This window comes from Parambassis ranga, chromosome 14 (genome assembly GCF_900634625.1).
Source record: "Parambassis ranga chromosome 14, fParRan2.1, whole genome shotgun sequence".
NCBI classification, from domain to species: Eukaryota; Metazoa; Chordata; class Actinopteri; family Ambassidae; genus Parambassis; species Parambassis ranga.
The window spans coordinates 16,831,179-16,892,126 of record NC_041034.1 but is presented as its reverse complement, the minus strand read 5'-3'; the positions used below and the strand labels follow the sequence as shown (position 1 = coordinate 16,892,126).

At 41.7% G+C, this 60,948-nt stretch overlaps 5 protein-coding genes across 7 annotated transcripts; 3 read left to right on the top strand and 2 right to left on the bottom strand.

Moving 5' to 3' along the window:
* Positions 1-3,269: 3,269 nt before the first annotated feature.
* On the bottom strand, positions 3,270-8,898 carry spns3 (SPNS lysolipid transporter 3, sphingosine-1-phosphate (putative)). Of its 2 annotated transcripts, none has more exons than XM_028421091.1 (13): positions 8,237-8,898; positions 7,290-7,539; positions 7,151-7,216; positions 6,877-7,013; positions 6,411-6,562; positions 5,950-6,016; positions 5,692-5,834; positions 5,480-5,614; positions 5,196-5,385; positions 5,019-5,084; positions 4,848-4,946; positions 4,572-4,743; positions 3,270-4,044 (listed from the first exon to the last, which is right to left on the bottom strand). In XM_028421091.1, exons 2-13 carry the CDS (start codon positions 7,516-7,518, stop codon positions 3,953-3,955), a joined length of 1,548 nt encoding a protein of 515 aa, XP_028276892.1. In that variant the 5' UTR covers positions 7,519-7,539; positions 8,237-8,898; the 3' UTR covers positions 3,270-3,952. The 2 variants fall into 2 exon arrangements, with proteins under 2 accessions (XP_028276892.1, XP_028276891.1); XM_028421090.1 differs by having other exon boundaries at positions 3,270-4,047; positions 8,237-8,893.
* An 819-nt stretch (positions 8,899-9,717) lies between these two features.
* Positions 9,718-14,680, top strand: ube2g1a (ubiquitin-conjugating enzyme E2G 1a (UBC7 homolog, yeast)). Its single transcript, XM_028421092.1, has 6 exons — positions 9,718-9,946; positions 11,482-11,584; positions 11,731-11,828; positions 12,410-12,588; positions 12,843-12,962; positions 13,437-14,680. The coding sequence occupies exons 1-5, from the start codon at positions 9,901-9,903 to the stop codon at positions 12,927-12,929; spliced, it is 513 nt and encodes a 170-aa protein (XP_028276893.1). The 5' UTR covers positions 9,718-9,900; the 3' UTR covers positions 12,930-12,962; positions 13,437-14,680.
* A 1,546-nt stretch (positions 14,681-16,226) lies between these two features.
* Positions 16,227-26,718, top strand: ankfy1 (ankyrin repeat and FYVE domain containing 1). The gene is made up of 25 exons (XM_028421451.1): positions 16,227-16,284; positions 18,046-18,253; positions 18,461-18,579; positions 18,856-18,991; positions 19,148-19,271; positions 19,716-19,865; positions 19,972-20,137; positions 20,271-20,475; positions 20,574-20,642; positions 20,881-21,083; positions 21,167-21,264; positions 21,423-21,624; positions 21,781-21,879; positions 21,967-22,120; positions 22,214-22,382; positions 22,531-22,649; positions 23,012-23,168; positions 23,262-23,462; positions 23,565-23,741; positions 23,851-23,998; positions 24,237-24,327; positions 24,412-24,536; positions 24,625-24,771; positions 24,890-24,980; positions 25,094-26,718. The coding sequence occupies exons 1-25, from the start codon at positions 16,275-16,277 to the stop codon at positions 25,224-25,226; spliced, it is 3,501 nt and encodes a 1,166-aa protein (XP_028277252.1). The 5' UTR covers positions 16,227-16,274; the 3' UTR covers positions 25,227-26,718.
* Positions 26,719-26,728: 10 nt separating this feature from the next.
* On the bottom strand, positions 26,729-28,315 carry cyb5d2 (cytochrome b5 domain containing 2). 2 transcript variants are annotated; one of them, XM_028421454.1, is made up of 5 exons: positions 28,248-28,307; positions 27,973-28,133; positions 27,696-27,836; positions 27,142-27,328; positions 26,729-27,020 (listed from the first exon to the last, which is right to left on the bottom strand). In XM_028421454.1, exons 1-5 carry the CDS (start codon positions 28,259-28,261, stop codon positions 26,846-26,848), a joined length of 678 nt encoding a protein of 225 aa, XP_028277255.1. In that variant the 5' UTR covers positions 28,262-28,307; the 3' UTR covers positions 26,729-26,845. The 2 variants fall into 2 exon arrangements, with proteins under 2 accessions (XP_028277255.1, XP_028277253.1); XM_028421452.1 differs by having other exon boundaries at positions 27,973-28,315.
* Positions 28,316-28,400: 85 nt separating this feature from the next.
* zzef1 (zinc finger, ZZ-type with EF hand domain 1) lies at positions 28,401-51,338 on the top strand. Its single transcript, XM_028420906.1, has 54 exons — positions 28,401-28,941; positions 29,611-29,755; positions 29,860-30,054; positions 30,130-30,313; positions 30,415-30,614; positions 31,199-31,409; positions 31,525-31,641; positions 32,133-32,311; positions 32,560-32,658; positions 32,748-32,839; positions 32,941-33,086; positions 33,344-33,449; positions 33,621-33,839; positions 34,298-34,389; positions 34,485-34,705; positions 34,792-34,925; positions 34,998-35,068; positions 35,154-35,268; positions 35,357-35,522; positions 35,595-35,716; positions 35,817-35,939; positions 36,109-36,278; positions 36,375-36,456; positions 36,542-36,743; positions 36,901-37,034; positions 37,142-37,382; positions 37,501-37,580; positions 37,672-37,762; positions 37,848-38,328; positions 38,416-38,580; positions 38,689-38,808; positions 38,923-39,084; positions 39,209-39,341; positions 39,466-39,604; positions 39,705-39,870; positions 39,966-40,228; positions 40,475-40,647; positions 40,808-41,003; positions 41,100-41,260; positions 41,514-41,794; positions 42,034-42,208; positions 42,319-42,451; positions 42,536-42,762; positions 42,916-43,224; positions 43,308-43,408; positions 43,502-43,637; positions 43,755-44,114; positions 44,232-44,375; positions 44,465-44,633; positions 44,766-44,864; positions 44,983-45,148; positions 45,542-45,692; positions 47,862-47,933; positions 49,222-51,338. The coding sequence occupies exons 1-54, from the start codon at positions 28,528-28,530 to the stop codon at positions 49,300-49,302; spliced, it is 9,114 nt and encodes a 3,037-aa protein (XP_028276707.1). The 5' UTR covers positions 28,401-28,527; the 3' UTR covers positions 49,303-51,338.
* The last annotated feature ends 9,610 nt before the right edge of the window (positions 51,339-60,948 follow it).

Sequence of the window (60,948 nt, the reverse complement as noted above, 5' to 3'; positions counted from 1 at the left end):
TTTAATTACAGGTTGAACTGTTACCTCTAGAATGTTTTGCACATACCTTTTAGTGTGCGTCTGTGCTTGCTTGTTATTCATATGTCATGCAGCCCAATCTATTCCCTCAGCGTACTGAGCAATCGCATAACTTCTGGAAAATTACAAGCTTAGGGCTGAAATGTTCAAAAACAAAAGGAAATACCAGGTTACGCCACAATAAAGCAATGAACCACTTAACAATAGCTCAGCGTCCTTGAACCACAGCCTTCATCCATTTGTAAATGTCAGCTTTGGCCGACAGTTTCAACATTTTAATAGGAAATGTGTGGTCAGAAATGCCTTCAATCAGCAATAAAAGTTACAACTCAGATTGTTAGGTTATTCTCATAATGTGATGATAATGCAGCACAAACACTGCAAGGCCTTGTACCTGAGCATGACAGGGGTAGTGACCTTTGACCTCCCAGTATGCTTTACTCCAGTAGAAAACAATGGGGACATGCAATGACATGCAGCTGTTAGGATTTGCCAGACGGGACGTTGGGGTGCTCTCTGCAGCAGCTGTCTGAACTGTTTAGAATTTGATTGACAGGGGGCTGTCACAGCAGGGTATGTAAAAATATGTCTTTGACAAGAGAGAATGTTAATACGATCATGTTCCATGAACTCCGCAGAGGTCACAGGTTTACAGTCTCCATTTAGGATGCAGTTGATGTCACAAGTGACGTGGTTGGTTTAATACACGTCTGTACTGTAGCTGCCATCTGTGTCACTTTTCTTCTCAATCGTGAGAGAAATGATTAAAGTCGAGCTCAATCACAGCTGGATTTCAGCCTGTACTGTCTTGTGTTACATACCTCTTACCTCTTCTGCCTTTAATATCACACACGCCTTCACCATACAGTGTGAAAACTAATTTTGTAATCCTGTATGAAATAAGACAGGAGGTTCTTCTTCTTAAAGGAGAAACAGAGTGTGGCAGCTGGTGCTTTTTCCATTTATTCTGAATATAATGTGGTATTACAAACATTACAAGCATTTTATATACATACACAGGGTCAACATGTTGAGTTTGAGATGTTTGATTTGTTATGTTGTATGTTATATTTATACTGCTAAACATACTTCATATTGCTATGTGTCTGTTGTACCATGGAATAAATAGTGTCTGAGTCCTAACACTGCAGTAGTGGGATTATGTATGTACTCATTATGTGGGTTTATGTTGCAGTGTTTAAATACTGCATATGTGCTTGTGTAGTGAAAATTGATGTGCACTGTTCAATAGTACAGATAATATTTTTTAAATAATTTTTTTTTATATAATTTTCCTTTTTCCATCGTTTTCCATTGTTTTGTCTTCTGTGAAATCTTAATTTGTCTTTTAACAGCAGAACTAATGACCTAAATACATTATCCTCCCAGTAAGATCATTACATGCAATAATGTTTCCCCCTCACAAAGGGATTTAAAGACCATTACAGCATCTCTGCTCACTGTGTTCATGCAAACATAAACACTTTTACGTCGTTACTTCTGAAGGTCTCTGTGAACATCTGCTAAATTCATTATGCCTCACTAATGGAGGACAACTGGGATTCTCCTGATAACATTTTTAAAAGTGATGCATCTGCGCCCTCTAGTGGTCAAGATAGTAGAATATGCTGTGTTGCATTGCATTGCTTACAGTGCAAAGATGATGCTTGAAATACAGGCAGGATACACTATAATGTATAGTGAAATTAGATTTTTAAAATAAAGAGTAGCTGAGAGAGTTAACATTAGAAAGTTTCTCAGTTTTTAGAATCAATTGTATGCATATGTTGTGGTCCAGCCTAAGGCCCCTCTGGCCCTCATTAGGAGGCAGCAGCTGTACACTGGCTGGGATATTCATGGATGGAGAGGTTAATGTGATGATCCTCAATATGGATACGTGGGCAAATTCAGCATCGGTGTCAAGGGTTTGGATGTGGAAGAGAGAGATCTGCAAGGATGGGCATCAGCAGTGTTGAGGAGAGTTGTGTGTACTAAAGATAAGCAGATAAGATTCAGATCAGCACTGAATCCAGCTAGCGATTTAGTTCTTTTGAGGATTATCTATGAAAGACAGTTGAATGTTCAGTAGATTTCTTTTGCTGTAATCACAGAAACATTATCCAGTACCAAGGATTACAGAAATAGTAATAGCTGTTTTATATATTATAATAATAATAGAATCCAAAAATGATATATAAATTATGTTGAATTACATAAAGTGCCTTCAGGTTTAGGTATGTTAACCACCTGCACCTAAAATTGTCAGAGGCAGCTGCTCTGAGCTGATTGTTCTCCTGAGGGAGGGAGGGGCAGCAGACCATGTGCTGTGTGGCAGGTTTTCCTCACTTATGGTCCCTTTTTCTGCTGTAATAGGTGTGAATGCCTTGATTCTATGAACAAAATGTTTCAGAACTGTTATCCTGTTGACCTCATTATTTGTGAAGTCCATGAGAATCTCTGAGGATGTCCAGTGTTTTCTAATTCTTTGTCAGCCTTTGTTATCCTGTTTTGTACTGACTGTAAAGAACATTCACTCTGTATCTAGCCTTTGTGTTAGGTACAGCAGATGTCTGACATGAGGGCTCTTATCTTCAGTGAAGGAACCTGCTCTTCTTAGACACGCAGTTTTAACCATATCTGGAGAACATGATATAGAGAAGCTCTGCTGTAGAATTGTGTGGCTGTTTGTTTGTTTCGTGATTGTTCACTTCTGTTCTGTCACACTCAATATCCCGTATTTTTCCAAATATGACAACCGTGATTATACGATCCTCCTTCATCAAGATGTACCTTTTGGAAAAAAGGCTTTTTGAAGACCAACTCTCAAGTTATTTTTAATAATACAAATAATTTATTATTTAAAATATTTCTCATATTGTATATTTTTAATAATATGTATGTAATGTAAATAATATGTAATATGTATTTTTAATGTGTCTATTGTGTAAGTATGGAAGTATAATCCATTACGCTGCATCAGTCTTGTGCCAAGGCTGGCTTTGAACTCTTATAGGTCCATTATTATCCTGTAAAAGTCTACACACTGATTATGAGACAATTTCATTTTCCTGCTACATTTCAATTGTGGTAGGTGTTTGGTGTTAAACATGTAGGTTTAGACTTTCTAAAGTCCACTGTCCTTCTGATAAAATAAATCACATGTCATATTCTGGTGATGACATTCACTTTGTTACCTATTAATATAATTGTTGTAGCTTATTTGCTATAATGAACTTAAGAAATGTCTGGAATGGTTTTCCTTGCAAATGTTTTAATATAATATAAAAAAACAACAATCTCAAAAATAGAAAAGCTTTTACATTTCAAGTATACCACACGGTGCCACTTTCACTGTGAAATTATACTGTGAAAAAAAGAGTACATTCTGTCCAAATTGTGGTGGCTGTTTAGACTTAAAGACCTTTGAGACAAACTGATGATTTTTCAGTTTAAGCCTGAATGAACAAATTGCTGCATTTATTCCCAAACAGCAAGCAAACGTGACCCACTTCTGGCATTGATATGACACTCGTGGCCTTCAATCTGGGTAAAAAATTAAATGGATGTGAGCCTCTAGTGGCCCACATGTAAAATAGCATGTGGCTCAAAACTGCCAAATTTAAGTTGGGCCTCTTTTGGCTAAGATGTGGCACAGTAAGTTATAGTGGCTCGAATCTGGGCCAATTGTAGTTTATGTGGTTCATTTTGGTGGAGATGTGGTCTGACCCGCTTGTGACTCAGAGGTGTCGAGTGCAGCCATTAAGGCCAGATAAGAGTGCTGAAGTGAGCCAGATCCAAAGGTGTGAATTAACAAGTTTTCTCTGCATCTATAAATAGGTGTAACATGACAAAAAAAGATTTTCGTCAAGTCAGCTCATACCGTACATCCTGTTCTTCTCAACAGCAGTTATAACTTAACTCAAGCTTATACATATTAATTGCTTGGCTGCTTCTGGCCAGCTTCATCTGCCTTGTTGCTCAGTTCCATGGATGGTGCAGGTGTGAGACCCAGCTGTGGTTGCAGATCTTCTGAAAACACACACACACACACATTTGAGACATTTTACTCCACAGCATCAAAGAAATGCCTGTGCTTGAACCAGAACCCAGTTTTATCCACGGAGATGATGCCAGCTGATTTGTCCTGTTGCAGCAGCTATCTCATTCTCCAATTAACAGAATGGAAAGAATGTGGTCAGTTTGGATCCAAACCAGGAAGACAATGTTGTCTTTATCAGCTTTGGCCCACCTCTGCCGGTCAGTTTCCAGAAAAGCACACTGCTTGTGTGTTTTTGGAGTATGTGTGCGGATAAGGAGAATTTGTTTGTAATTGCATGAGGGTGAGAGCTATCATGTAGAAAGTGAGCTGAATAGAGGACTGTTGTTCAGAATGGACTCACTGTGCGTGTATGACAAATGGCCTGGAATGAATTATATGTCACATACACAAAACCACTGTACAGAGATACATGAAGTACTCGCTCAAAGCTCAGTGCAGCCGCAGCCTTGTTTACATTGTGCATTTATTTTGTGTGTGTTTGGTTGTGCATTACCTTCGATCAATAGCTGAACTGCTCTCCTGTCTTCAGTGATGTAAATGGCAGTAATGAGGAAAAATATTCCACCGACCACCCCGATAAATGGGCAGAGCAGGAGGCTGTACTTCAGACTGTGGAATCCCCAGTCAGATGTGTGAGGATTAGATGCATTTATAGAAACAGAGATCTGCCAGAATAAGTGTGAAAATAGCATTAGTGTGGAAAAAGGCTTCCTTAAGTTTGCAGAGGTTGAGTTGAAATGAAGGAAATCAATAGAAAAGGAAGTCTCACCACTCCGATTAGGTAAGGACTGCCAGCATCACCCAGGAGGTGACCAACTGTGATCTGTAGAGCCTCAGCTGTGGCTCTTTTGGTTGGTGTTACAACATACTGAAACATGAAATGGACAAAACTGTTTCTTATTTCTTATTTCAATTTAGAAAATGCTCCTTTCAGACTCACCAGCAGTATGTCAGCCAGGACGGCCCAGTTCAGCGAGAGCAGCAGTTCACCCAAGAAAATGAACACCTGAAATGACACATAGAAGAGACACTGACTCACTATTCAATCAGCACAAGAGTGATTGATAGGTGGCATTATCTGACATTATAAATGCTAATGTTGTCCTCAGTTTCTTACATAAGTGGTTGGAATGTTTACTGACGCCACAAAGATGGTGATGAAAAGGCAGGGGACTGATCCCAGCATGCCCACAGCACAGATGATCGGGTCTGCGTTTGGCATCTTATCCCTGAAATGTCTGGAGAGACTAGTGCCGAGACCTCCTCCCAGAATGCCTGTTGCCACCGTCACGGCACCAAATATATAACTGTAAAGAATGCAGAAGGAAACAGCATTGTTGAAAGATTGTAGCATTGGGTTAGGAATTTAAAGGGTGATGCAGGTCAAAGAGCACGCTGCACCTGTCATTGGAGTTGCAGGGCTCTTTAGTACACTGCTGTGGAGCTCTGGACAGAAAAGTAGGCAACCAGAAGGCCAGGGCTCCGGTGAGGAAGGCCAAAGCTGTCACTCCCAGCGATGACAACACATAGCTTTTACTGGAGTCAGATACACACATAAGAAAATGCGTTATTAAGCAAATATTGCAGTAAAAATATTTGTGTCTACATCCTACTTTTTCAGAAGATACTTGACATCCTCCAGGTAGGAGCTCTGCCCAGTAACTTCCTCTCCGTGGGTTTCTGCAGCACCTCTGGCTGGGTTAGGGCATAAGAAGACCATCAAGATGAGCCCCACTATACCCAAAAGGGGTGTCACCTGACAACACAGAACAACAACAACAGCATTTTGAGGTATGCGTCATATCACGATGGCCTTGACAAACAACCAAGCCTAATTTCAATCACTCTGTATGGATCAATCTGAATCTCACCCTGAGACCCCAGCGCCAGTCCCCTGTGAGTGCAGCAGATCCAGCTCCTGTTATGTATCCAAGACCACTGAAAACACACGCAGCAGCTGTAAGCATGCTTAGTGACATGTCTGTAACACAGTGTTGCATGAATCAATGCAAGATGCAGACATTTTTCATGCTTTTTCTTCAAGTCACACTTAACAGATCGTCACATATAGAGCTGTAGACCTGTGTGTGTGATGTGCTTGTTCTATGAACATGTAAAATTCTTCTGCTGACTGTCATGCAGCAAGAGCTCCATCTGATAAACACTTTGATCAGCTGTTGCCAGTGACTTTGTAACCCTGCTGTGGAACCATGCAGAGCCATTATGCTAAATGCACTGCGGTCAAAGCCACAAGATCAAATCAGGATTTACAGAGATTTCCAGCAGAAGTTTCAAAAGATGCAAAAAAAGATAAAAGTAAACGGCGTCTAACCTTCCAACAGGGATAAAGATGTAGAAGATACAGATCATGATGCTCCGTTTACCACCACTGAAGAGGTCACCGATGATGGTGGGAGCGACAGTGGAGTAGCTGGCTTCTCCTATACCAACCAGCGCTCGCAACACCACAAGTAGCCAGAATTGCTGAATTAAACCAAGAAATAAAAAAGACATTAAACTCAGAATAATCTCAGTTATTCAACCTATAGCTTGCTTTTATTTTTGTTTCTTCCAGCACGGGGAATGTTTGAGTTCAATAAAAATGATCACTTAACACAACTAACATGGTTTTACATTCTTGTTGTTGTTGTTTGTCTTATGTAAGTATTATTGCACTAACACCTTGGTGCATGTCTTGTTGAAGGCTGAATGCATGATGAAACTGTGCTTTTGACACAGAACATGTTGTGATGAGTTCCTCTTTTTTTAGTAGGAATGTGTGAACATGTCTCACTTACTGACTCAGAGACTAACGAGCTGCCAGCTGCAGTCAGGAGCCATACGGTCAAACCACCAATCATGATGTACTTTCGATTGTAGCGGTCACCGAGGTAACCAAAGAGAGGGGCCAGAAGTAGGAAACTGCAGATAAAAACTGTGAATACACTGGTTAAAGAACCCATCTTTATTATATGTCAAGTTGACTCATTTGTTCTCAGAAACAGATCATGGAACATTTTCTCCCACAAGAATCAAATCATATCAACAGACTGATTTCTGCAGCACAAATACCTGTTTGTATGAGTCCAGCTGTACTGTCTGTTAAACGGAAGACTTTCTGGATGTCAGGGAGGACACCTGTATGACAAAAAAGAACAAAATTAGAGGCATTATATTCATATGCATTGTGTCATCTAGGAGATCATCCAACCTGCTATTGTGTATCGCTCCATGTAGTTGAGCAGGTTAACATAGCAAAGAACAGCAATGGCTATGTGAGCTCGCTTAGGGGATACAGCTGGTTTCTCTTCTGTGTTTTGTGTGAGTGATGAAATGCTGTTAACAAAAGAGCCATAACGTAGACCAGAGCCGGAGCCCACACTCCATCGAGGTACTGGAGGTACATCCTGAGTGGACGTCACTGATCCCTTTGGCTCCATAGTGAGCAGCTCTTTATTCACCTGGAAATGAAGAACAGACGACAAGCAGTGTTAATGTCACAGCTAGTAGTTTAAAAACACATGTTTTGAGAAATCCACACAGGAACAAACATATAAAGTGTGACGTTTTTAAATACAGTTGGAGCAACTCTTCCTAAATAAATGATATAAGTGCTGAACAATAAGCCTCTGTCACACTGTACATTTATTAACTGACAGCGCATGATAAGAAGTGTAATACAGTTCTCATGTATTGTGTTTGAAGTCCTGCTTCACAGCAGTAATCTAGTTTGGGCAAAATCAGTTAATATGGTTTGTGGAGACACTTCAGAAATAGTTCCTGTGACACAAAAAGTAATTACACAACAGTGTAGGAACATATTGTTGCAACTAAAAAAGGAGAAGAAGGACATTTAGTGAACTCTTTTTAAGCTCTTTTACTACTCTTACAAACCACAAAATGGATTTAGACCATGGCGGCGTTTAAAAATGAAAGTAATATGTTGGAAATGATAGTTGACATGAATTCGTACAGTTTAGAGAATTTAACAGTGGGACTACTGTGCGCAAAATGTCTAAACCTCATAGTGCAGTTAAAGCTTTACAGGCTCCAAACGTGTTTTGTCAAACACATTGTCTGTGATGTTATTGTTCATGTATCCATTATCATAGATTTAACCAATAAGCTATTAAAACTGCCTAAAATGTGAGAGCTTACCTTTTAACGGCTCCTGTTTTCGTTTCGATTCACTCCATGTTTGCAGAGAACAGCGTGGCTCTCAGTGTGTGTCGCCGAGGCTGGAAGAAACTGACTGAGGCCCCAGTTAACATGCCTCAAGAAATATCAAATTAGGGACCTGCCCACTCTGGGCTGGTCATATGCTTTCACACAGATCATGCACTGTCATGCAATGCTGCAAAAACAAGCCACATGTCATTTTCATTTTCCGCCTGTCTTTGTATTTATTTTACATTCTATAATAGGACAGGACGAAATAACCCCAAAGAAGAACCTCATCATACCATGGCCTGACTCATTATTCAATTCGAAAAGGCTTCATATGAAACGGAAGCTGAGGCGTCTATGACAGTCATGACTCAGAGAGTCAACTCTTTACCCCATACAAACAATGGGTTGAAACTCAATGGCTGAATTAAGTTTAACATTCTCATGTATGAAAAGGAACATGAGTATAATGAAACACCTAATAGTTTGTCAAGTGAAAGAGATTGTGAAACTCATGCAGTAAAAGCATTCATCTTCTCACTTGAATTCTAGACACAATATCATATCAGCTGTTCAAGCATTAACTTATACTTGTGAGACAGCAAAGCTTTAAATCTATAAAAAATAACACCATGTAATTGCTTTTCCATCCAAACTTTACAAAATATAAAACCTAACTTGTTTAGTCATAATAATTGTAAAGGCATGTTAATTTTATGTAAATGTTACACAAACCTTGAATAGTCAGCACAGCTGCAGCCATCTGTGTCAGCTTGTTCTGAGAGTCTCTGGTGTAGCTGAACATCAACTATAACACTGTGGCAAAAAAAAAGATAAAGAGACTGATAAACTGATCACCCATGATCACAGCTGCATGTGTGGCTTCCACTGACAAGAATGGCAGATTCTTATCTACTAATCAACTTCCTCAGTCAGAACATAAGCTCATTTCTCACCCTTGAATAAAAATATAGTGGTTAAAAATAAAACTGTGAGTGATAAAGAGAGAGAGAGAGAGAGAGAGAGAGAGCTGAATGTCCCAGTATGTCTCTTCATATTTGACTTTTTAAGATTTATTTGTATCAGTATTGTGACTTTTCCCATTTGTCAGTACTGGTTGCTGTATAAGAACTGCTATAAATGGCAGATAAAGTCATTTTGTTTAAGGCTGTTGGAATCACATCAGTTGCTGCTATCTAGTGTCTGCAGTGTGTATTACAAATCAGCTATAGCCTTGTCAAAAATAAACCAATGTAATGCCCAGAATAGACATTTAGGACATTTACCAACATACTGAAATTACAATAAATTAACAAAAATACATTAACATTAAAAAAAATCAAAATTACAGTGGTTTTTACTTTTTCACTCTTGTTTTGTGACGGACATTATTGTTGCACCTACAAAGTGAAATTAAAGAGAAAACCAGAAGGTGGCAGTAATGTAATCACCCATGACAATTCTGACTATTGTAAAATTTCAACGAAAAAGAAGAAGAAGCAGCAGCAGTAGCAGGGCAAGGCGACGAAGAAGAATAATGACGAGAATGCTAATCGGAAAATAGAAGGGACGGAGTACCGTTTAGTGAACGTTAAATTAACGCAGTTACCGTGAAATATTACCATTGAAAATAGCTGCATTACATTTGCTAAACTATGACAGAGCCTCAATCAGCGCTGTTACTCAGGAGACAGCTTGCAGGTAATGAAACCTTGGCGGTAACTGCTGCTGGGTGCCTAGCTAGCGATGGCACTTGCGGGAACGCTGCCGTAGCTGTGATTCAAACGGTGGTGCTGGCGCAAACTGTTTTCTTGAAGCCTTCCACATTAACCTTAAGGTCCCATGACAAATAACCTGCGTGGGGATTATCACAGTAGAAGTCGACCAACACCCTCCTCACTTGAGAAATAATTGTCGCCAGTGTGTTGAGAGAGCAACTCGTTTGTGTTGTCTTTCTGTGTTGCGTACTGATCACAGTTGAAAGCCGCTGTCAACAGTCCTCGCGACTCTGGTAGCAGGCTAGCTAAAAACCAGTGAGCCTATCGTTAGCTTGTAGCTGGTGACTCGATGTGTTTACATATATTTTTACCGTCATAACAAGAAGTGCTTTGTGTTTTTAGACATGGCGTTTACCAGTTATGGGTTTGACATGGTGTTCGTCACTAATTGTATGCATAAATACAGATAATTTGTTATTAGGTGACTATTTTCTGTCGCTTAAAACACGAAATTGTCAACGTATTTAGCCAAATGGCTACATCTGTAGGGTAACGCTAGCTTCTCAGTGTTGTTAGCGTTAACACACCAAGCGAACGAGCTAATGTTAATCTCGCATTACCGCAATTTGCTATTTTAACAGGGTCAGCTGCGAAATAAATTTAGCGACCCTAATATTAGCCACTGTCCAAAAACAGTTGAGTCGAGCACACATCGGGAAATTTGTTTTTTTAGAACTCATGTTACATTGAAGGTTTTGGTTTAAGGTTATTTAGTTTAAGGTTTACAATTCCTTATACAAAGTGTTCAGGACATTGTGTACTCTTTTGCACATGACAGGAATAGTTTCTCCAAAACTACACCCTTGGTGTAGCTATATACTTAGAAAAGAATGTATAGAATAGATCATCTAAAATATGTGCCACTGAAATCACCTTCACTTATGGCAGAGGTGTTTTAAACACAGCATCAACCTTGTTAGAATTAGCTTAGTTTTCAAAATGGACACTAACTGAATATGCAGGAAAGCATATTGGCAGCTTCTGTGGTGAGCTTCTATATTTAGCAGGTTTTCATGTTGTCAGTTGATCAATATAAAAATTTTCCATGTAATTTACATGTGGTTACAGTTGCAGACGATGTCCAAAAAGTGTGATAAATTGGCTGTGTATGATCTTTACAGCAAACTTGAATAATACAAAAAAACACTGGTAGGTGTCACGAGTAAGTTTACACCATCAAAGCAGAATGTGTAATTATTCTGCAATTAATAGTGCATAATGAAATTGTGTGTAAAGGTAGAAGTTTGAACTAAAAGGGAATTGTAGTGTGATCCACTGAATGATCAGTGAAAGTTGTGAGGTTTCATAGATGAGCTTCTGACTTACTTAACCCCCCAGCACAGTCTCCTAACATGAAGATTATGTTGTGTTCTGAAAAACACAAGTGTGTTTAGCTTTGTGGCAGCACTATGATGTGAGCCATGGTGATTTGACGGTGGTATTGGTTCTTATGCCTAGAGCTGAACAAAAACCCAGTGGAGGGATTCTCAGCAGGCCTGATCGAGGATAGTGATCTCTACAGATGGGAAGTCCTTATCATTGGGCCACCAGACACACTCTAGTAAGTTTCACTGTCTTATAGAATAGAGTAAGACAGGTGTCATGTTCTCTTATCAACTCTTTCTGGTCTCTATTAATCTAAAAGTTTTAAAACTTTTTTACCAGAATATGGATGTTCATCTGATTTATTATGGTTTTCCTTCACAGTGAAGGTGGCGTGTTTAAAGCTCATCTGACATTTCCCAAAGACTACCCACTCAGGCCACCTAAAATGAAATTTATTACAGATATCTGGCACCCTAATGGTAGGTACAGGTGTGAAATACTATCCGTCATTTTACCCTTTTTGCTTTATTGCCATTAAATAACATTAACAGGCAATTCACATTACAGAACAAGGTCCAATTGTGTTTGGCTTCATATGTTATTGATGCACACATTGACAATACATAATATACAAGTTCCAATGCATATCCATATCTGCAAGTTATAAAGTTATCAGGTTATTTACACAACTGCTAAACTTATACATCGATAACAGTGTGAAACTGACTCCTTGAGGTTTTGCTCAACGTGCGTTATCTTACATAAATTGCATATTATTTTCTGTTAGACCTGTTAAAGAATCAATATTTCTTTAGTAAAATGTTTATAATGGCAGGAAATGTATTATCCAAATGTGTTAATTTGACAAATCCAATGTCTACATACTGTAAACTCAAGGCTGTAACTGCTGCCTTGTACTCCACTCCACGTTCACACTGTCAGTAAACATTAGGATTATTTGCCATTCCTTTAAATGTTTTGACAGTGAGTATTAATGGCTACATAGGATACATAGGCATTATGTGCTCCATAAAATATTTGTGACATTTTTTCTCTCCAGTTGACAAGAATGGAGACGTATGTATTTCTATTTTGCACGAGCCTGGGGAGGACAAGTATGGCTATGAAAAACCAGAGGAACGTTGGCTGCCTATCCACACAGTGGAAACCATCATGATTAGTGTTATCTCTATGCTGGCAGACCCTAATGGTGACTCACCAGCCAATGTGGATGCTGCAGTAAGTTCGCTTGTTAAAGAGTTGACAAGAAATTCTGTGTATTCTATGTATGTACTGTTCAAAACGGCATCTATTTATTATAGGACACACACACACACACATATATATATATATATATATATATATATATATATATATATATATATATATATATATATATATATATATATATATATATATATAGATATAGATAGATAGACAATAGGAAAGGTCTAAGAACACAACTGATTTGTGTTTTTTCCCCTCCTTTGCAGAAAGAGTGGAGGGAGGACAGACATGGCGTGTTTAAAAGAAAAGTTGCCCGTTGTGTACGAAAAAGTCAAGAAACTGCATTTGAGTGATATTTAGCATGGATCTAGCTTCATGTTTTCAGGGTAAGTACTTTTGATTTGTAACCCTTTAAAATTTAAATAACATAAATTTCATTAGTCACTAAGAAGCATTATCTGTGCCAGATAAATTTAAGGTACTGCTTAATAGAATCGTTTTTGAAAGGGATTGAGACATTTGTATATTCACTGTACTGTTAGTCGGATTGTGCCTTACTAAGGGAGTGTGGATCAATACTCAACTCTACTGTAGGCCATTGATAAATCTATGGCCAGTAGTACAAGCACATGGGTCAGACAGCTCTTATTACAAATCCACAGTTCCTTTTAGTAATTGTCACGGTACAACTGTGTACAAATGATTATTATGAATAAGGTAACATAACAAGAGTTGCACAGGACAGTGCTTGTTGTAACACTCCTTACAAGCACAGACTTAACATCTGAACTTTGAAATGCATAGCGCATTCAGCTGTATGTGTTTTGCTGTGCGTTGATGTGTTGTGTACTTTCCCGCAGGTCTCCAATTGAAAATCAACATGGCACTGTCTCCTGCACTCTTCCACCCTGTCGCCGGGCTTGTCCTCCTTTATTTTGGCAGGAACAGACTGGCTACTGTAGGCTGCAATAGAACATAACAGCGACTACCAAGGCTGAAAGAAAATCGCCAAGCAAGTGCCAACTCACAAAAAAGAAAAAAAAAAAGGAAACAAAACCCAGAAGATAATTAAACATTTTTCAAGTCTATGAACTGTTTCAACATTCAGGAAGATATTGTAAAGACATGTATATAGCACAGACTAAACCGGATAATATATACGCTTCCTCTCCATCCATCATAACATTTAGACCAAATGAATAGTGCTGGTTTGGATAGTTTTATTGTTTTGTCAGTTTTCCTTCTCTCAACTTAGATTGCTCTCACAAAAGGTCTTAATTGGAGAGAGAATCACAATGCTGTTGGAGGAATGTCACCCCTGAAGAGCTTGGCTGTTCCAAGCCAGATATGACCCACCCTATTGAACACACAGCTGTCTCATGTGTTCTTTGACACGCTCAGAAGTCAATATCACATGTCTATCTGAATGACTTTCTTTTTCTTTATCAGTTAGAAGTCTTACCATCTCCCCCCTTTAAGCATATCCCTTAATTTTGTGTGCATGCTATATTTTGTTTATCTTTTTTCAAAAGTGCCTCCTAATAAAATGCTTGGCCACTTCACCCTGCATTGAACACTTGTTAAACACTTTTGTTGACAAAAGATGGAGAAATTGTGTACCACATATATAGGTTAATTTATGTAACAGCAAAGTACACTGGGAATCTGTATAATTATGGTATTGATAACAATTTGGTGTAGCAATAATTCCCCTGGTATGAAGTATACACATTTTTGATATCCTTATACAATCTGAGGTCCTCCTCTCCCAACATTTTGTTTTGGCTGCGCCTCTTTCCCTTGTCTGTGTTGTTCTCGGTAGGAGTTGTTATGCATGCTTTCTCTTAATCTTCTTTTGGTTTGTTTTTTGCTGAATGTTTCTGGGGTTTTGTTTGCGACTGTTGGAGTGTTTGTGTCTACAGTATGTATGCCCATTTTGTTTCGTTGCTCTGTCCCCTCATCCACAATCTCATGATTATTCTGTTCACTGAACTATTGCAGTTTTGCCTAATGTACAAAGACAAAATACTGATGTATATTTTTCATGTTATGAAACCTGTCACCTGTAGTGAGTTCTTCTAAAATATGACTTTTTCAATAATTACTTGTGTATTTAATTAACACCGGTTTTTGGTACAACACACATAGAGCTCGTGTCAAAGATGACAAATATGCCAGAGTCTTTGCTAAATCAAGATATTCATTTCTGTAAGATAGTGTGTATTTCAAGTTTTTAAAATATTCCCTAATTATTAAACATATTTACTTTAAACATGATTTTAAACTTTTTAAATACAAGTTTGATAGAGCAGCATCTAATGAGCGTTTTAAGACTAAAATGAAGTCTGTAGCTTGAAATTTGTATGAGGAGATACATTTGGCCGATGACCCTGGTTGAAGGGCTCTCTCATAGACTCCCAAAAAAATGTTAAAAATGACACAGAAATTGCTTAATATTTGAAAAATTATAATTTTTTGAAAAGAAATTGAAGTTGACTTGGAATGTCCTCTGTGAGATTACCATTTTGATAGTTGAATGGCTGAAATTGGTCAATGTATGCTGAAGATACGCTGCGCCAAAAAACATACAGAAGAATAAAAAAGAAGAAAGAGGGTGAAGAACAATAGTTTGATTGCATAGCAATGCCAATCAAACTAATTAGTTGGTTGTATGTGTACGTGAACAGTTTGTGGTGGATTGGTGACATTTAAGACAAGCCATCAGCCAAACGTGAACAATCAGACACAGTACATAGCAGCTGAACTGTATACAAAACAAATCTTGAGATTTCACTTGTGTAATCTTGACCCCAGGACTGTCAGGGTGTGAGCACTTTAAAAATTACTTTCATATTTTATGTATAAATAGAAACAATCATTTCCAACTGTTTATCCATAGCTAGTTTGATTAGTTTAAAAAAGTTTGGATAACTAATTATTTAGTTTATCCAAAATGTTCATCTCACTGAGGACATTCCGGGTCAACTTCAAGTTTTTTCAAAGAATTATAATTTTTCAATTATTAAGCAATTTCAGTGTCATTTTTAACATGGGAGTCTATGAGAGAGCCCTTCAACGAGGGTCATCTGCCAAATGTATCTCCTCCTACAAATTTCAAGCTACAGACTCCATTTAGTCTTAAAACGCTCATTAGATGCTGCTCTATCAAACTTTTATTCAGAATTTTCTAATTCCGGATCGTTTCTGCATGCCAGGCTCTCAAAGTTAGAGTGTTTTTGAGGTCTCCTCTGCTGTTACCATGGTGACAGCTGACACACACACACACACACACACACACACACAGAGGGATAAAAGGCTCTGAATTGCTTTGATCCTCCAGCAATTCAAAGCATTGCTTCACATCAGCGTTCAAAGCAATGCTTCAGCTGCAGCAATCAAACTTGCAGTTTCTTCAGGAAATGCCCTTTTCCAGTATATGTAATAGCTCGATATAGAGACCACGTCGCTACAAAGTTAATCACCTGTTACTAGGCAGATCTGATCATACGGACTGAATGATGAAGTTTGCATTTTAATTGTAAAATTCTGCTCAATAAGAATAGTATCCGTCACGTGGTCATCTATGAACGAACGTGCTTTTTTTGTGAAGCACTTGAACGCAGCAGCGCTGCTTACTACGAGCCGCTTCATCGTATCGCGATAGACACCATCAGGCCACGGAGCTAACGCTGAGCAACATGGCGGAAGGTATGAGATTGATTTTTTTTCATGACTATTTGATACGCTCCCTTTTAGCCTGGTCCGCTTGTCTAACTGACGGACTGAATCAGCTATCGACTTTGCAGTTTGGAGCCGTGCATTGTCTGTGGTTGAAAATAGGAAGCAACGTGACACCAGCCTTGTCACACTCATCTTGCCAGTGAAGAAGCTGTGTCGTTAGCTCTCGTTGATGTTGCTAGCTGGATTTTTTTTTTGGTTACGGCCAAATAATGTTAAGCTGTGCTGAAACAAAATCTCTTTTTTAGCGAGACTACTTGTTTATTATGTAATAATAAACGCATGTTAACTCACAAATTTGCAGGAAATATTCACCTGAATTATTAGCTAAATGCCAACGACATGCATCGCACCAAACTGTCTAGCGTAATATCTAAAGGTTAGCTGTAGTTGAGGAACAGTTATCGATCAGTTTTCTGTCCCTGACATGTTCATGTGAAGACTTCTGTGGTTCTGTTGTTATCTGTGGGCTTAGCACAGTCTAGGAGGCTTGACAGGACAGAGCGAGTGTCAGTCTCTGGCAGGTACAGTCCTCACCACCTGGCAGAGGTGCCAGAGCCAAGGGCGCCACCTCTTATTAGGCTTTAACTAAGATACTGTCTGCTGTGTTCCCTCATCGGGGAAATCTGCTTAACTTGAATTCAGAGAACACAATGTGTGGAGCTGAGAAGACAGCTTTTCATGCTAAAGTACTGTCTGCACGTTGCTATCAATATCCTGAATATCTGTCTTTATTTTATAGAAGTGTCTAATCTGTCATCAGGGCATTGATTGGGAGTATTTTTTTTTACATTTAGTATCTTGGTTTATTGCTATACTAAGTCTAATCATATTCACAAATCCTGAGAAAGCCCTTTGTGCAACAACATAATCCCAGTTATTTCGGAGTTGTTCTTGCCTAAATTTGTCTTTGGATAAACATCAGAAACTTGAGATAAGTATTTGCTCTCTATATGCTTTATTCCTATCTGCTAGTTTCTGTAGAATGACTGTGGACTATCATATCTGGTCAGTTGGACCTAAGCTGCTGCCCCAGCATACCACCCTTCCTGTGTTGAACTGATCAGGTGGTTTTCAAAAACACCCCTTTTCTGTTCCTCATGACCAGTAGCTATGCCAGTAACGGTTTACAAGGGAGGACAAAGTAACGTGCCACCTCAGCATTCTTTCTTCACTAAAACTTTACTGGCTTTAAGGAAGGAAATGGGCCTCTGTGACACTCCGTGGACACTTGGCTGAGACATGCATTACTGTTGTAACATAAATATCTGCAGAAAGTTGATTTTTTTTACCAAACAGTTCAGGATGTGCAAATTTGGATCCTGTGTCATGTACAGGGATTGTATGTGGACCATAGACGACACAGGGTCATGCTTTTAACAAGACAAGAAAATGTGGTCAGGAAAAGTCATCATGCCACATGTCACATGTCTCACATCTTATAACTGTGCTAATCCAGCAGGCTTTATGGCTTCTTCTTTTCAAATCTATTTTATGTGCCATAAGAATTAACTTTTAAACTGCACTCATGGTTTTGTAAAACTACTACTAGAACTGTTAAAATGAACCTCAAATAATACCAACTCTATGGTCAGAGTTGTACTTTGGCCCAATACTTTTAGGTGAAAGGTGGTTGAGAGATGCTGGTCCTAACCTGTGGGTCTTTGTAACCTATTTTCTGTATCCCTGTATTTGTCCTCTTTTTGTTTCAATTATCTTGATGTGGGGCAGAGGAGGTGGCCAAGCTGCAGAAGCACCTGGCCCTGCTCAGGCAGGAGTATGTGAAGATGCAGCAGAAGCTGGCCGACACAGAGAGGCGCTGTGCCGTGCTCGCTGCTCAGACCTCCAGCCAGGGCTCCTCTACCCCAGCAGCCACAGACACTTTCATAAGCCGTCTGCTGGACATCGTGGCTGACCTCTATCAGCAAGAGCAGTACAGGTGAGCTTTCCTTGTGGCTTTTGTTTGAGAATGTTTCCTATTCAGCACCCCTAGAAATGTTACTATATAGCTCTGTGTTTGCTCCTGTACTTTTATTCATTTATTTTTATAGCAGATGTTCCTTTGTTAGTACTGGTATTGTTGAAGACCTAGGATTTTTTTTCACCAGTAATTGGTTTCTGAAGAATTAATGTGTTTCTTTTGAAGTGATCTGAAAGTGAAAGTCGCAGGGAAGCAGCTCAGTGCCCATAAGTTTGTCCTGGCTGCACGCAGTGATGTCTGGAGTCTGGCCAACCTGGCCTCCACCTCTGAACTGGACCTATCTGGTGAGTGAAAGGTGTAGCATAATCATAATGAAGATCCACTTGTGACTCCTGTTTAGGTCAGGGTACCTACCAATAAAGAGAATATTTATTTTGAAGTGCATCACGCAGAATAATAATCTCTGCTCCTGGATACAGTCTTTGAAGAGGTTTTGGCTCTAAATACCTATTAGATATACAGTACTTAATGTTTTTAGTTGTGGACAAAATCAAGTTGTTTGTTTGTGATTGATATTTTTATGGAAATCTTTAACTATAACCTTTCAATATGCTTTTCAGATTGCAAACCTGAGGTTGCAATGGCCATGTTGCGCTGGGCGTACACCGATGATTTGGAACTCAGTGAAGATGATGCCTTTCTTATTGACTTGATGAAGCTCGCAAATCGCTTCCAGCTCCAGCTGCTTAGAGAGAGGTCAGCACAAGATGCATACTGAGTTTGAGTTAGTTTGAATCTGAAATTTTAGTTGTTGATAATAGTTGTGTCTGAGATGCAAAACATTTCATAGTGCAATGTAGTCTAAGGGCTTCACAGCTAAAAAAAACTGTTTTTGCGTCTCCACTGGGACAGGTGTGAAAAAGGTGTGATGTCCTCAGTTAATGTCAGGAATTGCATTCGCTTCTATCAAACAGCTGAGGAGCTAAATGCCACCACCCTAATGAACTACTGTGGGGAAATCATAGCCAGTCACTGGGTGAGTTTCATTCGATGTCTGTACATGTCACATCACAACTTGAGAGGACTTTGCATGTGTGGGCAGGATGAATAGTAGTGTTTACGTTGCAGTGTTTATTAGTCATGAGCGATTTTTCCAACCACTTTTAACCTTACCTGATGTGTGTCTGTTGACTAATCGCCTCACTTTTATGTCACGCCAATGACCTCTGACATTGTGTCAGTCAGTTTGGCACTGACACAATGTCAGAAAATGTCAAATTAAATCAAACGGTCTCTGGTTGTGCGAGTTTTAAAGTTGTGAAAATAAGGCGGCGGTCTCTCTTTATCAAAGAAACATGGATGACTGGCCAACCAATGAGATTGGTCTAACGTATTCATTTTATCCATGTACTTAGATTATGTAAAAATAACATATATTGTGGACTATGTGGATATTTGATCATTGACTGCCTCTTTTTAGGATGATCTGAGAAAAGAAGACTTTAGCACCATGAGTGCCCAACTTCTGTACAAGATGATCAAATCAAAAACAGAGTTTCCTCTCCACAAAGCCATCAAAGTTGAGCGGGAAGACGTGGTCTTTTTGTATCTCATTGAGATGGACTCGCAGGTCAGTTCTTTATTCTCACTCTTTCCTCCCAGCAGTACCTAAACATACTACAATATAAGATGTTCTATTTCATAGGCTCATGATTAATTTGATGATCTCTTTTTAGTTACCTGGCAAGCTAAATGAACTGGACAACAATGGTGACCTGGCACTAGACTTGGCACTTTCCCGTAAATTGGAAAGCATCGCCACCACGCTAGTGAATAACAAAGCTGATGTGGACATGGTGGACCAAAGTGGCTGGAGCCTCCTACATAAGGCCATACAAAGAGGTCAGACATACTTTGTTTCCGCTGCTGTATGTGCATTTCTTGTAAAAGTGTAAACATTTTAATTTGAAAGAATACTTTTACTTGTGCTAGATCGAATAAATTCTTATAACAATCTTTCTTATTCTTCCACCAGGTGATGAGTTTGCTTCCATCTTCCTGATTCGTCACTCAGCTCAGGTGAATGCAGCCACAGTGGGGGCGGTGGAAACCCCCCTTCACCTGGTCTGCTCCTTCAGCCCTAAGAAACACTCTGTGGAGGTGATGAGCGGCATGGCACGAATCGCAGAGGCTCTGCTCAAGACTGGAGCCAACCCCAACATGCAGAACAGCAAGGGCAGGTAGGTCACATGATTCAAGGTTTTTGAACTTTATTGGATTGCCTAAGTGTCTATCTGCTGTGCAAAGTATGACAGTCCCTCTGCCCCCCCCCTTTTAGAACTCCTTTGCATGAAGCTGTGGCCTCAGGGAATGAGCCTGTGTTCAACCAGCTACTGCAGTGCAAACAGTGAGTTACAGTCTGACTTAAAATGGAGTTAGGGATTTGTTTATCTGTTAGAAAACTGTAACTAGTTACTTTTTCTGTGCACTACTGACAAATGTCTACCATAGTCAACAGAATAATCTACCTGTGCTGTCATCTTTATAAAAATGTTCTTTCCAAATATCTCTTTAACACACCGTGTTTTGAGCAAACCTATATTTTTGATTGTGTGACACTCATCACCTTTTGTGCATTTTTTTAGGCTTGACCTGGAACTGAAGGACCATGAAGGCAGCACAGCTCTGTGGCTGGCTTTGCAGTATATCACCATGTCTTCAGACCCCTCAGTAAACCCATTTGAGGATGATGCACCGGTTGTGAATGGCACTTCATTTGATGAGAACAGCTTTGCAGCCCAGCTTATCCAGAGAGGGAGCAATCCTGATGCCCCTGACACTACCACAGGTGCTGTTTAACAACCTCTTGTTACCTCTCAGTCTAAATGCAATGATGCGTGTGCTTTAACACCTTTCCACCTTCATCTGTAGGAAACTGCCTCATGCAGAGAGCAGCTCAGGCCGGCAATGAGGCAGCTGCTCTTTTTCTAGCCACTCATGGGGCAAAGGTCAACCATGTGAACAAATGGGTGTGTATGAACATGTGGTCATTTTATAGCCAAACAATTTCATATTTTCACAATTAGGTTTTTTACTACAGGACTTTTTAGTAGAAGTAAGAAAATGTATAAATTGGTTGATTGTTATTGTTTATGACTATATTGTGAATATTTTTGCCTTCTTTCAGGGTGAGAGCCCGCTTCATACTGCATGCCGTAGTGGCCTAGCGAACCTTACAGCTGAGCTACTCCAACAAGGAGCCAACCCCAACCTTCAGACCCAGAAGGCCCTGCCTGACGATACCCTTGATGTGGCTTTGCAGACCCCCCTCCACATGGCCATTGCTCACAACCACCCAGATGTGGTCTCTGTCATCTTGGAGCAAAAAGGTCGGCATATGTGTTTTTGGAATATTCATTTATTTAAGTGCATGTACCTAAACTGCAACCTTAACAGGTATATTCAGTTTTTTTGGCATATCTCATGATATAAAGGCTTAGTTGTCCCCTAAATTAACTAACATTTTGATATTGTTTCTTTTGTAGCCAATGCACTTCATGCCACCAACAACTTTCAGATCATTCCAGACTTCAGTCTTAAAGACTCTATGGACCAGACAGTGCTGGGCTTGGCCCTCTGGACAGGTACACAATATTACAGCCAGACTGGTAAACAGTGTCTTTTCAGTATGTTTTGAATAGTGATGTTTAACAATAATTTATCCCCATCAGGTATGCACACTATAGCAGCCCAGCTGCTTGGCTCAGGGGCCTCAATCAATGACACTATGTCTAACGGACAAACCCTGCTTCACATGGCCATTCAAAGACAGGACAGCAAGAGTGCCCTCTTCCTTCTGGAACATCAGGCAGACATTAATGTTAGGTAATTTGAGTTATTTTATTTCGGTTGACAAACCTTGATACTTGTTTATGTGTGTCATTGGCTTACCAATGTATTTTTTTCCTCCACTCCCAGGACCCAGGAGGGTCAAACGGCACTACAGCTGGCTATTAGTAACCATCTACCACTTGTTGTGGATGCCATTTGCACAAGAGGAGCTGATATGTCTGTGGTTGATGATAAAGGGGATCCTCCATTGTGGCTAGCTCTTGAAAGTGGTCTGGAGGATATTGCATCCACTCTGGTAAATCAAATGTACCTGGAAACAATTTAGAGATGGCGATACTCTATTGTGCAAGATAACAAGCAATATATATTTTTAAAGATGTCTTGCTGGGAAACAACGTGCTTTCTTGTATGTTTAGTCATGTTTGTCACATCGCCTACTGTAGGTCCGACATGGGTGTGATGCAACCTGTTGGAGCACAGGGCCCTCTGGCTGCCAGCAGACCCTCCTGCACAGAGCTGTTGATGAGAATAATGAAGTCACTGCTTGCTTCCTTATCCGCAGGTCTGCCAGTCTTCACCATTGTTGCACTATACTTGTTACTAGATGCTTGAATTTTCCTGGGGATTATGTTGTCCAGTCCAGTCATATATTTGCCTAAGCTGTGAATCTATTATACATCGACAACGCCGTCGAATTATTTTGTCTGGTTAAGAAATACCTACCGAACACATGCCAATATGTTGATGACATCTCATATATATACATAGTGTTGAAAAAGTCTAGCGTGTCAACTTTCTTTAAGGAGCTGTTGCATAACTGTTTGAGATACTAAAATATGCAAAGTCTCCATTTGTTTAGGAGACTTTGGTTCTAACAGGGATGTACCTAGTTGTGTTAACCTACCGCCTGTCTTGTGTGTGTAGTGGTTGTGATGTGAACAGCCCCAGGCAGCCAGGCCCTAATGGGGAAGGAGACGAAGAAGCCCGGGATGGACAAACACCCCTCCACCTGGCAAGCAGCTGGGGATTGGAGGAGGTGGTGCAGTGCCTTCTAGAGTTTGGAGCTAATGTTAATGCACAGGTTAGTTGTCCATTCATGCTTCTCTCGGATACTGCTTGTGTACTTTGCTGAGCTTCACTTGCAAATGTGGTTTTGTTTGTCTCTTTCTGTCAGGATGCAGAGGGCAGAGCTCCTATCCATGCTGCCATTAGCAATCAGCACAACGTCATAATACAGCTCCTCATTTCCCATCCAGACATTCGTCTCAACATTCGCGACCGGCAGGGAATGACCCCCTTCGCCTGTGCCATGACGTATAAGAACAATAAAGCTGCAGAGGCTATCCTGAAGAGGGAGCCAGGTGCTGCTGAACAGGTAGTATTCTTATAAAGGCACTAGTTTTTCTGTCACATTTAATTAAAGGAATTGAGAATTGCAGTATTATTGTCAACTGATCCTTGACCATCTTCTGTCCAGGTGGACAACAAAGGGCGTAATTTTCTCCATGTGGCTGTGCAAAATTCAGACATCGAAAGTGTCTTGTTCCTCATCAGTGTCCAGGCTAATGTCAACTCCAGGGTTCAGGATGCATCCAAACTCACCCCCCTGCACCTGGCCGTCCAGGCTGGATCTGAGATCATTGTCCGCAATCTGGTAGAATATTCTCAGATTTTGAGTATTTCTGTTACTTCATGACATATTATGTGTTATTGTAAGGCAGGCGCACAGGATAATGTTTTTATTTTGCATTTTCTGCTTCCAGCTGCTCGCTGGAGCCAAAGTTAATGAGCTGACCAAACACAGACAGACAGCACTACATTTGGCTGCCCAGCAGGATCTGGCCACTATTTGTTCAGTGTTGCTGGAGAACGGAGTAGATTTTGCTGCTGAGGATGAGAATGGCAATAATGGTACTTTACATTTCTTAATGTCTCCGTTTGTATGGATTTTCTCTTGGATAAATGGCTGCCTCAAACTGACATATTTCCAGTCTAAGCAATGATTATGTTATCAGTCAACCTTGACTATTCATTTTCATTCCATTCAAACCTAATGTAAGATTTATGGTAGAGATAACTTAGATTTTTCTTCTGCAACCTGTGATAATCTTGGTACTGCTCTTTTCTGCCCCTCTTGCTGTCTCCTCAGCTTTACATCTGGCTGTGATGCAGGGCCGCCTTAACAATGTCAGAACCCTTCTCACAGAGTCCAACATTGATGCAGAGGCCTTCAATCTCAGGTACAGTCAGTGTCTTTCTCAGTCAGATGCTTTTGTGTAGATCAGCATTTTTCAAGTTTCATTTTTAATCTTATGTCTCCTTAGGGGTCAGTCTCCAATGCATGTACTAGGTCATTATGGGAAGGAGAACGCAGCTGCCATTTTTGAGTTGTTCCTGGAGTGCATGCCTGAATACCCTCTGGACAAACCAGACAATGAAGGGAACACAGGTACAGTTACTTATCTATTAACAGTTTATGGCATATTATCCTTGGTTTTATACTTCAGATATAATGACAGAGACCTTGTTTTTTGCAGTTCTACTACTGGCCTATATGAAAGGAAATGCAAACCTGTGCCGTGCCATTGTGAGGGCTGGGGCTCGACTTGGAGTCAATAACAATCAGGGCATCAACATTTTCAACTATCAAGTTGCAACCAAACAGTTGCTCTTCCGCCTTCTTGGTAAATTGTTCTTCTTCATTATCCATTCAGTAGATTAAAATGATGGCCCTAGATTTAATGATGCGCTGTGACTCCCATGGAGACCTCTGGGCTAACAACTACAATTTGTCCTTTGAAGATATGCTGTCCAAAGAGCCCCCTTGGTGTGATGGGTCCAACTGCTATGAATGTGCTGCCAAGTTTGGTGTAACAACACGGAAACATCACTGGTTAGTAGCGTGTCTTTTTATGTGTGTATTTGTACAAATGATAACACATTATTAGTTACATTCATGTTTTAACTTTATGATTAATCTTACCTCTCTTTCTTGACTGACTCCAGCCGCCACTGTGGGCGCCTGTTGTGCCACAAGTGCTCTATTAAGGAGATACCGATCATCAAGTTTGACTTGAACAAGCCGGTGAGAGTGTGTGACATCTGCTTTGATGTACTAACTCTGGGCGGGGTCTCGTAATGCCGTGGCCTGGATATCTTCCACCCTCTGGCTCTGGCCTTTGTTAGGCTCATCTGGGCACAGTTATTCAGGCACACCTGGAGATGGGACATCGGTAGCAGGACATCCTAACAAGAGATTCCACGACAGTTATGGACCATTACCTTTATACTATTCCAGTCTATGAAAAATGATTAATGTTCTAGAAGGACTTTTCATATAGAAAGTGAAACATGGTCTTTTTGTTTCTGTTTCAATCAAATCATTTTTTTAAGTGGATATAAGGAGCTCTTCAGTTTGGTGATGGCTGGACTAAGTTTCTTCATTTTCCATCTTTGTGATGCTAGTGCTAATGGGCTCCTATTATCACAGCATTTGTACGCAAACATTTCAACCAATGATATGATCACCTTTAGAAGGGGTTTTCCTTTTCTCTGTTGGGATATAACACCGTCAGCAGGATTATTGGTATCCCTCCCAAAGACAAAATATCCAGTACAAATACTGTGAATCTCCCATATTGATTAAAACAGAATAAAACTACAGTACCCCTAGATCACTAGAGGGCAAAAATGATCCATACATTCTCTGTAATCTTTCATCATTCACTCTTTGATCACCCCAATTCTGAATTGACTTGATAACATGGGACAGGCATGGAGGATTTAAAGGGAAAGCAACTCGACTTGTGTTTTAAATGGGCATCATTTCCAAATCTTGTCATTTTAGTTAAACTAAGTTAACAATAACATTGTAATACTATATCATGGCATGGACTGGACAAGTATCAAATGACTGTTTTTCTTTAAAACAAACTGTGTAGGCATGACATTAAATGGAAATGCTGTTTAAAATGGCAAGTTGAGGAGATGTAACCTGAGAGCCTGTTTTATCTTGACAGAAATATAACTGCAGTGCCCAAAACAAAACTCTCAGCACACCCTCTTCCTCAGTTACAGAAATGCCTATTATGCCTATGCATGTCATTTAATTTGTAGCCTTTATGTCATTGTTAAAATCATTAATCATGTTTTGAAATCCATCACCAAGTGATTACATTCCATTGTAACCTGCCATGAGGTCTTCGTAGGTAGCCGTTATCCCTGCGATGCTGCCTCATGTCAGGTTGTTGTCTTGACCCATCACAGTTAACATTAATTTCTAAGCCTAACAGGTGCACTTTATCAAGATCACATGACATTTCTGATCATTGAGGAGAATGTGGAGCAAGTAGAGGCGATGGCCAGGTAGTAGGCCTCTTTAAGTATTGTTAAATTGTACAGATAAATGTGTGATATTTTTGACCACTACAACTGTTTTGTACTTTAATGCAGTTTGTGCTTGTCATTGTGACAAACCTAAATCTTGCCTCTGTTAATCTTTTATGCACATTGTTTAATCTTTTATGCACATTGTATTGTATCTGTATGCTCAGATATCTAGCCTGTCTCTTCCTGGTGTATTCTTTTAGAGAAAGGGAGGACAACTTTACATAAAGGTCATCAAAAACCAATGCACTGAGAATCCTTCATTCCGCCTCTTTATTGTGAAAAAAGTTGAGCAATGTAATTTACAAGCTAAAGTGTTTTCCTGACTTGTGTGCTGCTAAAATGCAGCTATGAATCGGACTGTCCCAGAGATTAATAGTCACCCAGAGAGCATGAGTCAGCATGTGGAGGGCAGCCATCATATATCTGCAGGCTGGGGTCTTCCTCTGCTGCAGATGTGTCTTCAACACAGACGCAGCGAACACCATGGGAGCCTGCAGAGAAGAGCTTCCGTGGGACACCTGTCCAATCTCTTACCACTCCACCGCTGCAAGAAAAAAAGAATTATGAAGTGTATATATATATACTTTGCACACTAGAATAATAAGTGTTGAAATTCTGTGTCTTGGTGTGTTAATGTTTGATAAAGCAAGAACTATTTTCATTACCTCCTAGTGGAGCACCAGACTCTTCCTCCTCTTGCAGCACTCCATTCTGAGTTGCAAGCAGGGTAGCGTAGCATCTCAGCCTTAGTCTGAGCCTGGAGTCGCTTGCCTTCTGCTAGAGATGACTGAACTTGTAACAGAGCATCTGTGGGCTGCCCGGTCTCACTGTAGAAGCCACCTATTAGCAGACCTGAAATATATTTTGATACTGCTATTGATAGATACTGTCAGAGAAATAATGCTATGTTGAACAATTCATTTCTTTATCAGCACAGATGTATGAAATATTTCCAGAATAGGTAAGAAAATTATGCTTGATGCACAAAAGAAAGCTCCTATGCTTCCTAACACCATCAGTAACAGCTGAAAACACACCTTCCAGTACAACCTTTACAACTAACTATCAGTTATATTCCAACAAAGGTTTACTTGTGATTTTACAATTTGACAGATTTACTTCAGGAATCTGTCTTGCAAAAAATGACTTGCAGCATAACTGGGAGGTAACTGCTGGGTAATATTGATTTAGAATGTATAATGGAGGCAAAATCACATACCTACAGCCTGGTATTCCCTCTGATAGAAGGCCAGCCAGTCATACAGGGCCACCAACTGCAGTGGGGACAGAGTGGACACATCATCTGTCAGGCCACTCTCTGTGAAGTCCCCAGTGACGAAGGCCAATGAGGTATCTTTGCCTGAAAAAAAAATCAGTACAGTCTTAGAACACTTATGTACAAATATATGTCTATTATTATTGATCTGGAATTCATGCTCTTGATTTTATTTGAGGGCAGCATTTAAGATGCATTTTAAATCTGAGTGTGAAATCACCTGCCATAAAGTGATAAGCACCGCCAGGTCCATAGTGCTTGTGTCCTTTGTGTACATCAAATACCTGCCCCAGTACGGCCAGGTAAAGCCCCCTGCTGCCTTCCTTCCCGTCGTACAGTGATAACTCACGCTTGGTCAGAAGCCGCACAGGGGGGTCCTGGCTGTATTTAACGGACCAATTTCGAGGAATAAACAGTACTGCCAGTGGCACAGATAACAACGCAACGAACACATAGCCGAGCATGCTGTCCATTAAACCATTTTCTGTTTCCTACCTATCCACTCTCATCACATCAACTGAAAAACAGCTACAACCGTAGGGCGCAGGTGCTTCCGTAAACAGGAGCACCACAGCGCATGCGCGAAACTACAAACGCAAAGGACGTTTTAGGAAAGTTGACGTACAGTACGTCAATGCGGTAGTGGTGAACGTTGGAGCTCTCGCTGTAGGTTGACATTAAGGAGGTCTGTGAACAGACCGGTACAGCCGTTTCGAAACGACACCCAGCGGGCCGCAGAGATTTTGGGGGGGAACTCTAGGTCGGTGAAACAAACATGGGGAACGCAGAAAGCGGCTGCGGTGGAGGCAGCGGTGACGAGGAAGACATGGAAACGGAGAGCCCCGGCTTCGCGGAAGACAGTCCGGCCTCTGCGGCCACTGGCGGCGGTGTTGGAGGCGTTGGAGGCTCCGGTTCTGGCAGAAGCGGAAGAGGGTCTAATAACTTATCCGTGCCTACCAGTGGACCACCTAACCCCGGGGTGCTCTTAGAGCAAGTGAAACTAAGAGAAGCTGCTGCTCGTATTAGCGACTCAGGGGTCGCCATTCATGAATCTGTCCTGGCCGGGAACGAGGGTGTCCTGATGCGGTGGCTGGAAGACCGGCTAAACCGAGGAGAGGAGTCTGTTAACGTGGAACAATTTTGTGAGATGTTGGAGAGCAGAGATGCTCCGAGGGATGAGTGTGAAGAGGTAGAAAGCCAAAGGAAAACAAACGTGCCTCACATAAGTGACGTGAAATGTCATGATTTCAAAGTCTTGTTGTTGTCACAGGTGTGAAGGTAGATCCGTTGATAGCTGTTGTCACGCCCATTTATGGCGAGTAATTTGATAGTGAGTCTGTAAGAAGGGCAGAAATGATGTGATGTCATCTTAAGTCTGATATAGTAGTCTTAATGGTGTGCAACGATTCAGGCTATGGAGCTATCATGATGTCTCCTATCCCTGTCAGGTTTATTGTCACTGTGTTTTCAGCTCTGACCATTGTAGCTGAGTACTCTGCTTTGTTGTTTGACATTTGTTGTCTCACTAAAGGTTTTAGATGAATGGTTTAACTAATGAATGTGTACTGTAGTCTGCTTTGTGTGGGTAGGCTTGCACTGCTCCTATGCTTTAAATACCCCATATTACATTGTCTCCTTCAAAGTGCAACCTCCATAAGCACCCAGATGTACAACTACTGTATGTCCTGTTCAAATGAAAAGGCAACTAGACATAAGACTCAACTAAAATATACATTATAAAGAAACATAGTCAATAAGCAGTGAAGCTGGTTGTGTGTCGTTTGCTTGTTTGTTTTTGAGTAATATTCATGGATTTATAGGATTGATCAGTTACCTTGTGTACTGTCCCCTATCTCAGGCCTTTGGACAGTTTGATGCAGAGGGGGATGGAGTGGTGGATGTAGAGAGTATGCTGATTGCACTGAAAAACTCCAATGGAGCTAATCTACAGGGAGAGCTGAGTCATGTGATAAGACAGCTACAGGCCTGCTCCCTAACCCCAGGTATGATGTGTGATTTGTTTACCTGAATGAAAAGTACTAAGCTTATTTGTATAGGCGGCGCCAGCGTCCTGAAAGTCTTTGTGATCATTTTCTTGTATCCACAGGTTTTGTTGACATATTCTCCAAGTCCAAAGACCGATTAGGAGGACATGCTTCCAAGATTCTTAAATTCTTACACAGGAATCGTATCCCCAGCAGTGCCATCCCTTTCCCTATTTTAGAGGGCTACAACAGTATATGCACCATGAGGTCCAGTGTGGTTCAGGACTTCTTGGAATTCCTATTGCAGAAGGAGAAAGGTGAGCACCAGTAGTGCTTATTAAGCAGCCTTCAGCTTTGCAACAGGTTTCATCATCTCTGTTTGTCTCTTTCAGATTTAGATATCCAGTACAGAGCAGAGCTGGACCGTGATCCTGATGTAGACAAGGTCAAGTTGGTCACACAGTGCTACAGCTCGATAGAGGCTTCCTCCAATGTTTCAGACATTTACAAGATGACAAATGGGGAAATTTCATCTTTCTGGCAGTCAGATGGCAGCGCTCGCTCTCACTGGATAAGGTGAACTGTCATATGAAGCTTTGCTGTTAATTTTACAGCAGTTTGATCTTTAGGATGTGGTGATTTTGGGCCATGTGTGTTAATGCCTCTTTCTTCTGCAGGCTGAAAATGAAACCAGGTGTAGTTCTAAGACGTCTGGCCATTGCTGTGGCTTCTAATGACCACAGCTATATGCCTCAGCTGGTCTCAGTTGCTGTTGGGAAAAATCGGCGTTCCCTGCAGGAGATCAGAGACATTCGCATCCCTAGCAATGTCACGGGCTACGTACCTCTCCTGGAGCGTGCCAACATCACACATCCCTGTGAGTCACCATCTGTCAGTCTGTCCACTTATTGGGCTTGTGTGTTCCTTCACCTCTGCTTGTAGAGGAAATTACTTTTCTGCTCTGTCAGATGAAGACAAAGAGCACTGTTAGGTTTTGTAGATAGGTAAGTGGTTTGGGTCCACAAACAAGCCGGTATGAAGAAAAGATTGAATGTATCTAACTCATACGCTACTGTATTCTTTCATCATGTTCATCAAGCCCAATAGGAATATACACCTTGATTAGGAAATGTCAGTGCTCTAGCTCACAAGCTCAGTTGGTGCCATGAGGCAGAACTGACCAAGCCATCGGCTATCTGCAAGATCAGTCAGTTAACAGATGTTGAAATGATGGTGAAGACATCACTATGTATTTTGGAAGTAATTACAGACTAATTCAGTCATTACTTGATCACATTTAAGACATTTTGGTTTTAGTTTCCTGCCTCTGCATCCTTTAATCTTTCCATAGATATGGGTAGAAGTGATCTGTTCACATGTGTCTCCTTCTCAGACATCACATTGTTATGTGATGTATTCCATCAGTCAGCTAAACCACATTATGTCTTCGCCTTGTCCCAGACATCCAAATCAACATTAAGCGATGCCTGAGTGATGGATGTGACACACGGATTCATGGGTTGAAGACGCTGGGCTATCAGATTACCAAGAGTAAAGAGGTGTCTGTTTCGGATGCTTCAGCCATCTGGTACCTGACTCTCCTCACTTCTTTGGTCACTGCATCCATGGAGACAAACACTGCACTGGCTCAGACTGTCCTCCAGAGCACACAGTAAGATTCAGGATTTTGTATGTTGATGATAAAAAAAAATGAAGCCATGTATCAAATATTATAATGTTCTTGCCCACTGTGGGTTCTGAGGTTTCTCTTTGTTGTTTTGCTCTAGGAAAGCCTTACGGCACATGCCACCATTGTCCCTGACGCCCTCATCCTCAGAGTTCCCCAAGTTCTTCTCTCTGAACATCCTGGAGGAGGTGGATGGATTTCTCCTCAGGATAGCAGAGTAAGGACCTGTAGGGATTACATCAGCACACTTGCTCAGGATGCTGACATCATTGCAATGAAAACAGGCTAAAATATTGATTGTGTGGTGATGACACACTATATCTGTTGATTTATTGTGTATTCATCCATACATGTAACTTTTGACCTGTGATTATTTTTTCCTGTTCATGCTGGCTGAACAAGATTCCTAGTCAAAACAGTTTTAAAGGGACTCACCAGAAACAAAATCAACAGCTCAATGTTCGCCTGAAGCTAATCACAGTCACAGTCTTAAGTATGCATGGTAAAATCCTGTACGAAGTATGCAAGGTCATAAAGTAATGGATGCTTTGGGGGGCTACCATTTTTGCAGAATTGCATTCATTTCTTATTGACACCATTAAGGTCACGATCCCCCTTTGTACCATGGTTACTTGGTGACTGGCAATGTAGGTAATCCTAAATTGTGAATGAATCCCACAAACAACTTGGTGTTTGTGTTCTCTGCAGTAGCTGTGTGAGTCCTGATGCCGAATCGACCCTCCTGGCCTTTGCCTTGGCCAGAGGCAGCGTGGCAAAAATACTCCAGGCCCTGTCCTGCATCAGTGATCATTTAGAGACCAATTACAAGGCCTCCTCCCTCATCGTCTCCATGGCCTCCGTCCGACTGCGACTACTCTATCGGAATGGTAACGTGACCAACCCTTACTCACTCTGATTCACATGGAGACATTTGAAACCATAGACATGAAAGAGAAAGTGCTTAGCCTAGAAGGAGCAAATGCATTAGTGGACAATACAGTGGAAAATCACTACTTCTGTTACAAAGCTGCACTTCAGTGTGGTGATCACTGCCCTCCAGTAGAACAATGGAATTGCAGTGATTATGGAAAATGATCAAATAATTAACCATGGCAACAATGCTGACTCATTACAGGGAAGCCCCTCCAACTGCACCTACAGGCCTGTGATGTAAAGAGTAAAGAGGAGAAATCAGGTCCAGAAAACATGCTCACAGAGTCTTCCACTGGAGACGGTACAGCTGAATTCAATAACACTTCATTCTTATGTCAAGAACAGTATGAACAGTTCCTCAAGCGTTACAAAATGCTTATCTCTCCTCAGGTTTTCTCACAGAAAGTGGCAGGAAGAAAGCCAGCGTGATCCTGTCAACGGAGGACCAGAGCTACTTTCAGGTCACTCAGATGAAGATCAAAGTGAGTTTTCTTATGCTTTTAACATTACAATGAGAAACCTGGCATCTAGACAGTGATGGAAAATTACTGTTCACAACACTGACACTGGTGTGTGTTAAAAGGTGCGAAAGGGAGCCATTGGAGCAAAATGTGGCTTGGTGTTTGCATACAAGGATGAAGATCCTTTTGATGCAGAGAAACATTTCAAGAGGTTCAAAAAGTTTGACACATGGGACAGCAAGGACTACAAGGACTTTGTGCAAGACAAGTAAGAATATATATTTTTTTGCGATCATGGTCATTGATGTAGCGATTTATAAATAATAGCACTGAGGTGTGAGAGGGCAAAATGTTCACCATTTTCACAATGTTTCATTCAGCACACTGGCATTTAAGGGAGCCATCCAGTCTACATATACAGTGTTGTTAGTTTGTGTGGGGCATGAATGCCCCTCAGTGGTGTAAGGATCTGCCTCAGTTTTTGTAGTTCATGGCTGACACACCATGCTGTCACCTGACCTGCAGTGTGAAGATTCCAGCACAGTGTGAAGATGAGCCCATTGGCTGGTTTGAGCTGGAGGACGACTGGAATGATGTGGAGATCAAGCTGCAGCAGTGTCGCGTTGCAAAGGTACACAGTACATCAGGTTGCTCTCTCCCCATTATTCATTTGAGTCTCACCATTTAACTTTTGTTAACACAGTGATTTGTTACATACAGGCATGTTGTCAGTCATTCCTCTCCTTTGCTGACATTATCATGTCACTGCACAACTTACTCATGTGATTTCTTTTCTTCACAGTTCCTGATGGTGAAATTCCTGTGCGCCAGGCAGGACTCGGCAGAGCGTCTCGGTGTGCAGTCCCTCAGCTTCAGTGGCTATTTGTCCCCTGGGACTGAGAGGCTTGGAGATCTGGATGACCTAAGTCCAGAAACGGAGAGCTTGGACCGTGAGGCTGTCACTGGCCTTTGTCTGTTAAACAAGACACTATTTTTTATACAGCAACTTACACGAGACATGGTAACTAGTGCCAGTAAAAGTTTTTAAAATTACAGTTATGAAAATATTACCACTGTACTTCGCAATATAAACTGTATAATGTGTGCCAGTATGTTATATATATATATTTGTGTGAAATTGGCTAAATCATACATGACACCTTATTTTACAGAGGACAGAAAAGACCATTCTTAAAAAGGTTTCTAGCATTTTTTCAAAAATGTTCTCATGTTATATAACATATAATATAATCCTTCACTAGGATCCTGCTTTGTAATATAGGAGGTAATATAGGAGGTACTTTTATGTGTTTTTGCCTTCAAACATTTTCAGTTATTTAGGATGATTTGGTTTGCCCTCTTGTGGCCATTGTTAGACACTGCAACATCTCATTTAACTGAATGTGAATGGACACAGCACATGTCTCTGAGAGTATGTTAATAGATTTGATAATTAGTCCTGTGTGTTCATATCTTCAGGATACTTCTCACTTCAAGCAGAAGTATCTTCTGGACTTTGGTGGACTCAGCTTGACGCTCTTCTGGAACTTCTACAGTAAACTCAGGGAGATGTGAGTAGTGTTGTTATCATTGCGGTTTTGTTTATATATCACATCCATCTGTATCAAAGTCTCACCTGTTACTGATTTAATATGTATTCTTTTAGTGAGGGTGACGAGGTGTTGAGGAGCAGAGTTCTGCTCCTCCAGCTGATGCAGAACTGTTTCCCCATGCTGCCGAACCCACTGGAGGCCCCTGGCTCTGAAGAGAGCGGTCGATCAGAGGAAGGTGCTACAGCAGCGGCTTGTCCATCCACATCCAGCAGTGGAGAGCCTCCTAATGACTCTATGAACGCTGTGTATGAGCTCTATACTCACCTTTGCCACAGTAAGAGAGCCTACCACACACTTGATGTAACAGATTTGTCAGTATTAGTGAAAGTCAGTGTATAATATCTGTGATGTTTGTTTTAGTTGTTGATTGTCCAGAGGGTGAGACTTTAGTGGCAAAAGCTTTGCACAAGGAAGCAGTCGCAGCCATTCTTAATGGAGCAGCTGTTTTCTTCCCTGATAAACATGTCAGGCGAGACAAGCTCTTTCACATGATGGTGAGTTTAAAAGCATAATAATAGTCATTATCAGAATACCCCCATTATTCTAATATTATGATTTTTTTGCAGAAAAATATAAGCGAAGAAGATCAACCAGAGTCCATAAAGGTGACGTTTGAATCTCTTTGTAATTACTTCAGGTGAGTATACAGTTAGTATACAGATACAGCACATTTGTCTCATACTGTATACACACTGGATAATTAATGGACATGTTTTACACAGTGACCAGGATCCAAGTGGCCTTCTCCTGCTCCCTCCCAAAGGAGCTCCCTCTGATTTCGACATCAGTCCAATACTGTCAGTCATGGAGACACTACTGTTGGTGGCAACAAGAGAGGTCAGTCAAACTTACCCATACTTACTAATCATTTACCAGCAGTCCACTTCATGTTTGGATGATTCTTCATCTGTGTCCCATGTGTTAGTGTGAGGTGCTGATGGTGGATGGGAGCAGTGGAGCCAGCAGGACTGTGCTGCTGTCCTTGTTCTGGGCTCTGCAGGGAAGCCTGCTCTCCTGGTGCTACCTGCAGCTCAAAGGTGGAGCTTCCACAGCTGTTGCGATGGAGCTGGCCAGAGACATTCTGCTAAAATGTGAGATGCATTAACAGTGTTGCTTATCTTTATAATATTATTTCAGAGTGACTAAATGGTTTATTTCAATAGATGTGCAACAGTTCCTGGGAAGTATAAGAACTGTTCTCAGTGCCCTCCTGGAGACATACACTTGTGCTGAAATCACTGAGAAATTAGGCAGCTCCATCCTCGCCACAGTCTTCAGACAGCTGGTAATATACTCTTTGCTCTCTGATTTTGTTTTAATTGCCTTCACATTCAATTATGCCAAATGTAATATTTGTTTAACTTAAAATGAATTTTGGGCTGCAGATGATTTTCCTCTTGGAGCTGTGCTCCTTGGACATCCCTCACAGTGTGCTGCTGAAGAGCTTCTCCTCTGTGGTTGAGCTTCTCAAAAGTTTGTCAAGTGATACAGGGGACATCTTTTCCAAGGTCCGTCTACTTTGCCAGTAATACAGTAGCACAGCAAACTACCTATTGCAACTGACAGATGTGTTTATTCAACTACAATATTTGTCTTTCATTATAAAATGGAAATATGCAGTGTTTCCTTGTACTCCACCACTGTCTGTAACAAACATTAATTACATGTACCTGTAAGGCGGATCAAGAAAGCTGGCACCAGCCTCAGCAGCCAGTGGTACTGAGGACCTGGAATATGGAGTCCCCTCACAACTATGAGAACAGCCGCCACGAGACGACCATCTTTGCCTGTCCTGGTGCAACCTCGTTTGAGGTGGAGTTTGACGAACGCTGTGAGACGGAGAAGAGGTGACAAATGCAAAAAAATTCAAATGCCCTTTATTTAAAATTCTCAGCAAACATTTTACTGACTCATCCTCTTTATCTCATCATTAATATTCACAGATATGACTATCTAGAATTCACAGATTCTCGAGGTGGGAAGGTCCGCTATGATATGAAGGTTGGAACTGAGAAGTGGCCGAAGGTATGCCATGGAGTACCACTGAAACGTCTCCATTAGGAAAACTTAAATTCTTTACACATGTCTGTTTGCTTCTTTGCTTTTTCAGAAAGTGACATTTGACGCTGGCCCTCAGCTGCAGTTCCTCTTCCACTCTGATAGCAGCAATAATGAGTGGGGTTACAAGTTCACTGTGACAGCCATGGGTCTGCCAGATATCACCATCTCTTGGATGTCAGACCTGCAACTGCTGGTGGCTCGCCTGATGGGACGCCTCGCATCCAGAACCCTGGCACTGAAATCCCCTCATGGTGAGACTGTTGTGCACAAGGCCTGTAATATCAAGTGTCTCTGTGTGTGACCACAATAAGTGAGACATTTCTGTGGCAATGTATTTAAAGTTAAACCTATTTTATTTGTTTTTGAGAGATCATCATTCAGACTTTTGTGTGTGTGTTACTGTTCTAGAAATTCGTAGTGTAAAGGAGCTTCCAGCTGGGAAAATGTCCCATGTTCAAACTTCACCTCTTTGGAAACCCATCCTGCGACACGGGTTGTGTGAAGCAAGGGAGCCAAATCGCACTAGAACATCCACAGATCAGGTAAAGTCCAGTCTGCGTAAAACAAGGGGCATTTACAGGACTGTATCATTTAATCAGCCAGTAACAGCTGGTAAAAATGATTCTATTGTCTTGTTTTTCTGTTATAGACAAATAACTGGACTCTTGATGAGTTGACATGCTTCCTGGAGGACTTTGCCCGTTGGAATCCTTCCCAGGAGCAAACAGACAGCAGGACAGAGCTGATGAGGACCCTTATGCAGTCGTGCAGAAAACAGCCAATGAGGAATGAGATTGCTGCTGGGTTAAAGACAGACCAAGCTGTGAATGCCATTTGGGCAGCCATGATATATCACACACCAGCACTCAACTTGGCCCTGAAGACCTATGGTAATTCTCAGCTGCTCAGTGGCCCTGAATCAAGAGCTATTCTGTGAGCTCTGTTGCTTGACTATATTTATTTTTATATTTTATATTTATATATATATTTGTATCTTTTTGTGAGTAGTTAACCAGGAATGCAAGTCCTGTCTAAGTGAAGAGTTTGTGCAGGTGTATTCACTGGCAGACAGCATCAGAACATGGATGGTAAGGATTTAACTGTTAATTGTCTCACCCCAACCTGACTCCTGAATATGGGACTGAACTATCTACTATTTGGGTCTTTATATCTCATCAGTTGGAAATGAAGCAGAGATACTTAGTTGGCAAAATGAATCTTCCTGAGGAGAAGGAAAATGGTCCGGATGAGGTTACCATGGATACTCTAGGTGAGGTCTCCAGTTAAGGCCACACTCTGTTATTTTTAACAACTGTTTTGTTTTTGCTGAGTTTTGCTTTTTTGTTTCATTCCAGCTGAGATGTGCATTGAGAAGAGCCTCTTACTGTTCCGATTTGTACCCTGTGGAGTCCATTGCAGTGACTCTTCCAAAGTTAAAGAGGGCAGCAGTGCTCCACTCCTCCGCTCCAGTTCGATCTCAGAGGGGGACTTTCAGGCCAGCCCCTCTCTGGGGCCTCAGACTGCAGGGTCTGAGGAGGGCAGTGAGGCCAAGGCAGGACAGAGTCAGTCATCCGCTGCTCAAGTTCTAAACTCCTCTTCTTGTGGGCACAGCATTCGAGGCCACAGGGGCTCCACAGAGAGCCTTTCGACCCAGCCAGCAGAGCCAGCCTCGCCCTCTACCTTCCCTCGTAAAGCACCATTCAGCCGAGCACGCCTACGCCTTCTGTCCTGCCGCTCCATAGAGGAGCCTCGCATGACCCCCTCTGTCAAGGATCGCTACCCAATACTCAAACACATCCTAAACTTTATAAAGGACCAGACTCTCACAACTGCAAGGTGACTGACCAACTTCATTTTTAATGCAAAATTACACGGATTTATGGAAGTCATAGGGGTTATATCATCAAGTTATTCTTCTTGTAGCATCCTGCAAACTCTGTCCCTGAACAAAGCCCAGGCTCTGAGTGTGTGCAAGGTGCTGGAGATGGTTCAGCAGTGCTTGCATTCTCTGGGACAGCCACACCTCTTCCAAGCCCCCTGCATCCTTTTCCTACAGGAGCTGCTAGCATGCCAGAAAGACTTCACCAGGTATACCTGCAGGGAGATTTTTTAACTTTAGTTAAAATCTGTGCAAATGAAAATGTTGATAAATCTGGAATTATGTAAGTAAGGTTTTCTGTCTCTTGTCTTTTTCAGTTATTTCTCTCAATTGTCAGACAGTGGGCAAAAGCTGGGAGAGGAAGTGAGGCGTTCCTACCATCAGCTGGTGCTCACTCTGGTGGACGCAGTGCAGGGCTTTAATCGCCTCAATGAGAAGTAAGCTTCTAGTTACACACCTACTGTTTTTATTTGTAACTACATTGATTGGAAAAAAGCAGTTTCAGCGTGTAACCGTGTATGCATGCTAACCTGATTCTAATCACTTTGCAGAGCTCTGCTACCGGCCCTGTCCTGTGTGCAGACCTGCTTGTTGCACCTCCTTGACATGAACTGGGAGGTACATGACCTTCCTCTCTTCCTGAGCATCAAACTCCCTGACCTCCTCCTCAGCATGTCCCAGGAGAACATCAGTGTTCATGACATTGCCATCAGGTAATTTTAGCCCCCAACTTATAATATAAGGCCCTGCACAGTGGAAATGAAAAGTGACCTTTCAAATGACAAAGCTTTACTTTGATGATGATGGATTATTACTGTGTTTTTAATTCACATTCAGTCAATGGACAGAGGAAGATGAAATCGCAGACTACAAGAAGAACCAGGAGTGGATGGATGAGTGTATGGATGGCATGTTTGAGAAGTGGTATGACAAAATAGATGAAGAGGACTCCATGGAGGACAGGAGAAAGGTGCATAACAATACATAAATGTGTGTTCATTCAGTGTCATTAGCAAATAAGCAAATACATTCAGAAATACACCAGAGTAGCTCTGCAGGTTACATCTGTATTTTCTGTATGTATATATCCACAGATGCACATGTTCATTGCACGCTACTGTGACCTGCTCAATGTTGTGATCTCGTGTGATGGCTGTGAGAGGATGGCACCCTGGCACCGCTACCGATGCCTGCAGTGCATGGATATGGACCTCTGCAAAACCTGCTTCCTGAGTAAGTTTAGATACTACACACAAATACATGAATAGTCACATATAAGGACTATGTAGCCAGTTTGAAGAAATTACACGTGGTTTTTGTGTATTGTGACCAGGTGGTGCCAAACCTGAAGGCCACGAGGATGACCATGAGATGGTGAACATGGAATATGCTTGTGATCACTGCCAGGGGCTCATTGTTGGCAGTAGGATCAACTGCAATGTGTGTGAAGACTTCGACCTCTGCTTCGGTTGTTACAATGCAAAGAAGTATCCCGACAGGTGATGCATTTACAGTTAAATTTGATTTTGTTAAAACACATTGTTTTACATCTGAATGGTCCCCTCATTTGTTTTTTAATATTGTTTATGTCTAGCCATTTACCCACCCATCGCATCACAGTCTACCCCATGGTGACCATACGAATCAGTGATCGCCACCGCCTTATTCAGCCCTACATTCACAACTACTCCTGGCTGCTCTTTGCCGCATTGGCCCTCTACACATCAGAACTAAGCAGTGAGAAACAGATGGAAGGAGAGTATTTGGACAGCAACACTTTGAATCAGGCTTCTGGCCTGCAGACACGCTGTTCACAACTCATCACTGACTGCTTGCTCAAGGGGCAGACTGGCAAAGGTAAGTTCAAAGGAAAAAAAAAGTTTTGGACAGAGCTAGGCTAGCTGTTTCTTTCTTGCTACTAGCACCAGCTTCATATTTACTAAATAAATTATAAAGTTTTAGCCCGTTATTCAAAGTGGTTGTTTTGAAAGAGAAATTTTATCCACCCATGTATTTTTGGGTATAAATTGTGCAGTGAGCCATGTTACCACATGGCTAAAAGGTTTTTCCTGTGTAAACCTTTGTCTCCTGTCTTCCACAAAGGTCTCCGTTCCTCAGCCTTGCTCTCTTTGCTGTCTTCCAATGAGTCTGCCTCTGACAGTGAGCTGTGTCCAGTCTCTCCTGAGTCCTCTCAGGATCTCAGTACAGCCACTGACACCTCCTCACTGCCTGGCAGCACTGCAGCAATCTGCTCGCCATCATCTCCTAGAGACAAGGTGAGGAACAAAACATGTGTATTTATGTCATACAGAGATTTAAAGACATAGGTAGAAATTCATACATGCAAATGTACTTATTATGTATATTATGTAATATTGGGAATGTAAATTCGGCTAGAGTATAGTTATTTAACAGCTTGTATTCTCTCATTACCAGAGCAAACCATCAGGCAAGGAGAAAAAGGTAAAGGAGATCAACTCTCCACCCCTTGCTCCTCCAGAGGGGTCCTTCCCACCAAACACTGGAGATGGGGACAAAAAGAAGCTGGTCACCCAGGACACTTTAGACTCCCCCAGCCTCAGCCAGACTCCTTCTGTGTCCAGTGAAGACCCCCTATCTCCTGTGATTCGACGTAAGTACTGAGAACACCTGAATTTAGCACAAATTTTATTATTAGTTTTACTTCGATTCGCTGTTGGTCACCCTTTTAATTCTTTAATGTTCTCAGCTTCAGAGCCTGGACAAGGAGACAACTCACCACCATCGGATGTTGTCAAGGAGACAGCAGAAAGGTTGCCCCAGGTCCCCCTTCAGGAACATGTGTTTTCAGAGTGTTCCAGAGAGAGGATCTTGGGACTGCTGGCAGCCATGCTACCACCAGCCAAACCAGTAAGTACAATCTAACACAATGGTCATTGTGTAATTTGACAAATAAATTGTTTCATTGTTCAAAGTTGTTATAAAAGTGACACCATCCCCATGCCTGCATAGCAAGATCATTTAAGCCTAGCATGAAGACTAACAATGTGTGTGACTAACACACAAGTATGTTCCTGAAAAGTTCACTTTTCATAATGTTGTATTCTCACTGAGATGCTATCTTTGTATTTATCAATAACATCAGTTTGTCTTGTATTCTCAGGGCATCATCCTGTCTCTGCCCAGTCTGAGCTCCATCCTGCCCCAGCTTTTCAGGGCAGTCATTTCCAATGCTGGATCTCTCAATGAGACCTACCACCTCACACTTGGACTTCTGGGTCAGCTGCTGCTACGTATCTCTCCGTCAGAGGCTGACACTGCTGTCACAGAGGCCCTGGCTGACAAGTATGAGTTGCTGACACAAGGAGAGGCAGTCAGCTCAGACACCCAGGGCTGGAAGACCACCCAGCTGCTTTTCAGCCTTGGGGCTGTCTGTTTAGACAGGTAAGATGACCTCATAAAAATGTAAACAGTTATTGATCCATATTCTTGACGACAGTTGTAAAAAAACAAAAACAAATTCCAAACCTGTTTACTTGGCTCCTGGTTTTTGCATAGTTCTCACAGTCGCATGATTAAAATGAGGAGGCTAAACTTAGTGATTAAGTTCCCATCTTTAATAACTTTATTTAGACTACAAAACAGTGTGTGGTAATCGATTGATCTTTTGCTGTGTTGTGCAGTCGTATTGGTTTGGACTGGGCTTGCACAGTGGCAGACATTTTACACGGTCTTAATGCTTGCCCCGAGTGGAACACGGTTATTGCTGCCTTCACTGACCACTGCATCCAGCAGCTACCACAAACTCTGAAACGTACCAACCTCTTCACCCTCCTGGTGCTGGTGGGATTTCCTGAGGTAAGTGATATAGTCTTCAGGCATGTGCATTGCTAAGGTGTAACTGACTGAAAGCTTGACTGTGATTCCTGACACTATAAACTCAGCTGTGACTCCGTTGTGTCTGTCAGGTACTGTGCGTGGGCACGCAGACTGTGTTTATCGACAATGCCAACGAACAGCACAACATGATCCTGCTCAAACACTTCACAGAAAAGAACCATGCTGCAGTGGTGGATGTTAAGACACGCAAGAGAAAAACAGGTCAGTGCAGTGTTAGCACATGAACAGAGTTGCTAGTGCTGAGAAATAAACATGGAATTAAACAGTTTTTCCTCTCTTTCACAGTAAAAGACTACCAACTTATTCAGTCTCAGGATTCCACCACAGCTGGCCTCCCCGGGCAGTCAGAAGGCCAGGGCTGCCCAGAGACACTGCTCAGTCGCTACTTGAGCAATTTCACCTCCATCATCAGCCACCTACTGCAAACAAGCCAGGACAATGGCACTCCTGATGCTGTGGAGGCTTCCTGGGTCCTGTCCTTGGCTCTTAAGGGTCTATACAACACACTTAAGGTATTGACTGTGACCGAATATCTACAAGCCCCTGTCCCTTTGCTCTCATAAAGCTCACTACTAACTCTTTTTTAATACCCCATGGCTTCATGTAAGTTTTGGGTGTGTCTTCCTGGTGGGAGTTTTCTCATTCCTTGTTGTTCTTCTGTGTAGAAGCATGGAGTGGAGCAAGCTCAGGAAGCCATCCAGCAGTCTGGGCTGACCCAGCTGCTGGTGAGGAAGTGCAGCAAAGGCACTGGCTTCAGTAAGCTCTGGCTGTTGCGAGATCTAGAGATTCTCTCCATCATGCTCTACTCTTCAAAGAGGGAGATCCATTCGATGGCCCAGGACTCTGAGCGAGACCAAAGAGAGCACGATAAGGAGCATGACTCGGACCATTCCAGTTGTTGTGCTGATGACTCTGAAGTAAACAGGCCTGACCCCTTAGAGGGTCTTGATGAGGAGACAAAGATTTGCTTCCAGGTCAGGAGGAAGACTACCTATACTATATGCAGGAACATATGATGTGACTCAGTCATCTAAAGTCTCTGTTTTCTTCAAATCAGATCACCCACGATGCCTTAAACGCTCCTCTGCCCATCCTGCGAGCTATGTATGAGCTGCAGATGAAGAGGACAGACTCCTTCTTCCTGGATGTACAGAAGAGGTCAGATCTTTGTTTTCTAGTTGCTCCAAAAGTTATATTTTACATTCTAATCAGAACACTTTCTTATATTCTGTCCTTTTGTGTCCTTTTCAGATTTGATGGAGAAGAGATAAAAACAGATGAGACAATCCGTACACTGGCTCAGAAGTGGCAGCCTACAAGGCGGCTTCGGTCTGAGGAGAGGAATACCAAGGCTGTGGATACTGACATGATTGTGGTGTCTTGCATGGTAATTTGTTAAAAATGTCTTTAGAAATAGTATTTTTTTGTTTTACCACCAACATTATGCAACTTAAAAATGTCCAGAAAGTCCATTTTGAGATTTTGTCTGTATTCTTATCCTCAGTCTAAACCCAGTCACTGTGAAAAGGCCACAGAGGAAATCAACGTAGTGGCCCAGAAGCTCATCACTAATTCAGAGAGCGACTTGCAGCTCAGCTATGCCAAACAGAGACGCACCAAAAGCTCAGCGCTGTTGCACAAAGAACTGGATGTGCGCAGCAATCGGGCAGTTCGTCAATACTTGGTGAAGGTTAACCAGGCTATCGCCACGCTGTACGCACGCCACGTGCTGGCCTCATTGCTGGCCGACTGGCCTGCAGAGGCAGCACTGAGCGAAGAGGCGCTGGAACTGAATGGAGCCTCACACATGGCTTATATCCTGGACATGCTGATGCAGCTGGAGGAAAGGCCGCTCTGGGAGAAGGTGAGATGAATGTGGAGTGTGTTGTGATCTCACTACAACTTCTTCAAAATGTTGAATGAACATATATTAAAGGAGGTTTGTACTCTAATGTTATTGTGACATTTCATTAATAAACAGATTCTACAGAGGGTGCTGAAGGGTTGCAGCCAGAGTATGCTGTGCAGTCTGTCTCTCACTGCCTGCCAGTTCATGGAGGAGCCAGGTATGGCTGTACTGGTCAAAGAGTCTAAACACCCATATGATAACAACACTAACTTTGAGGTGGGTAAATGTTTTTTATTTATTTATTTTGCTCCCTTTTCTCTTAGACAGTTCCGATCCATTTTGTTGTGTCCGTCTACTTTCTCTAGGACAAGGTGCACATCCCTGGAGCCATATACCTGTCTGTGAAGTTTGACTCCCGCTGCTACACAGAGGAAGGCTGTGATGAGCTCATCATGTCAAGCAGCAGTGATTTCCTCCAGGATGTTCACAATTTCAGTGGGTCTCCTCAAAAATGGTCAGATTTTGAGATTCCTGGTGAGAACAGTTCACTCAAAGTGTATATATATATATATATATATATATATATATATATATGTGCCTTTTTTTAATAGGTAGCTGTTAGTATGAATGAACTAAGTCCGTCTTCTGACTTGTTTTTCTTCTCAGGTGATACTCTGTACTACAGATTTATGTCAGACATGAGCAACACCGAGTGGGGCTATAAGTTCACGGTTACTGGAGGCCACAGGGGACGTTTCCAGACAGGTACTTCACATTGGAGCAGATACACACTCCTTTTAGTTTTGTTTAAACTTGACTGCAATAAAACTACAATTGGAAGTTTAGACTGGATTTCATCCTCTGTGCTTTTTTTATGTTTCAGGTTTTGAGATACTGAAGCAAATGTTAGCAGATGACCAAGTGCTGAGTCAACTGCCATTGTCTGACATCTGGGAATGGCAGGTGGGCGTTGCCTGTCGCCAGACTGGAAACCAGCGACTCAAAGCCATTCACTTGTTGCTCCGCCTGCTGCAGTGTCAGTCACAGACGTAAGTCCAGCCTTGCTCACATAGTTCAGGTTCCCATGCTTTTCAGCATATTTAATGGTCCTATCAGTAAATTTATATCAGCAGTATATCCTGCTCACGGGGTTGCAAAGTAAACACCTGCACACAAAGTTTGCATGCACAGCTTCATATATGTTCTGGTAATCACCATGGAAATGAGGTAAAGTATGTGTTTAGGAATTTGTAAATGAGCAGAGTGACTCGGGCGTCGCCTTTGACAAACATATTATAAGAAGTTGGTGTTTGCACAGACAGCAGAAGCATTAAGATGTCCTTCAGCAACTCAAAATGTATTCACTTTTCACAAAGTGCTGCATTTGGCTACTCATCTCAACTTCTTTGTCTTACTATGTGTTTGTTTTGTTTGTGCTGCAGAGCCTGTGAGCTGATGCTGCTGCGACCTCTATGGCAGCTCTTTATGACAATGGAGAACAGCCTGAGCCAGGATCCCACCAGTATCACTGTGCTGCTGCCTCTTCACAGAGCCCTCACTGAGCTCTTCTTCATTGCAGAGGCCCGTGCCATTGTGAGTAATGCAGAAACACACACATAAATGGCCCTGTCCGGTGTTGTGTAGCCATTATTGTTAAAGCCAGAGGTGTGGCTAGGTTGACATTTTAGCTGTTTGTGTAGTCCTGTTGAGTTATTCTGCCATGATGACAGGTTTATTGACTCTGTAGGTTAAATATAGAGGAGATTCAACAATGCTGTTATAGGGACTGTTTTCAGTCGTCCTTTTTTGAGACAACCTATCCATGTTTTTATTTTCAGTATGAGGCAATTTCAGTGTAATGGTGAGAAAAGAGTACACTCAACATTTCATTCCTCCCTTCTTGTCTTTCCTTCTCTCTCTCTCTCTCTCTCTGTTTATATCTGTCTCTCTGTAAGATGAGCATGTTTTTCCCTCAACCCACCTGTTCTGTTGCTGGGCTCGGGGCCAAAGCCCGGCCATGCCATCTGCTAGACAGCACAGTGCCACACAGGCTCTCTGCAGACTGCCTGGGAGAGGAAGAGACGCTATCCATTTTGTGATGCGTATGCACACTCTCTCTCTCTCAGTTGTCCTGAATTATTAATTAAGAGAAGTCTCAAGGATTATGAACAAGCCATTGGCCAGGAGTTTCCCATCTGTAAATGCATTTTAACCCATCCCAAGAAAAAACTCTAGCTCCTTTATGTTTCTGATCTGGTCGGCAAGGCATGCAGTTTCCAATCTGACAATAAAATTTCATCAGCTGACTCAACACAGAATAGATTCTCTGCTCCTATCTGAACCTGCCTGATGTTATTGCGTGTGTGAGAGAGAAGTTCAGATAGAGCAGCACATGTCAGCAAACACCAGGGGGCAGTAGCAGTACTCAGTAAGCTTGCTCGGGATGCCCCTTCATGTTCTCTGCAGTGTTGTCGTAACAACGACAGACACATGATGGTGTGTGACACAGCTTCCATCCAGCAGAGCATCATCACATAGATTTGTCCTTAACGCGACACAAATCTGTGTATCATCTCCAGTGTCGCTTTGAAACTGTATCGCTAAGTGACTTTTTTCTCTTCAGTGTTGTGTACAAAAGCACACACTGCAGTGGTGTATAAAAACATTAACCCTTCAGATCTCACAGCATTTCCAGATCAGAATAAAATAACTTTTGGTTAAAAAGACACTTCTGTTGCAGCTGTCGCTGTCACACATGGAAATATTACATTTTGTCATTTTGTTGTAGTCAGTTGAATTCTTTGTATGCCTGTGAATTTCCTATTTAACTATTCAAACAGTCCTGCTGTCCTAAAGAGTAAATGTTGAAAAACCTACATCACTGTTAAGGATCTGTGATCTCCCTCCAGCTCTACCCACAGCCATTTGTCACCATACTGCTAAACAATAAGAATTTGTGTGGATTTCATGTAATGTTGACATATGAGGTTAACTTCAGTGATGACATAAAGCAGAGTTCAAATGCGTCATGTTGACACTATTGCAAAATCGTGGGAAGCTAATAAGCAGCTAGATGTTTCATGGACTCCTCTGTGGCCTTATTAGGTCTGAGCCTGGACCGGCTTATTCAAAAGCTTTTTTTAGTGGCTGAAGCTGCTCACGTTTCAGCATAAGTCCACTGTTTTTGTATGCACGTGGAGTTCATAGCCAGGTCCACTGAGATTCAATGAACTCTCTTCCACAGGAAGTAAAAGTTATATTTAGGAATCAAAAGAGTATGTCATGCACTACCGACTGTACAAATTGTCCTAGGATGTTCCCCCAGCATAAACATTTGGGGTGCCGTGAGTTGATTGGTAGAGCAGTGGTCTGGATTGTGTCTCTAGTGCTGTAAAAGCTCCATTTGGCCAGTCTCAGCCCATTTAGTCTCTGTGTAGTCTTATCTGAATTGCCCAAGTCTCTTTGCTTATGTAACCTGAGGTACTTCTCTCCTATTGGGCTGTAGATGAAGCACTCTTTAGTTTGTTTATAATTTTGAGTAACTTTTCCAACATTCCACAGTTCAATTTGATGCTGAGATGGAGATGAAGAGCGCTCAGGGAACCAGGCCTCATTTATAACTGAATGAATCTCTTATGTAACTTCTTACAGTAGTGTGTCTTGGGAAGTTCCTTCTCATGACAGCTATCTGGCCTGTGAGGTCACCTATGTTTCTTTGCAAGCTAAATGTCACTAATTGCCAATGTCTGTTGTTTTTTCCAGGCACAAGGCATTCTCCAGGAGTACTTGTTAGCCATGACCACGGACGAGCAGCTCCTTAATCACACTGCAATGGTAAGGCTTTTGCAAACTATTGACATCTTTTTGACGTGAAGGTCTTTCCATCAGTCATCTTTGGATTCCAGTTGTGAATTTGTTGCCTGATGTGGATAATAGCATCTCAGAGAAGGTGCCCGTGCACCCTGAAGTGTTATGTAACTCTTTTTCTTAACCACGCAGTCCTGCTGATTGAACGGTCTTCAGTCGCTGTGAGTCAGCTCACGGCTGGAGTCTCTTTTGCTGGTGAATCCGAGAGCTGTTGACACCTAGCAGATCCCTCAGCACCCCCCTCCTCTTGTTTTGAATGTGTGTGGGCTGCACTAGGGACTAATGTATTTGGTAATTACAGTCCATTAGCATTTGTGGCAGAGCGAGCCACAGCGTCCTCGGCACCCCGTAATACAGCAGAGGAGCCTGAAGGCAGTTAAGAGGAGCAGAGGATGTGGGGTGGTGGAAAAGAAAACATTGTAGGTGGTTCTGTTGAGCAGTTACCTAATACCTGTCAGCTTGAAAACAGAACCATAGGTGACTTGGCAGTTGGCACAGTAGTCATAACTATTATGATAACAATGATGTGAAGTCTAAGGCCGAATTGGCTGAAGTTCCTGTTGAAAAAGCTGGGAAAGCTCCAAAGCAAAACGGTTTTACTTTCTGGGACAAGCTTTGGGCTTCTTAGTAATACTGAGGTTTCAGTGTTCAGAGCTATTGTGCTCAGTGATCTTTATTTATCCTATAGTTAAATTAACACAGAGAAAAGAGCAAGATGCCCGTTCTGTCAAATCAGCATGCTTTCCTGTGTGGGGCAGGGAGAAGGACACGTTATTATTGGACAGTATATTATTTTGTACAAGAATAATGAAAAATGTCAGACAGTCCCCAAAAGCATCAACATGAATATATACATTGAGCCTACACTGTTAGGGCTTTTAAAGGAAAGAGAGTTTTGCATTAACAATCAGTACTGTAATGTGAAAAGGAGAGTTAGTTAACCCTAAAACTCCCCTCAAGCTTGGTGTTATGTGTTGACAACAGCCAGAGGTATTCAGTTTTTACATGTAGAGTTAAATTTGGTCGATTGCTTTGTGTATTTAATTAAGATTTAGATCTAACATGCTCTGGTTGGTTGTCTCTGTATCAGCAGTTTTACAGAAAAACACACACAGCTAAACAACAATACAAACCAATGAAGGACTTAACAAACACTTCATTATTACATAAGTTGATGTGTTTCTTCTGTATTATTTCTCACTGAGTATTCTTCAGAATTTCATTCACATACTAATAGACTTTCTTTATCGTACAGGCTCTGAAGAACATCGCCGCCATCAGCCTGGCTATCAATTACTCCAATAAATCTACCAAGCTGCTCAACGTGTCCCCTTAAGAAGTCCCTGGAGGAGGAAAAAAGTAGAGCATCCTGAAGGGGACACGTCCTGACTCAGCTGGTTCCCTCTGAAGGAGGAGCAGAGAGTTGAGGGAGGAAAGGCTCCCTAACCACCCAGAGCATTTCTTCTAACAGGACGCCCCCTCCCTGTTTCTCTCTCTCTCTCTCCCTCCACACTGGTAACTCTGCAGCACTGTGGACATGAGCTGTGGAGGGGGGGAACTCACAGTGCACTTTTCACACTTACTCACAATCCTTTTGCCTTAGGTGAATCCAGTATATCAGCATGTGCATTCACTCAAACAAGAACTATTTGGGGTCTGTGTTTTTTTTAAACTTGAAGATACCATGCTAAAGGACATGATGTGTGCCAAATTTGCAACTTTCAAGGGGAAGTATATTGGATTTTTTTTCTGCCTTTTTCCTCCCAAACAGCAGCCACTCTGGTTACATAGCTGATCGTGGTGAAAGCAGGTCACCTTGGTGACTGCATGTCTCAGTGGACATGTAGAGCATCCTAAAAATACTGTCCCGAACTGCGGCGTCTCATTAGTCACCACCGAGAGAAAGTAATGACCTACAACAGTAGCTTCTTCTACTCCTTGCCTCCTATGCTTCCTTTCTTCCTCTTCTATTTACCCCTTTACTGTTCCAGAAGCAGAAGTAGATGATGGTACTCTTAGGGCTCTTGTTGAAAGGTAGGGTCAGTAAGTCAGCATGGATATCTTTAACAAACCTACTGCAGAACTGCTGAGCAGGGCAACAGTGATGCTCACAATAGCACAGGATTGGAGAAAATCGAACCTTAGGAAAAAAACTGTGAGAATATATTTACAATGCATTCCTCCATGTTATTCTATCACTTTAGTTAATGAATGAAAGATCATTATGATGTCAAATGATGAATAACAGCAAAAAAAGTCACTAATCTCTTGAAGGCCTTCAGTTTTATCCTCAGATTATCATTTTTTTGTAAGATTTAACAGTTTCTGATTTATTTTCACAGCAGTGAAAGAAAAGTTGGATGTTTGTCCCCATAAACTGTGTACGGTAACGAATGTGGAATAACACAGCTTCACGTTATTATAAAGTGTAAAATACACACATAATCACACTCACTAGTAACACAAGCAAAAATAGGTCTCATACTGAATTACCTCAGCTTTTGTAATTACACAGGTGTGACGCTTCCTTAGATGTTAAAAAGTGACTTCCAATCATCACACTAACCCCACACCTCATTAAGGCTGCAGACACATCCAACACATGCTTTCACCTTCAAAGAACACATCCAGTTTTATATGTTGGATCAATCAGTTTGGAGGAGAGTGAGCAATCCCTACTGTAAACATTTTGAAAGAAGATTCTTTTAGTTGTAGGAATTCATTGTAGTTTTATACCAAAGAAACCAAACATTGTGAGCCATGAAACATCTCTAACACAGCTCCTGAAAGAATTCATTCTCTTCTTCACATATCTAATGGCCACCCTGTGAAAAAGCTGGAGCAGAGGAAAACCTTCAGACATTGTTCATTTTATTTTTTATTTTTTTATTATTATTATTTTTTTTTACCTTTTATTTCTGACGTGGTCCCGACAGGATAGCTCGGTGATTTTGTTTACACAAACATCAGCTGCATGGCCTCCATTTGGCTTCTACGACGCCTCACCTATCTACAATGTGCCTATGGTTAAAAATGAAGCAATCATAATTTAACTCACATTAGCAGAAATGTTATTAATTATATTTTAAAAGAGAAATATATTGTTTAATTTGAAGTTTTTTGTAACTTTTTACTTTTAACGTTGGTTTCTTTTCACAAGGATGCTTGAGGCTGACTAATTTGAATGTACATATGTGTTAATATTACTTGCACAGGAGAAAGACTTTGATATTGATTTGATCTTTATTGGGAACTAACAGATCTACACTTTGACTCTGATTTTGTATGCATGGCAGATTGAAGGTATAACAAAAACAGCTTGGGTTGAAATATGATCAATTTCTAATAAAACATAGAAATGACTTAAAATGACCTTTGCTGTCATTTTCCTTTATGTGCAGGTTCAACAGCAGGTTTTATGTGCTGCAGCAAATAATAGAATTGATAACACAGTCGGCATTGATTAGAGCCCACACACACACACACACACACACCCAGAGCGAGCGTGTACAGAGCTGCATCCACCACCATCAATAGTTCTTTCATGCTGCTTCTAACCTCTGAGAAAACAAACACATTTCTTCTTCTTCTCTCTTTTAGTCAGCCAAACAGCTCCATTGTGTGAACTAAAAAAAAGGAGTACATTTCTTTGCTGTTTATTGGTTGAGCAGAGCAGTGATGTGTGTGTCTGTTTATTCAGTGTCTTCCTCAAAGGTCCTCTCAGCCCCTGGTCAGCCTGCCTGCCTGCCTGCCTCCTACCATCCCTCCCCTGCCTGTAATCTGGAGTCTCGGGGACAGCGCTGATGATGGGAGTGATGATCACTGGGGCGATAATGACATCAAATGGAGGAAATATTCAATAAGGCTCCAAGATGATTCAGTGCCCCTCTGCGCCACCAAAGCCCCCACACTGGAGTGAGTCAGCTTTCCTTCCTCCCCCCCCTCCTCCTCCTCACCCTGCTCCTCTCCCTCCGCACTGTTCCCAGTGCTCTCATTTACTCAAGGTGACAAGAAGCAGCAGTGAAGTAAAAAAGAAAAAGGTAAGTCACCATGATATGAATATGCCCCAGTACAGCTGGTTCATAATGTGTTACAGTTTCAACTGAATATGGGAACAACATACTTTTCTGCCTCGTTCTCTTTCTAAAGAACAGTTATGCCCAGATTTCTATAACACACTGATCAAAGGGACATTTTACAGCCATTCAAAGACATGGTGTGAGGATACACATGGGTTATCTACAAGTTCATATACTAGCCCGCAGTGTACTATTGGCCTTTTTCAGTGGAACTGTACTGCATGTACATTTAAAGTAGATCATAAAATTTCATCAAACGTGTGATCAACGTAAATCCAAATTATTATCCCATGGAGGTCTGGATTTGGAAGCATACTCAAAATAAAAGTGGAAAATCACATTACAGGCTGATCCAACCTGAGTGGAAGTTCCTCAAGACAAGTCAGAATGAGGCTCAGTAGTGTGTGTGGCCTCCACTTGCCTGTATGACCTCCCTACAACGCCTGGGCATGTTTCTGATGAGGCGGTGGATGTTGTCCTGAGGGATCTCCTCCCAGACCTGGATTAAAGCATCAGTCAACTCCTGGACAGTCTGTGGTGCAATGGAAGGAGACATGATGTTGATCACTGCCTCTCATTTCCACCTGTTGTCTGTTCCATTTGCACAACAGCAGCTGGAACTGATTCACAGTCAGTGTTGATCCTAACTGGACAGGCTGATTTCATGGAAGAGTGACTGACTTGGAGTTACATTGTGTTCTTTAAGTGTTCCCTTTATTTTTTGGAGCAGTGTAGATAGGTATATAGAAAGAAGTACTTTATTCATCCCAAATTGGGAAATTTCAATGTTGCAGAAACAATCTACAGGCACGTATACATCTAAAGATGTGTCATGAATCATGTTGGAATGATGTTCACATATAAACACTCAGATCGTGACAAAAACACTGAATCCACTGAGCTTGCTGTATGGAGCCATATGCAGCGAACATGACAGCAGCATCGTGCCTCATTTGCTTTTCATGATGGTCTCTCAGCTGTTTACACTTCTGAATCACCATGAGCATCAAATGAATCAGCTCGTTAATGGTTTCAAAATGCTCCCTTTAGCAGTAATGTAACCCTCCTACTAGCATCCCAAAATGTACACACTGCCTCCATTTGTCTCACTTCAATGTTCCGATCAGATCTTTCACATAGATTAGGAAATCACATTTTGAGTCCAGTAATTAAAGTTAGCCAAGGGACAACTTAACAATTTACATCATTTGCATCCTCCCTCCTTCTTCTGTTCAGAGACCTTCATGGTCACCAGACGTATGCTAAGTGTGTCATTTGCGTCACACAATCAAATGCCTCCTCATGTGCGGTCGCTTGTTTTTGTTTGCAAAATTGTGCCTCATAGCTATGCTCAGGCAGAGCAGCTGTCTCTGCAGCAGCTTTGTTGATTCCATTTTTATTTTGTAAATATTGCTGAATGTCTAATTCAGTTACTAAGACACTGATCAGGAATACATTCATTTAAACAGAGTAATTATAGAGTTGTTATGTATTCATCAAATGATAGGAACTGATTTAGATTTTTGTCAAATAAGATAATAACACAGACTCCTTGGTCTTATTGTACACAATCTGATCATGATTACTGTCCCACTCCGAGTCAGGAACAGCCCTGCACAAATCTGTCAGTGCCACATGAATGCTACATTCATGAGACACATTACACAGGGTACTGTGTGTAAAAGCTGTAAAAACTATAATCTGCTATCAATATATTTTCCTAAGCAAATTGCAAGAAATGTAGCATAGCAAAAAAAAAAAAACTCTACTGCACTGTACAGAGGCATTTTGTTTTGTGTCCAAAATTAGTCAGGAATATATACATATATTTTTCTGTATATGTTGCCACAAAGTACCAATAATAACAGGAGGGTTAACACACCTAATAATCCATGTCAGCACAATAACAAGTTGAGTTTCCTTGGAGGAGTCTGTTAATGAGGATAAAGCAGCTCTCTTTGTTGCATCAGCTGAGTGTCTGGGTTCACTGGTCCTGCACTCAGTTTGTGCCTCTCTGGTCATTTCTCCACCTCCTCTTGCTGATTCCTCATGCACTGCTGACCCCGTCCAAACCCACAGCCCTGCTGATGAAGCTGCTTGCCACGCTGGAGGAAGCTCCACCTTCACCTTGTCATAATGAGACCTACTTCCGCTCACCCTCCTGGGACATGAGGCCAGTGTGGGTCGCCTCTCATGAGGCTCAATGATAATTGGTTAGTTTAAAGAACCCAGTGAGAATATAAACCCACCGAAGACCTGCACCCATATTTAGCAGCTCTGCACATGCCATTGTGTGATTGCAGTGGGAGAGAAGCGTGTGCTGTTTTTTGATCTCATTTCTCGCCTCTCTTCTATCTGGGTTAGCGGCAGGCTGTTATTGGAACAGCCACCTGTGGCACCAGGAGAAGCTGGACTATAATGGATAGCCGGGGCTCCCAACATGACAGCAGAGCAGGTTTAACTAATCTGGATCATTAGGATGAGGGCTGTGAATGACGAACAGGAGAAGGTGGCTCTAATGTGATGGAGATGAGGGCCGATGGACTGCCCTGCCGTGCCCCGGGCCTCACACAACATGAATGGGAAGAAAGGCACGGCTGCAAATTCAATTGTCAGCTGACAGAAATGCTGCAAAGAATCATCAGTTCTGATTAAAAACAAGAAAATAGACATGTATAAAGATATGGCTGTTCCCCCAAAATAACCTTTATACACTCTAGTTACTAGTCTAAGCTTTCACAACACCAACAACACGACCAACTGCTCCTTCCAGAGAGAAGGAATTGGCTTGTAGAACTGGGCCTACATGCATGTGATGCCCCAATTATTTTGAGATATTATCTCTGGTAGAATCAGTTTCTGTGGTGCAGCTGGTGTCAGTGAAAAGGTGAAACATTCAGAGGACAGTGCATTGATTTACATTCATTTCCTGGAGGTTAACCCCAACCCAACCCTTAACTGTCCTGATTCTAACCCAGTGTCTAACCTCAACCTACATCTAAACCTACATTAAACACAATATTTAACCAAAGTGGAGGCTAATTATTTAGATTATGGGAACATTTTGCCCACATAAATCCGACTGTGTAAACACATTCAGCATAACATAAAAAAGTACACACACACTGATTTGTTGTCTGTAATTATCTATCTAATTATTAATTATTAATTAATAATTAATTAATTATTAATTATTAATTAATTATTAGTATGTCGAACTGTTCCTTTAAGCCTCGTGAGATCTGTGCATATTTTTTAATTTATATCATAAAGGTTTTTTGTGAATTATCCAGCTTTAACTCTTACAGAGTTGTGATTCTTTCTTCAGCTTCAGCAGAAACCAGTCACTTCAAAGTCTGTCTAAAGGGGGCTGTCACAGACTTCACCTTGTGTTTTCCAAACAAATGTCAGTCAGAGCTGAGTTTGTGTATTCTATTTCCTCCTTTCTAGTGCAAAACATTTCAAGCCTTGTAACAAACGCTGCAAAGATGAAATGAGCACAGGATGCAGTGCTGCTCAGCTGTGACACAGGAGCTCCACTTGTTGTCAGGCCATTTCTTGTAGGAGGCCGTCAGGTGCTGAGAGATGGCTGAAGGCTGGGAGAGAATCATAAACCCTGCATTAGTCGCCCGGCATGTGTCTCCACGCTGCGGAGGTGGCTGCCCACAGTTGGACCTTCCAACCTTGCACGCCTGGAGGACAGCAGTGTCTCTCCTCTCTGTTGTGTTTCTTTGTCACGCCAACCTCCTCTCCTTTCTTCCTGCTTTGGATTCGGTAGTTCCCTGCAGCTCTTTTCAGCCACAGTCAGTTTATCAAGGGGGGGACATTCACTCATTGATCCTGTAGCTTTGTTATGGATCGAATTAGTACACTTCACTGCTAAGCTTCTGTGACGTCACGTATCTTCACAACAGCAGGACTTAAGGTATTTGGCTAACTTACACAAGACAGCTACTTTGCAATTGTTTCATTGTTTCAGCTTTTCTGAAATGTTTTAATTTCCAAGATCAGATGTGCTGATATCTTTTTTTAATAGAATACTTTTATTTCACTGTTCAGAAAATAAAGAATTTAACCAAGTTTACCAACATTCTTGTCTTCAGTTCACGTATAGAGTATCATAGTATTTGACTTTCCCACAAGTTTAAAAAGCAAAAGCTAAATTGGAGCAAATACCTAATTATTATTAGTCAAAGTGAAACCTGAAACACTAGCAATCAAGTAGTAAAATAATAAGGAAGTAATAACAATTCAATACACAGCAGGTACTTCTAAATGTTGTAGGTATCTGCATGCCTTCTCCACCACTGCAGCTCTGTATCCTTTCACACAGAAGCTGCACTGTGCACCTTTATGAATCTGAAACAGATGCTCCTGGATCCATGTTCTGTTAAGAGAGCTGGATCCAGCAGGGACAAAGCTTGTTCAGCTGAGCCCTGGGGGTGAGCAGGATTCTCCTTACCCCACAAATCCATGCTCTGGGGTTTTATTAAAGCAATACATAAGACATGGAGACAGGAGGAGCGGTGGGTAAAAAGGAACAGAGGCTACATTATGCAGCAGAGAATCTCAGCCTCTCTGAGGTCGTAGCTGCTCTACTGTTGCAGATTTTAGGATTTAAACTGTCACACACACGCAGAGTGTAAAGCACTCCAACATTCTAACAGCCTCTGCTGCCTGATTGGTGCAGAAATCAGACGTATGGCCCACGCAATGTAGCGACACATGCCTGTGTTTCATTGCAGTGTAGTTACAGGGTGAGCCATTGATCTAGTTAGGCTAATCTTCCTCAGGGACCTTGCTTTGGTCTCTTAAGTGTGTTATTTTTTTAGAACTATACCACACATGCAGAAGCCAGGGCTCGTGCCAGAGTGAGAAGTGTGTCACCCTCTGTCTGCATCCACTTATTTGAGCTCTGATGCCCTGATCAGATCCATCAGACATGCACCTCATGTATGTATATCTGCCTTATACACACGTTCTCCTCACTTTACCCAGAATTTACATCCACACTGAACATAAGCGCATGCTGCAACTCGTGCCTGACTTGTTCCACATCCACTTGTCCCAGATTCAGGTCACACTGTGATGCACAGCAATGTGCTGCAGTGGTCTACTTGTAACTCTATCATTAACTCGCAGCACAATGTGATGTTCTTAAGAGTTCACTGTTCTAGGTTGGATGTGAACGGTCCAGTGGAGTCATGGCCATGAAAGATGATATTTTAATTTACCTCATCTTTATTGAGCCCTCCTGGCTCGGTATCCTTTCTCACCAGATGACCTTGGCAGACAATGAAGCCTCAGCATAAATGAATGGGAGCTGGTTAATAGTTAATGGCCTTTTCTATTATTACTTGTACTTGATGGAGCAGAGCTTTTATGCAACAGAGGTTTTTCTAGTGTGTGTACAAAAACCCATGCTTTAGAAACCTTTGGTACACAGATGACGATGACGAAATTTATTGTAATAATTACTGGAAATTTAAATGTCAGCAGAATTGTTGAGACTGAAAGGAAAAGTAACACTTGACAATCATTTCTCTGGGATTTCCCTGTTCCTAAGTGTCCCTTTTTTACTGCAGTGTGTGTGTGTGTGTGTGTTAGACAGAAAGAGTCATGGAGTAAATGTACTCACTGCAGACTTTCTAGCTGTCTGTCACAGGCAGCTGGTTTGTCACTGCGTTTAAGAGTCGGTGTCTCGGCCACCTGTGTGAGGGCTTGTGCATAAACTGAAACATTTTCCATTACACATGCTGTAATGGGGTCCGGGAATAAGCAGTGCACATGGAGAACTACCTATCAGCACATCCTTACACTGAACTTGCGTCTATTCCTGTTGAAATGTCATCAGATGGGCCTGAGCCTGTTTCCACTGAGCGCTAATACACAGACTGTATGCCTGACTGCAAAAGGTGGCCCTGTGCCAAGAAAGCTGCCTTCTAACACAACTTCACATCCAGTGTTGTCTCATCTGTGGACTAATCATATCATCAAAGGACTGCATTTGCTCATTACCATCTAAATTACAGTCTGGTAACTCTAAAAGCTAAATTAGAGTCTGATATGTGGATGTGCTCTTCAGTGAAAGACTCTTCTTTTCTCTTCTACAACCACTGCTGGAAGATAAAAACAGAAGAGGGTTTTTATGAGTTTGCATAATAGGAACAATGAGCACACATTTCTGGAAGTCTGTCAGAATTTTGCTTAAAGGGCAAATCCAAAAACCGTCACCCACAGCTGTCACTGATATCTTCCGAGCAGATCAGCCTTTGGAAATCTTTCAGGAATACGTTCTGTGCTGACTCCTGATCTTTCCTCCTTTACTCTTTGTAAATGATAAAACCTCCATATTTTACCTTCTTAGGTAACATCCGTAATGCACACACTACTCCAACCTGTGTGTCTATTATCTCAGACTGGTTTGCATCCAGTGTCCGTCCCTGCTGGCCAACATTTGTTAGGCAAATTCTGTACATGCTTCAGGTTGACCAGCCTTCACCTAATGTCCAACTGAGTGCAGCCTGAGCTGGAGCCCACAGCACTACATTATTATACTCTCCTTCCTAATGAGGTCATACTACAGTCCTGTGATCCCATTGTTGTCTCTGCATTATGATGCATCTTAAAAGGGCAGAATCCGCTAAAATTAAAGGCCTGACATTAGACATTGAGAACTGAAGCAGCAATTGGAAAAGATGTTGTAACTTGCTCAGTCTGTTAGGTGGAACTAACTTCTTTTGATCCTTCTGGTTCGGCCTCACAGACACACCGTCCTCTAAGCATAGCAATGTAAGGCCAGGTGTTTTTCTGTGTGAACAGCAGCTTGGTTCATGACATCACAGACTCACACATGTCCATCATTTTCTGCTCCAAGCCTGCAGACAGCTTCCTGTGAGGAAGTGATGGGCGTGTTTTAGGTGTGAGGAGATGTTGCAAGAAGCAGTGTTCAGCTTTTATATGTATATTTTCCTCACAAAGACAGTAACAAAGTTAATGATAGACGATGAGCAGTCACCTGCCTAGTAATCTTATGAAAACCTTCCTAGATAGTTCTGTTACATGAACCATCTGGTGAGGAATAGACGCCATTAGAACATAGGTGAAGAGTTATCATGGTAACCCAATATCTTTTCCTACTTTCCTTCCCAAACAAGTACACTGCTCAAAAAAACATAAAAGGAACACTTAAAGAACACAATGTAACTCCAAGTCAGACACACTTCTGTGAAATCAGCCTGTCCAGTTAGGATCAACACTGACTGTTAAGTTTCAGCTGCTGTTGTGCAAACGGAACAGACAACAGGTGGAAATGAGAGGCAGTTATCAAGACAAGCCCTATGAAGGAGAGGTTCTGCAAGAAGGAAGAAGATCCCTTAGGACAACATCCACCGCGTCATCAGGAGCATGCCCAGGCGTTGTAGGGAGGTCATACAGGCACTACTGAGTCTCATTCTGACTTGTCTTGAGGAATTTCCACTCAAGTTGCATCAGCCTGTAATGTGATCTTCCACTTTCATTTTGAGTATGGTTCCAAATCCAGACCTCCATGGGTTAATAATTCTGATTTACATCGATCATGTTATTTCAATGTATTCCACCATGTAATGAATGACGATTTTCAACTGGAATATTTCATTCATTGAGATCTAGGACGTGTTATTTTAGTGTTCCCTTTATTTGTTTGAGCAGTGTCGTTTATGAGTCTAACCCCTGAAAAAAAGTGGTATAAAAGTATACAGCAACTCAGTGTAAACCTTGATAAAGGTCTAATGTGATAAAAGGCTTTTCTAGGAACTTTGACTGCCACCACGCTGCCTCTTTTCAGTTTAATTTGTGTCGTATGATCTTCAGATTTTCTTTTCAGAGTTGACACCATAACGTCGACTTCATGTGTAAAATCCTTGGAATGCACCTTTGAACTCTTTGTTTACCAGACATCAAGGGAGAGAAACTGCCAGCGATTTGTTTTTGCCTAATTATATGCAGCTTTCCCTGCTGCTTTACCTAAACCAAATCATGTGGATTCATCTTTATTAGGAACTTTAAACCTTCTCTTTGCCTTTGAAGTAAAATATCATCACACTGGCCGACCTCACACACATCACCACGCTGTAATCTGACTGCTCTCTTTCCTTGTTGAGATTTGGTGTACTGGCCCTCCTGTCCTGTGTCGTGTTGTACTGCGCTTTACTGTACTGAGCTGGGCTTTGCATCTAGGCCATGTAGGCACGCTGCCTTCTGCTGCATGCGTCTGAAACTGAGCTCCGTGCCGGCAAGAGAGCAGTATAATCAGGCCAGTGTTTTATTTAAAGGCTGTAACGTGGGCAGCAGCAATTCTCAGGGGCTTCGATGCTTCACAGCACAGCTCTCACAGAGGTGATCACACCTCCTACTAACTTTTAACACCTCAGCCCTTTTCTACCCCAACTTGGAATCTGGAGCTGGACAGACACTTTCTCCATCATGAGTGATAAAGAAGTGGCAGAGCAGGCAGGGTGGACATCTGTTTTGCGTACAAGTCGATTTGTCACTTGTGTTATGTATCCAAGATCATTCATTTTGCATTTCATTAAGTCACATTTGCTCATGCGCCTGGAAAAACATGACAGGGAGGATCTTTAATCATGTGTGACCCGTGCAGTGACCCATTCAGGAGGCCCAGTTACTGCAGGGCCAACAGAAACAGCACGGATCAGCACAGACACTGCAACACCACAGAGGGCCAAACAGCCAAGTATACATGAGACGATAATTATTTATTGGACATGGGTTACATCTTCTACATGGTCTTCATCAAGTGTGTGGAAGGGATGAAAACTGGAGCTCAGTACGACAGAGCTGGAAATAAATGCAAAGATATACAAACGATGGCATCAAGCAGAAAACCAAAGATAGCCTGA

Excerpts from the sequence above, each read along its gene's own strand:
- spns3 (XM_028421090.1), bottom strand. The coding sequence starts at position 7,518 with ATGGAGCCAAAGGGATCAGTGACGTCCACTCAGGATGTACCTCCAGTA. Across the intron at positions 7,014-7,150 it reads AGCTGGACTCATACAAACAG|TTTTTATCTGCAGTTTCCTA; the intron begins GTATTTGTGCTG and ends GTGTATTCACAG. Across the intron at positions 5,835-5,949 it reads ACTGGCGCTGGGGTCTCAGG|GTGACACCCCTTTTGGGTAT; the intron begins GTGAGATTCAGA and ends CTGTGTTGTCAG.
- ube2g1a (XM_028421092.1), top strand. The coding sequence starts at position 9,901 with ATGACAGAGCCTCAATCAGCGCTGTTACTCAGGAGACAGCTTGCAG. Across the intron at positions 9,947-11,481 it reads ACTCAGGAGACAGCTTGCAG|AGCTGAACAAAAACCCAGTG; the intron begins GTAATGAAACCT and ends TCTTATGCCTAG. Across the intron at positions 11,829-12,409 it reads AGATATCTGGCACCCTAATG|TTGACAAGAATGGAGACGTA; the intron begins GTAGGTACAGGT and ends TTTTCTCTCCAG.
- ankfy1 (XM_028421451.1), top strand. Across the intron at positions 19,272-19,715 it reads AAATCATAGCCAGTCACTGG|GATGATCTGAGAAAAGAAGA; the intron begins GTGAGTTTCATT and ends GCCTCTTTTTAG. Across the intron at positions 20,476-20,573 it reads ATGCAGAACAGCAAGGGCAG|AACTCCTTTGCATGAAGCTG; the intron begins GTAGGTCACATG and ends CCCCCCTTTTAG.
- cyb5d2 (XM_028421452.1), bottom strand. The coding sequence starts at position 28,225 with ATGGACAGCATGCTCGGCTATGTGTTCGTTGCGTTGTTATCTGTGCCA. Across the intron at positions 27,329-27,695 it reads GAGGGAATACCAGGCTGTAG|GTCTGCTAATAGGTGGCTTC; the intron begins GTATGTGATTTT and ends AATATATTTCAG. Across the intron at positions 27,021-27,141 it reads GTCTGGTGCTCCACTAGGAG|CGGTGGAGTGGTAAGAGATT; the intron begins GTAATGAAAATA and ends TTTTTCTTGCAG.
- zzef1 (XM_028420906.1), top strand. The coding sequence starts at position 28,528 with ATGGGGAACGCAGAAAGCGGCTGCGGTGGAGGCAGCGGTGACGAGGAA. Across the intron at positions 34,390-34,484 it reads TACAGTAAACTCAGGGAGAT|TGAGGGTGACGAGGTGTTGA; the intron begins GTGAGTAGTGTT and ends GTATTCTTTTAG. Across the intron at positions 44,634-44,765 it reads GTCAGATTTTGAGATTCCTG|GTGATACTCTGTACTACAGA; the intron begins GTGAGAACAGTT and ends TTTTCTTCTCAG.